General features: G+C 42.8%; 2 protein-coding genes across 2 annotated transcripts; both read left to right on the top strand.

The window, feature by feature from the left end:
• Positions 1–8,822: 8,822 nt before the first annotated feature.
• On the top strand, positions 8,823–16,381 carry MMP12 (matrix metallopeptidase 12). Its single transcript, XM_004469519.4, has 10 exons — positions 8,823–8,965; positions 9,436–9,683; positions 10,154–10,302; positions 10,390–10,515; positions 11,785–11,946; positions 12,251–12,374; positions 13,125–13,258; positions 13,659–13,818; positions 15,190–15,293; positions 15,938–16,381. The coding sequence occupies exons 1-10, from the start codon at positions 8,861–8,863 to the stop codon at positions 16,036–16,038; spliced, it is 1,413 nt and encodes a 470-aa protein (XP_004469576.2). The 5' UTR covers positions 8,823–8,860; the 3' UTR covers positions 16,039–16,381.
• A 34,028-nt stretch (positions 16,382–50,409) lies between these two features.
• On the top strand, positions 50,410–58,449 carry LOC101447627 (stromelysin-1). Its single transcript, XM_004469521.4, has 10 exons — positions 50,410–50,564; positions 51,821–52,065; positions 52,155–52,303; positions 52,409–52,534; positions 54,024–54,188; positions 54,354–54,498; positions 55,299–55,432; positions 56,066–56,225; positions 56,997–57,100; positions 58,080–58,449. The coding sequence occupies exons 1-10, from the start codon at positions 50,463–50,465 to the stop codon at positions 58,178–58,180; spliced, it is 1,431 nt and encodes a 476-aa protein (XP_004469578.2). The 5' UTR covers positions 50,410–50,462; the 3' UTR covers positions 58,181–58,449.
• Positions 58,450–72,089: the final 13,640 nt, after the last annotated feature.

The raw sequence follows: 72,089 nt of genomic DNA, 5'->3' as shown, positions 1-72,089 counted from the left end.
ACACCACATTTTGTTTATCCATTCATTGGTTGATGGGCACTTGAATTGCTCTGGATAATGCTGCCATGAACATTGATGTACAAGTATTTGAGTCCCTGTTTTCAATTCTTTGGCGTATATATCTAAAAGTGAGATTACTGGCTTATATGGTAATTCTATATTTAACTTGCTGCGGAGCCACTAAACTGTTTTCCACAGTAACAGCACCATTAGCAACTCCGCCAACAAAGCATAAGCGTTCCTATTTCTCCATACCTTTGCCAAGACTTATTTTCTAATGTTTGAATAATAGTCTTTCTAGTAGGCATGAAGTGGTTTCTCACTTTGGTACTGATCTGCATTTTCCTGGTGGTTTATGAGGTTGAGCATCTTTTCACAGGCCTGTGAGTGGCACCATTGGAGCCGCTTCGAAGTTGAGATGAGAGAGAACACGTGGCCCCCAGGAGAAGCTTCATGGGAGTCATGTTACTAGGACTGGACCTGGGGACCAACTGCTCTGGGATTCATGAAAGGCATGACCAGTCCTTCTAGAAACAGACACGAACATGATTACAGACATGAGGGACTTCACTCAGTTATGCCAACATCAGAGTTGTTTAGGCATTGTCACTCATTGAGATATTTTATATTCATAAAAAAAATTCTAAGCATGAGTCATGCTTCTTTGCAAGGCTTATTAGTCATGAGGGAGTAGGTAATAGAAAAGAGGAAGTTCCTCATTCCCTGTACAGAGTGGACCTTTTCAGGGCTGACTTGGGTTGGAAAATCCCAAGAGATGTGTAATTCATAATGAAACTAAGATACGAATTGTGAGTATGAATTGCCTTGGTGCTAAAGAAGGGCCTTCTTCTTTATCTGTGTTTGTCTGAGATAAGTGAGGTAGCCCTCCTGCAGTAGAAAGAATTCTACGTCAGACTCTGTAAGGCCACCCAAGTGTCCTCATTCTCTTCCTCCTTGTGTTGGTTTCTTTTCCCTTTTCTTCTTCCTTCCCCAGATCACCTTCTTTCTCTTCTGCCATAGGGACCTGTGAGATACTCCAGCAAGACTCCAGAAGCCTTACCTTTGGTCCAAACCACAGAATAGACTGCACAGATAGGCAACTTGGGGTAGTAAGAAGGTTTGCAGTAGAAAAACCCACACTGCAAACTGTCGCCTTCTCAAACTAGCCATGATACTCGGAGCATCCCAGGAACACTAGTCATGGCGTGCCACATTTCCCAGCCGGATCAACATGTTGAAGTTCGTTAGATCTTCCAGAGTTCTCCATGGCAGTGAAATTGGCCATGGTATGGGTAGTTCTTTAAGGAGCCACTTGACAATGCCTTGCAGAAGCAGCATTTGTTGAAAGGCAACTAAAAGCGAGAAGCCTCTGAGGACTGATTTGTTGGGATGGGAATGGCTCAGGAGCACTATTAAGGGAGCGGGCCAATGAAACATCTCATAATTTTGCCTCGGCTCTCTCTGGGTTTGAGTACGTGCATGGAGAGGGACTGTCTGCTGCAGAAATGTGAGCACAAACCTGTGCTGGGTCCAGTGATGTCACTAGCAGGTCTTCATTTCATTTAAAGTCAAATGCCTGTTTATTAGTTGCCAAGTAATACTATTCCTTTGTGTTCTTTAAAGGATAAAAAGCATCCACCATGTTTCCTAATTCATGAAATATATACACTTTCTGGAAAAATGACACAAAATGTTTGTAAAACTATACTTAAAATAGAATGATGACGATGATGACGATGGCGTGCATGACACAGTACCATGATGTTGGCGACGTTGATGTGGGAGGAGTGGGGGCGGGGTGGGAAGCGGGGTATATGGTAAACTCTTACATTTTTTAACGTAACAAAAAATTTATCGAGAAAAACAAAAAAAGTACCATGATGTTAGGTAGTGTATGAATGTAACAAGTATGCATCTCAGATTAGCTGTGCCAGACCAGCTCTAATGCTTGTTTTTCTTCTTGCACGTTGACTTCAATTCTGATCCGCCATTGCATTGTGCTGACAGGGAACCCAGCTGTGATTATTCTGCAGCCACATCTCTTCTATAATGGGACTTCGAGGTTCCTAGGGTTAGGCAGGGTCAAGCACCAGGAAAGCCCCTTCTGTCTGGCTACTTTGGTTCCACTAGACACCCCTTCACCCAGCCTACATAGCCTCCTCGTTCTGCTGACAGCTGCTTCCCCGGCATGCTTGCTTCAGGGAAGCTAAAAGCAGCAGACCCAGAATCTCACTTCCCCGGTGCTTGCTTTGATGATTCCTTTTGTGGTCCCACCACATCCTTGCAGGGCTGCGGAGGAGTGGAGACCATTTCTCCATAGCACCCAGGGCCCAAGAGTCCCTGTCCACTCCAGCACGGCCACCAGTCCCAGCACCAGCTCAGTGTCAGAGAAATCCCTCTCTTCTCAAACCCTATTGTCTACTTTCATGGATTTAGGCTCTTGGAAAGAAGTCAGGATGCAAATAATCTGCTCAGGGTCACAAATGCTGAGGCAAGCAACAAAGCCTACTAACTGTTGAAGAGGATAGGGCAGAAATGTAGAAAAAATATAATAGAAAATAATTATCCTGTCTCCCTCTTGAGTAGAACTGTGCAGATTCTCTCTGATATGTCTTCCCCTATCTAGCCATTTATGCTTTCTCTCTGAGTCTACTTAACCCCCAAATCTGGCTGGTCAAGCCCTTGTGAGAATGGCACTACTGTTTAATAAAATGAATGTCAACAGACTTGCCTTCTGTAGTTTAAATAGCGTGTCTGACACCCAGACCCCTTGGCTTTAAGGAAGGCTTCCAGAAGCTGTGCCTTTTGTCAACTCCTGGAAAGTTGCCACATTGGACCAGATGGAGCTGGTATCATAGATCACTTAAAAAGTACCACTTGTTACATTCTCAAAAGGTTGATATGGCCTCACTCGGAGTGGGCAAATAAAAAAATCTTAGTCTATTTACTTTTTATATAGATATAAAAATAGATATCTCACATCAACAGGTATATTGTACATCCCTGGCACCAAAATTTCATGGTGAATTGTAACAAACGCACCATATTAATGTAAAATGTTAATAAAGGGGAAAACTATGCATGTGTGCATGTGATGGGTGGGGGTGGAGTGTTGGAACTCTGTGCTTTCTGCATGATTTTTCTGGAAACCTACAACTGCCATAAAATAAAATAAAAGTCATGAGGGCAATTAGGAAAAAATGCCTGAAGAGCCTGTTTATCAAAGGCTGTAAGGGAAGACAGGCTGGGAAGCACTGCTGTAGGGATTACAAAGAAAAGACGAACATTCACGAGAAGCTGTCCTTGGGCCAAGATTGGGGTTGCATGGCTCCTCTTACTTCATCCTCCTAATTGTTATTTATGGATAAGGAATTGGAGTTACAGTAACTTGCTGCAAGCCGCACAGCTTGTAGGGAGCATAACTGAGGTTTGAGGCCAAGGCTTTTTCCAAAGCCTTGCTATTTCCATTAAACCAGACTGCAAAGTCAAAGTCACTTATCTCTGAGTCATTCTCTCTACCCTCAGGTATTTACTTTGTTGTTGGGGAGTAAGAAAAGGCAAATAAACAATTTACTGCAACATGCCATCACCTTGTCTCTACCTGAGACTTAGGCCTACAAAATGGCTGCTCCCAGCTGCATCTTGTCTCTTAGCTTAGAGTTGTTTGAAGGGGAGCCATTAGTTGGGGGAAGAAAAACGACAAGAAAGGAACCATGGCTAGCTTTACGTTTCCTCTTTCCTCCCACTGTTTCCTTTCTCTGGGTGGCACCCAATATGAAGGTCCTTACTCCCAAATCCTACAGGTCCCAGGTTTTTCTTCAGCATTCGGCAACTTCTCCCTGGAGGATATCTTGGGCTAGAAAGCTCTCCCAAACCCATTTTGGGTTGAGCACTAGTTCCCAAGGCAGTTGCTCCAGCGGTTCTCTGCCTTACAGAAGTTGACCCAGTGGCCACTCCAGGCAATTCCTGTTCACACAGAGGCAAGAGGGTGGGACCGGCATCTGGGAGCCTCTCCTCCTCCCAGGACCTGGGCTCTGTGTGTCCTCACTGGGTGCAGATTCACGCTCTACGGTTGAAAACAGAGGAAAAGCCCAGGGAAACTGTGCAAAATCCCGTTTTCCTACCCATGCTCAAAATCTCTATTTTATAGAAGAAGCCTTTAAAGAATCCCATTTTTACTTTGTAGTTAGCTAAACTTCCCTGTGATGTGGAAAGAGTCAGCTGGTCTACCTCAACCATGGCCAACATACATGGGCACAGAGGTAAAGAGAGAAGGCAAGGATTTGGTGTTCATTGAGGCGTTCTCATACACAGGCAAGGAGGAAGGTGCTTTATAAAACATTATGTCTAGCTCCACTTTATAATAGGCAGAAAATGAGGCATGGCAAAGTCAACCTGAGTCCACACAGCTGGTTGGGGCAACTCCAAGCCTTGTGCTTCTCAGAGCCCTTGGGGCCAGCTCTTGAGGAAGGCTGGCAGCAGAAGGCACCTGGGCAGCCTGGCAGCGTGTGCCCCGCAGGCAGGAGGTGTGCCTCTGACGCTCAGGTGCGCACAGGTGCTCTCCAGACGGCGCGGGCCGCTCCCTCTGCTGTCCTACCCCCACCTCTGCCATAGCATTCCCAGGGCTGTGCCGTTACGCCTGGCACCGATAGGAGCAAGGACAGCCTGGCTTGGGCTGAAAAAGTTTGCAGATATCTTTTTTGTAGCATTTGCAATAGTAAAATACCCACAGGGAGGCAGAAAACTTAAAAAAAAAAAATTGAATTGCTACGTGACAAAATGAAGCAAGTTGTAGCAACAAGTCAGGACAGAGTCAGGAGTCTTCCGACATGCCTCGGTGGCCAGTTCACTTCCCTTTTCCCTGCTCCCATGTCTTCACCCATAAAAGGCAAGGGCTTCCTCTAGGTTTTCTCCCTGCACAAACAGGCTGGTGGTGTGGGAAAACGTCAGCGATGGGTGTTTCCTTGTGGACCGTGGGGGCACTTTCCTCCCTGTCCTTGACAATGACCATGCTTCAGGTCAGGTCTGGCCCTCGGAGATGACTTTGCGACTGGCTGCAGGGATTGTGTCAGGATACGTCCTGGAAGGTCCCGGCTTGGACACCGTCGGAGGCTTTGTGACAACAGTTGCCTGCAGTTAGGAGGGTCTTACTCCAAGTAGTCCCTGTCACGTAGGACCCCGGGGTCGCTCTGCACTTTCGTAAACGCGCCCTTCTTCCTCGTGTTGCCGAGGACCCCTGACCCCGCCTTGCCTTGATGGGTCCCTGGAAGGCACGGCTCTGCCGGGAACTTCAGCTTGAGCTCTGGTCCTGGATCCGATGTCTTTACAGCTCCTGCCACAAGAGCGAGATCTGGGCATGTGGCTGATGTCCCTTCCTATCCTTTCTCAACCTCATTATCAACCTCTATTTATTTATTAATTATTGATTGATTGATTGTCTTCTTATTTGAAAATACCTTCAAACTTAAGCAAAGTAGCAAACATACCGGGGAGAACACCAATATACCCCTACTAGATACCCAGATTTACTAACTGTGCATGTATGTATGCTTTTTTCTCCCATTTTATTGTGGTAGCATGTAAATTATTGCATTTCCCATTTTAATCACTTTCAAGTACACAATTTAATGGCGTTAATTATATCCACAATGTTATGCTACCATCACCACCATCTGTTATCAAAATACTTGTCCACCACCCCAAAGAAACTTCGTACCCATTATGCATTAACTTCCCATTCCCCACCCTAACCCCTGCCCATGGTACCCTGTAATCTTCTAGAATCTAGAATATCAATTTGCATATTCCAGTTGTTTCATATATCTGTCCTTTTGTTTCTGGCATATTTCACTCAACATGATATCTTCAAGGATCATCCACATTGTAGCATGTATCAGAACTTCATTCCTTTTCATGTGTGCATAATATTCCATTGCATGTCTATACCACATTTTGTTCATCCATCTGGTGATGGACACTTAGGCTGCTTCCACCATCTGTCTATTGTGAACAATGCCACCATGAACATTGGTGTACATGTATCTGTGTTCCTGCTGGCAATTCTTTTGGGCGTATACCTAGAAGTGGGATTGCTGGGTCATACGGCTGTTCTATAGCATTTTAAAGAATAGCTAAACTGTTTTTCAGTGTCTCATCTCAGAAGGCAAGGAAAGGAAAGGAATATAGCAGGCAGTCATTTATGCTAAATATTTTCCCATTTATTTAATGTGCTCCTTATAACAACCTGTGAAATACATACTATTATTATCCCAATTTTACAAATGAGGAAATTGCCTTAAAGAGATTAAAGTGATAGTTCAAGGTCATAAAATGATGGAGCTAAGATTCTAAACATTGATCTAAGACCCTAAACTTCCAATCACGGTGTTGGAGAAAATACGGCACTTACTGGGACAGGGAGACTGATTGACCATAAGCAAAGAATTTATCGAGAAGCTTTCCCAACAGAGGGGGTCTGAAGAACAGACTTCAGCATCCCCCATTGGAAGGGGGGGGGGACTTGAATTTATGCAGAACCTTCCTAGGAGGGGAAATGGTAGTTGGTGGGAGGGGGTTGAGGGTCCAAGTGAGGGGCAGGGGCCAATAGGAAGCCCAAAAGGTGAAAACTTTCCCTGACAGTGACTAGAAGATAGTGGGTTAGGGAGTTACGGTTTCTTGGAATGCTGCAGGAGCAAGTGTTTCTTGGATCTGTAGGAATTTTATCTCCCTCTGATATGTAGGTAGGGAAGGTTTCCATTTTCCCTTGTTCCCCTTTATGTGGTTTCTTTGTTTAACCTGTGGGGAGGTGCCGTGCCCTTGGACATGTAGGCTTATCCAGGATGGGGTTAGCCTTTCCCCGGTGCTTATCAGGGGAAACTGAGCTACAGCTTGCTAATTATCGCAAACCTCTAACACACGGCAATGTCCTGTGGCTGTCCAGAGAGACCTTAGCTCCTTAGACCTCACCAGCTTGGGGTGCTTAATGAGTGGAGACCCTAAAGGCATTGCAGTTTAGGTGGAGTTTGGTGTTTTTAGGAATCTTCCTGAGAGGTCTCTCTTTTTTTTTTTCCATTTCCTTGGGCAGCTTTCTCCTCGTATCGTCCATCCTACCTTTTCAGAATATCTCCTCCAACTCTGCGGTGACCTGGGTTCCTTCCTGCTTTGCGTGAGGGGTGGGAACACACCTTCCTTGTGACGACCCCTCCCACAGGGGAAGTTCACTGCTGGTGTCCTTTTGCCCCGTTCTCCAGTTTATTCACACGTGTTTATTGAACGCCTGCTAATTTCAAGGTAGTCCTAACTACCAAAAATATAAAGGTGACCGACAGACAACCTCCCCACCCAAGAGACAGAGCCTGCAGGTGGAGAGCCTGCCCCTCCCACGTGTCCTGATAAATCCCTTTGCCTGTTTTCTAGCCATAGTCTGTGGGATTGCACTTACGATTCTTGAATTAAATTCAGTATTTGAAAGGATTCCCTTACAACTCTTCATGTCACATCTTCCTAGAGCTGCATCTGGCTGCCAACTTCAGGAGCCTGTTCTCCTTCTGGGCCAAGGAGAAGGGAGTGAGCATCAGTGAGCTGCTTTAGTAGATGCCAGCACTTGTAACACACCGTCTCCTTTAATCACCCCTGAAGCATAAGCAGACAATGATTATTAACCTCATTTCCAAATGAAAAGCCGAGAGTCCTGGAGGTCAAAGTCCTAGAGCTTGGAAGGCAGAGTTTGGAGGCGAGGAAGGTACAATGCAGAGGCCCCCTTCTCTTCCTCAGCAGGGGAGTCCTCCTCCCGGATCACCAGCCTCGGAGAAAATGGGTTGTGTGTTCACCCGAGCAGCAGCCAGCCACAGCGGGATCCCCATACTGCGCCGCGTCCCTTCTGTTCCATCCCTCAACAGCCTGGCCACACAGAATCAGGCGCCGAGGGCCGAGAACCTGCTGCCCGCAGGGCTACCTTTGGAGCTTCATTCCTCAACTCGCAAATGCTTCCAATCGTCAAAACTTCTCTGCTGACCGAGAGGCCGATTCTGTGCAGAGTGGACAATTGGGTTCTCACAGAAAGAAGCTGGGTTGATAGGGAGCTGGCGTGATTCCAGAAGGAAACTTCCCCACGTCCTGTAGTTGGAAACCGTGGCCCTTGTGCCGGCATCTCCGGACAGTGTTGAACCTAAGAAACATTTGCGTCTGGAATCTCTCTACCCAGCTACATAGTTGGGATTGGGCCTCAGCTCAGAAGGTTGAAGATCTCAAATTATAGAGCCAGATTCTAAGCGTGCACATCACATGGAACAAACATTAAAGCCTCACCATGTTGACCTTTTCCTTGCCAACTGTGAGGTCTCTCCAGCTCAGTTCTCTAGATTCAGCTTGGAGAGGATTCATCCATTCCAGCAAAAGGATTTTATTTACCTAATCTTTTATATTTATTTAAAAAGCTGATTCCACCTTTAACAAAGATAAAGGAAATACTCAAGAGAAAATTGGGAATACTGAGCTTTCCATCAAAGTATGTGTAAGTTACTTATGTAGTAAAGGTGCTTAGTGTTTCTAACAACAGCTTTTTTGGGGGAGGAACTCTTCAACAGTTTGGAGATAATAGGCACTTGGGAATTCCTTTGAGTTGCCCCAAGTGCGAGATGAGTTAGATGCTAATTGACCCGTTGTTGGTCCTGGAATAAGGTCAGGTTTGCTTTTGCATGCTTTTGAGGTAAATCAAAGGATGATATCAACTCTGAGTCACTCTGAAGATTTCATTTGCACAGTCTGGTCTAAGGACTATATAAAGAGGAGAATTTAAGGAACTTGTACTGAGAAGGAACCTTGGACTGAATTGGGCTAAACCTTTCCGGAGAAGCTTAGAATGAAGTTTCTTCTATTGATCCTGGTCCTGCAAGTCACTGCCTCTGGATCTGTTCCCCTGACCAGAGATGCAAAAGCCGAAGAAAATGAAGTGACATTTGCCCAGGTAAGTATTGGCACTATCATACTTATCTAGTCAATTTTTGTCTTTAATATTTATTGCATTGGCAAGAGAATTTGTCCACCATGCTAACAAGCTTTGACCAAGGAATTTCAGTTCAATATAATTGGAGTTCTACTTCGTTAATCATTTCGTGCCAGTTAATCATCAGATTTTAGCAATGGGTTGATTAGTATAAGCTTACCTCTGCCTGCCACAATAATTCAAGCATACTTTACCCCTCACTCATCCCAGCTATTTCTTCATAAGCATTTAAAAAAACAGGATTAAAAGTTTTTTTAAAAAAATCCTTCTCCCTAATTAAGAGTTTGGATAATCTCCGCATTTTCTTATACTATTTTAACTTTAAAACTGAAGCATCAGTGTGCAGTTATTTGAGTCATATGCAGAACTCCAATGAGCTCCAATAAAGTACCTACATGTATACTCATGTTTTACTAAATGTATTTTCCCAGAGGTACTTGGGAACCTTTTATGACCTCCACATGGAAGATATTCCCAAGACAAAAATGGGAGTTCATGAGAATCTTATGGAGAATAAAATCCAGGAAATGCAACAGTTCTTGGGGTTAAGAGTCACTGGGCAACTGGACCCACCTACTCTGGCAATGATGCACACCCCCCGCTGTGGAGTGCCCGACGTGGGTGATTTCAGGACAATGCCAGGGAGGCCAGTGTGGCGGAAGCATTATATCACCTACAGGTAATGGGGGACCAAGGATTGTTCTGCTTTCCCAGAGGAGTGATTCTAGAGACCTCAACTGTTTTAGATCTAGACCTAAATCTTGAAGTAGATGAGAAGCTCCCTAACTACAACACCGTCATGCTATCAGATGACATAGCTCCATGATTTCTAGAAGGGAATCTTGTTTACTCAAGGAAGAGGTATTTGGCTTGCAGAGTAGGAGAGAATGAAACCCAATCTGCTGTAAAAGAAAAATTTCAGGAGTCTGGGGGCAGGGGCAAGGAGATATAAGCTTCTATGAAAGTCAATTCTTCATAATAACCTCTAAGTCATAAATGAGAATGAGAACCTAATGGAAAAATCCATGAAAAGGCTTCTGTACTTTACTCTTACGTGAAGCATCTAAATCAATAATGCTAACAGAAATGAAAGTGCTGCTATACAACCAAACTGACGTGAGTTTCCATGTGTTCTCTTTGCTGGTAAAGAATCAAAAATTACACTCCTGACCTGGCGCAGGTAGATGTGGACTACGCCATCCACAAGGCTTTCCAAGCGTGGAGTGACGTGACGCCCCTGAAATTCAGAAAGATTAATGCAGGCGAGGCTGACATCATGATATCTTTTTCACGAGGAGGTAGAGAACTTGCCTTGCTTCATCTGTGTCATTTGGCATGACCCCCAGCATGTGTAGATGGAATAATTGTCTTTCCCTTTTGAAAAGCTCATGGAGACTTCTATCCTTTCGATGGAAGAGGCGGAATTTTAGCCCATGCTTTTGCACCTGGAGCTGGTATTGGAGGAGACACACATTTCGATGAGGATGAAACCTGGACAAAAAGCTACAGAGGTAAGCAAAATAATTTCAAAAATGTTAAGGTAGAGAAATACAAGGTTGTATATGGTCATGTAGTCCTGTGTGATCCTGGGATAAAAATTTCAGGCTGCTCAACAATACCTTGTGGGCATTTATAGAAAGACTGACTCTCATCTCTCTTGACAGCTGGCTCCAAGGTAAAACTTTCTATCTATTGTTAATTCTAGATTACATTATGTCACCCATGTGGAAAGCAAATGTAGGAAAAGCCATCAAGAATATGCTCTATTCAACCTTCCTCTCTGACTGATATTGGACATCTTGAATGGCAATAGTTTTGTAGGCTACTGAAAGGGCACATGGACAAAGACTTGAAAAGTTCTTGATGAGAAAGAGAACTTTTCCATTGTTAAAAAGACCATGAAATCATGTAGGATTAGGTCCTGAGCCAGATGTGTTAAATTACTTTTACCTGAGGTTATTTGCAATCTTTTCATCTGAAATGGGAGACTTGTGCTGGTTACTTTACAAATGTTTTAGAATTTTAAAGATCGTTTAATCCAGATCTTTACATTGAGGCCAAGAAGTTAGTGGCTAGCTTGTGGTAAAACTGGGGCTACACTTTCCAGTTTTTAGCCTAATGGATATTTTCCACCTATGTTGCCTTATTAATCGGCTTGATTCTGTTTCCAAAAGCTGAGTTATTTATTTTGATTTAAAATGCTTATGAGATCTCTGCATTTTGGGCCCAAAGTCTCTAGGAAATGCACTTTTTTTTTTTTAGTAAAGATTTACTTTTTATTTATTTCTCTCCCCTTCCCCTCTGTTGTCTGTTCTCTGTGTCCATTCCCTGTGTGTTCTTCTGCGCCCGCTTGCATTATCTGGTGACACTGGGAAACTGCATCTCTTTTTTGTTGCATCGTCTTGCTGTGTCAGCTCTCCATATGTGTGGTGCCACTCCTGGGTGGGCTGCACTTTTTTCATGTGGGGCAGCTCTCCTTACGGGGTGCGCTCCTTGCATGTGGGGCTCCCCTACACAGGGATGCCCCTGGGTGGCACGGCACACCTTGTGAGTGGCAGCACTGCGTGGCCAGCTTACCACACAGGTCAGGAGGCCCTGGGAATTGAACCCTGGACCCTCCATATTGTAGACAGATGCTCTGTCAGTTGAGCCACATCCGCTTCCCTTAGCTCAATGCTTTCTGAATTGTTATGGTGTTGTGTGATGGGGGTGTTTGGATGACCTCTTCCTAGGTGCCGATGTATTTCACTGCTCTTTTCCTCTTTATTTTCCTTGTACAGGGACAAATTTGTTTCTCGTTGCTGTTCATGAGATTGGCCATTCCTTGGGTCTTGACCATTCCCATGATCGAGCGGCCATAATGTTTCCCACCTATAGTTATACTGACCCCAACACATTTCACCTCTCTCCTGATGACATCCGTGGCATTCAGTCTCTCTACGGTGAGTTATCATTTTGCTATGTGACGATAGGCTTATAAATACTCTACATTTGAACAGGCATTGACATCTGTCTTTTCTTGACTCCTGTGAGGTAAGCAGCATCGTTTTTACAGATGAGGTCAAGAGATCTAGTAGTTCACTCAAGGTCAGAGCTAGAGTCTGAGTTCAGGTTCTTCCTAATCTGGAACAAGAAATATTCTTGTATGCTTCCTTATCAATGTTTCTTGTAATGTTTTAAAAGTGGTGTTTCCTCTTATGAACTAAAATGCCAACTTTCCCAATGCTTCTTGAAATGCATTTTCAGGAGGTCCAGAGCAGCACCAACCTTTGCCAGATCCCAACGGTGGAGACTTGTCTATCTGTGATCCCAATATGAGGTTCGATGCTGTCACTACCATCGGAAATCAAGTGTTTTTCTTTAAAGACAGGTAGGATCCATTTTAAAATCTAACCAATATTATAGACTCTGTCCTTTTTTTCTTTTTTTTAGAGAATAGTGGAGGATAAAGTAGATGAAACTTGAAAGAAAGACCTTGAGACTTGATTCTGTAGGCAATGGAGAGATAAACTGGAGATTTGAAGTAGGAGATGGGAATGGCTATTGGTGTAAAAAAGGTAGGAATCATGAGTTGGAAATAACAAGACAGGAAGTGCAGAAACCAGACTGTTGTCATCACATAGATAAAAATGGGGAAGTCTAGAACTAAGGCAGTGACAGGGTACCTAAAATTTAAGTCAGGCTTTAAGATCCTGAGTAAAGACTTGATTTCTTGAACATAGAATAGAGAATTCCAGATGGCTGACAGTTTCTGTCTTGGAAAACAGATGGAAGCAGCAGCTATTTGAGGGTGGGGAGAAGATGAGTTGTTTTTTTTTTTTTTTTTTTTTTTTTCAGGTTTTATAGGACTGACAAGGTAAAGTAAGCAAATTGGAAGCATGATTTTTTAGAACTCAGAGCTCATGTTTTCCATACTTTGTATATGGTCAGACAAATATTCCCCATTTTTTATTATGAAACTGGGATACTTGATTTTTGGTAACTTCCTTTGGTTTCAGAACAAGGGAATGTCTCATGGGGCCCTACTAAAATCTAGGCTGTTTCACAGGAACTTACCAGTCAAATGTTCGTGGTTCTTGAGTCAACAGTGATTTTTAACCCTTCTGTTTTTTCATGTCAGGTACTTATGGTGGAAGGATCCCAAGACACCTAAGGTCAATGGTGGTTTAATTTCTAAGTTATGGCCCACTTTGCCATCTGGTATTCAGGCTGCTTATGAAATTGAAGCCAGAAAGGTGGTTTTTCTTTTTAAAGGTAATTACAATGTTTTGTCATTGACTCTACTTCAAGGAAAATAGCAAATTAAGGAAATACTCTTTATACTGGCATAGCCACATTTTGTTAATGGTGGCTCTGAACTATAAGTTAAAATAGCGTAAGTACCTAGGATAATACATAAAACTTTTGGGAAGATAGTCTGCCTGTTTGTGAGTAGTACAATGATAATACTTGTGAAAAAATGTAAAACGAAAGGAGGTGAACCATGTTCATTGATAAACATTTTGGTTCATGAATTATCCCAGATTTTCTGGTTTTATAAAAGCATTAAAAGAATGGAATATTATGAAAAAAGCAGCAGCTTTCTATTTCACATGTTCATAAACAGTATTTTCATTTCTCTAATCCTAATGTACGTTTTCCTTTGTATTCACAGATGATAAGTACTGGTTAATCAATGATTTAAGATTGCAACCAAACTACCCCAAGAGCATACATTCTTTGGGTTTTCCTGACTCTGTGAAAAGAATTGATGCAGCTGTTTTTAACCCACTTTACTACAAGACTTACTTCTTTGTAGATAACTGGTATTGGAGGTGAGCTTTAATAGTTAAGAATTGATGCATCTGTTTTTAACCCACTTTACTACAAGACTTACTTCTTTGTAGATAACTGGTATTGGAGGTGAGCTTTAATAGTTAGAAATTTGACCTCTAAACCTGATGAAAAGCAGAGAAAGGGTTTTTCTAGAAGGTAAAATTTTCTAAGCAAGTTTCAAAGATCTTGCTGGGAGAAGGATCTGACTGGAACAGTTGTTATCAACTTAGTTATAGTCTCTATACTTTTGGCTTCTGATATGAAATAATGTGTTTTAAAAGGAATACTTAAAAATTATCATAATGCAAATAGAGGAAAACAGTGCTACGGATTTATGAGAGTTAGCCTTAAGTCAATATTTGGATTTACAGACTCATTTCCTAGAACCGTTGGACCCAGTGAGAAATTAATAGGAAATCAAATATAGTAGAATAGGGACTCTCCCGAGTTGCTGTCTCTATAAATTTTGGAGGCTAGGATCCTCTCCCTTCTCCAAGGAAGCTATCCATTTGCCAGTTGCTTATGTGATTGACATTAAGTGAATTGTAATGCAATGCATTAAAATTACATATGGCCACTGTCAATTCTTTAAAGTTTAGTTTTAGTATTAAAATTTTTTGACATGTAGTCTCAAGTGAATAGCACATGATTGTGCCTTTGATTTTCTTAGGTTTATCCACAAATAGTTAGACCTGTTTGAGGAAGCAAAACTCATGATTTTAGCAAATAAGACTTTCACACTATACCCACAATGGGTATAGTTATCACAAGACTGCCATTACTAGCATGGGTATATGCAGTTCAAATCTGACCGGTGGCTGCTTTTTATATCTGCTTGCACCTGGCCCAGGATTGTTTTCCCCTTAAAGGTCAGTTGTGTAGTGCTGAGTAAGCAATAAATACTTGGAAGTGCTAAACTAAATAATAGGAATTCAATTGCTTTTTGAAAGTCTAGAAAGAATAAGTTTTCCATCTCGTAAAAAGGAATTTAAGGATATACTATCTGAGTGCAGCTGACTGTGTCATCTTGAAATGTAGCTCTAGCATGTATATTTAAAACCGTTTGGCTCTGGCTCCTGTTTTCATGTTATCTTCTGAGGAAAATGGTTTTTGTTTCAGTGGGAAGCTTGTGAAAATAGTTAATGGCAGGCAGCTAAAATGACAGTGGGGACCTGTGCGTAGCCAAATCGCTTACAACGTGGGAGTCTAAATTCAGGACCATGCACCAGAGGAAGCTGTGGGGTGGCACTGCCGGGTGTGACCAAAGCAGGACAAGGACAGTCAGTCTTTCAGGGGAGAAAGTGGATTTGGGGGTTGGGAGGATCATGTCATGGAATTTCTGATCAAATTCCTGATATTTCTTTGCTCAGGTATGATGAGAGGAGACAAGTCATGGACCCTGATTATCCCAAATGGATTACCAGAAACTTTATAGGAATTGGGCCTAAAATCGATGCAGCCTACTACTCCCAAAGTAAGTAGATTCTGAAACCATGCAGATACTGGGAATCCCATTTTAAAACAGAGAACCTGGTTATACAACCTCCAGGTTGAAGAGAGAGAATGGGGTTCCAGTTCAGGAAAGGATGACACTGAGTTGTCCATGAGGCCATAGAAGGGAGCACGCCATGTGCTGGGCTCAGAACAGGTGGGCTAGAAGAATGAGGGAGAAGCGGACCGAGAGCTGGGGTATTCCTGACAGCCAGGGGGGGTGTGAGGGCTGCTGCTTCCACAAGAGCCAAAATTCAGCGAGCTGAGATTGAGTTTGTGAGTGTCTTCAAGCAAGGTCAAGGCCAAGTTTTTGTTTTTCACTTTCTCCGGGAGGCCCCTGTATACCCTGCTTGAGCCCAGTCTCCTCCCACCCGGAATCCTCATGTAGAGTAACTTATCAGAAACATTTGCATCTTATAGTCAGCCTTTGAAGCCCAAGCAATGGTCACAAATTAAGTATCCCAGTAGTAAACCAGTATCTGTACTGGGCAGGCTATCCAGCCAAGGGCCCCAAACATTTATATTCTCAAATCAGAACATGTTTAATCTAGGTCCACTGTAATCTATAAAGCTGTTATTTTTGGTAGAAATACAAGGGGAGAATTGAACTTTCATTTTCATTTTTAGGACACTTCTATTTCTTCCAAGGATCACAAAAACTTGAATACAACAGCCAAGTCAGGCGTGTCACCAAAAGGATGAAGAGCAATAGCGGATTGGGTTGTTAGGAATGATGTAATTAATGATGTTTGTCAACTCATTTCATTTTAATTTTGTATGTAAGTTTTTCAATTTTGAAAACTCTTAGCATGTGGTGGCTTCGTTGTCAGTTTTTATTTGACTATTGAGTTTGCACATCTTTAATAGAAACCTTCAAAGGCCAGGAGAAATCCTATTGGGGAATGCTCTGTAAGGTTGGACTGAAATATTATAATCACCTCTCTGGCTTATCTAAAATGAATTTCTGCATTTTAATGAAAAGTGAAAACAGAATGTACCTGGCACTTTAAAAATGACAATTATAGAAATAAATTAAATGTGATAATGTATTTTTATTCTATTGACTTAATAATGTAAATATTCTTAAAAATAAAAACTTTGAAAAGAAGTATTTGGTTTTAAAATCTCTTAAATATTTAGCTATATATTTTGGAAATATCTCTCGTTACTGTACCAAGGGGGAAACAGACATGAAAACTAGGAGAAGGAAAAGGTTAGATTTGTTTTGGCCACTGGTCTAAGGTCTCCCGCCTCCATAGGCTGGGAGAAGGCATTCTCCAGAGGCATGTGCCCTTCAAGGAGGACCTGCAGCGTATGACCAAGCCAGGACAGGCGAGTGGTGAGATGGGGCCTCTCCTGGGGAGCTTTGGTTTCAGGTCACCTGTCAGGTGAGCCATGCAGTGCTGTGTGACCTTAACAAATTATTAAACTCAGCTTCCTATAGACTTAGGAAGAAGAATTAGTGGTATTTCTCAGACTTGTGAAAAAAGTGCAGAGCATGATACGATGAGCACATTGTGCTGGCAGTTTACCCTGCCCTGTGCCAACTTTTTCTATTACCCTGGCTCATAATTCCCTCTTGTCCATTACACACATCATAGAGCTCCCACTAACATTTTTCCGATTTACAGATTTACAGAAGAATAACGCAGAAAAAAGAGTTGCCATATACCCACCCCATTAACATTTTGCATTAGTGCCATTGTAACAATAGAAAGAAATGTTTAAAATTTACTGTGGTTTCCATTAAGGGTCACTGTTGTATGTCTTATGGTTTTTTAAATTCTAGTAACATATGTGGAACCTAAAATTTCCCCTTTTAACCACATTTTGATATATAAGTAGCATTAATTTTAATACATTTGCAATGTTATGCTACCATCACCCATCTATTACCAAACTTTCCTATCATCTCAAACATTCTGTACCACTTTACACTAACTCTAACACTTAGATTAACATTTTCTTAGATTAATCTCTGTAATACTTATTCTCTACCCCCATCTTGCCCCTCGTAACCTGTATTCAAGTTCCTGACTCTGAATTTTCTTATTCTAATATCATATATCCTACAATATTTGTCCTTTGTCTGGCTTACTTCTCTCAACATGCCTTCAGGGTCCGGGTTGCATGTATCAGACTTGTCCCTTTCATATGCCACATTTTGCTCATCTGTTGATGGACACTTGGGTTGCTTCTAACTTTTGGCTACGTGAATAATGCTGCTATGAACACAGGTGTGCAAATATCTGGTTGAGTCCCTGCTTTCGGGTCTTTGGGGTAGGTACCTAGAAGTGGGATTCCCAGATCTTAATTCTATACGTAACTTTCTGAGGAACCACCAACTCTCTGTGCCATTTTACATTTCCACTGGCAGGGCGCATTCCTGTGTCTCCATCTTCTCAGGCCCTTGCTTTTCATTTTTTAAGTAGCAGCCTTTCTAGTGGGTGTGGTTCCACTAACGTCTTAGTGGATTTATGGAACGTTTTAATTTTCAGTCTATTTGCAGACTCCTGCTGCTTGATAGTTTCGATCCAAGAAATTGTCAGGCCTGTCTCCGCTCGTTTCTAACTAGTGGAATGAGCTGAGAGCCATCAAAGGAAAATGTGAGGACCAGAATCTCCGTGAGGATGGGGTTCCACTCCATGCCTTAGGTCCATTCCCGAGGATGTGCGTTCATAATCCTAGGGTTGTCCTTGCAAGGAGTTGGGTCAAGTCATCTTTAGGAGAACTTTTTTTTGTCCCAGAGAAAACTAAATGCTGTACTTCTAAACAAGACGCTCCCCACAAATTTCTTCAAAAGAAAATTGAATGGTAGCTAAAATTTTGATAGAGTTGCATTTCAAGAAGAATCCAGTTTCTCCAAAATGATAACTGAATTGGAATAAAAGCCCAGAGTACACCCCACTCATTTTCAAATATTCATGAGAAATTCCTTCAAATCTAGAATTTCTACTTACTTCTCATAATTTCAATCTCTTTCTTGATATTCTATTTAGTGAGACATTGTTCTCAAACTTTCCTATAGTTCTTTGGACATGGTTCCCTTTAGTTCTTTGAACATATTTAAAACAACTGATTTAAAGTCTTTCTCTAGTAAGTCTTTCTCAAGAAGAGTGTTTATTGACTGTTTTTCCCCCTGTGTTTGAGCCATACTTTCTTAGTTTTTTTTTGTTGTTGTTGTTTGTTTTTTATACATCTTATAATGTTTTTTTGTTGTTGTTGAAAACTGGACACTTAAAATAAAACATGACTCCTTTGGAAACCAGACTCTCCCCCCTCCCTAGGGTTTACTCTTGTTGCTGTTTGTCGTTGTTTAGTGATTTCCCTGAACTAATTCAGGAAGGTCTGTATTCTTTGTCATGTGTGGCCACACATGCCTCTGCTCTTAGTTTAGTAGTCAGCTAGCGATTGGGCAGAGATTTCCTCAAATGCCAGGCACCAGTAAGTCTCCCCATCTTTGCTGAGGGATTCTGTGTGTAGGTTGGGGCACATTTTCAAGACTGGGGCACCTCACAGCTCAGCCCTGGCCTTTTACTTCCGGTGTGCGCAGAGGCTCAAGGGCAGCTGGACGTGAAGCGCAGAGCTTCTCAGGGCCTCCCTGAGCACCTGTGGAGCCCTAAGCACACCCCTGCTCGCTTCCAGCCTGTGTGTGGCCTACAGGTGCAGAAGCCTGGCAGGTGCTCAGGCTTCAGGTGTTCCCTGAGAGGTGTTTTATCTTTCAGTTTTTATACAGCTTGTATACCCCAACTGTTACGGTCAGCTCCAGTTTTAAGCAGTTATTGTTTATTTTCAACAAATGCCCCCTAGGAAAAGTCTGTTCTCACGGGGTGAGCTGTGAGTCAGGTCGAATAAAGGCAAGGCCTGCGAGGGGTGCTTTTCAGGAACCAGGAGGTCAAATAACGACAATTCTCTGAGAAGGGGCTTTGATTCCAGGGGCTGCAGGGTGGCTGGATTTCAGTATAATTGTGGGCTGTTGGCTTTCAAGGCTGCCGCGGTGCTGGGGAAAGGGGAATGGGGACAGGGCGAGTTGAAATGCCACCGAGCGCATGGAGATCCAGCTATTTTCCTTGAATAGACGCGCCCTGAATTGTTGCAAGCCCTAGGTTAATTTCCAGGGTTCTGGAAATGTTGCTTTTGCAATTTTTTTGTTTTTGCCAGGTCCTTGTTGCTTCTCTGTAGGGGAGGATTTAGTGGAGGCCCTTACTCTGACATTCCAGCTGATGACACTGCTGAAGCTTCTTTTACAATGCAATGTTTAAGAAGGCCTTGCCCACCTCGAATCAGAATAGTCTTCTAGATGTTTCTCTTAATAAGGCTAAAGTTCTATCTTTTAACTATTTTCTGTATCTTAGGAAGTATCTATTCATTCTTCTCTCTTCCTCTCTTTTTTTTGGTAGCAGCTTTATTGAGACTGTTCATACACTGCAATTCACCATTTAAAGCATATAATTCAATAGATTTGCGTATATTCACGATTTTAGAACATTTTCAGCATCCCAAAAGAAACCCCATTAACTGTTTTTCCCCATTCCCTCTCACCCCTACTGTATCCTCAGTTAGGTCCATTTATTCAATCTTTGATAATATTTGACTTTCTCTTTTAGTATTCATCAGTCTCACCAGAAGGTTTTTATTTTTATTACCATTTTCACAAAACAGATCTAGACTTTTTCATCCATTCTTTTGTTGCTTTGATTTCTACATCATTACTTTCATACTTTATTTCCTTCTACTTTGGATTCAGTATATTTTTCTAATTTCTAAAGTTAGATGCTTAATTCTTTACTATTCAGCCTTTTAAAAAATATATAAGAGTTTGATCTGTATGTTTCACTTAAATCACTCTTTACATCCTATAAGTTTATTTTCTTCTTTTACCCACATGTTATTTAAAAGCAGAGCAGTCACTAGACTATATGACACCTTTCTGTGAATTAGACAAAGCTATCTCTATTTCAAGGTACTTTATTTCTAAATAATTATTCTAACAAATATGCAAATCTACTGTGTCCACAATGTGAATGGCCTTCCTTATAAACAGGGACTTTGTACAGTGAGTAACCTGCACAACTGTGTACAGCAGCTTCGAAGTGTGATGAAGGCTTCCAAATACACTGGGTTTTTAACATTTATCCTTTTTAATTTATTTGTTACTTAGTTGTAGGGGGGTTAAAGAAGTGATAATAATTAGTTGAAACTTGTTATATGAGCTAATTTTAATGGGGTCAATTTTTATAAATGTTTTATGTGCGCTTCACTTAATCAATATTCTTAATTATGAGTGCAGAGTTCTATAATTGTGTATAATAATAAGTTTGTTAATTATGTTGCCCAAATCTTTCTTTTATTTTTTTACTATTTTTTTTGCTTACTTTATTTATCAGTAATTGTGAAATGTATGTGACATGTACCACTTATTCTACCTTTACCAGTATTTGCTTTAATTTTTTTAATTTTTTAAAAAAGATTATCTATTTATTTCTCTCCCTTTCCCCTCCCCAGTTGTCTGCTCTCTGTGTCCATCCACTGTGTGTTCTTCTGTGACCACTTCTGTCCTTATCAGTGGCACTGGGAATCTGTGTTTCTTTCTTTTGTTTTTTTTAAGATTTATTTTTATTTATTTATTTCTCTCCCCTCCCCCCCTGCCCTGGTTGTCTGTTCTCTGTGTCTACTTGCTGCGTCTTCTTCTTTGTCCACTTCTGTTGTCAGTGGCATCGGGAATCTGTGTTTTTTATTGTTGCGTCATCTTGTTGTGTCAGCTCTCCGTGTGTGCAGTGCCATTCCTGGGCAGGCTGCACTTTTTTTGTGCTGGGCAGTTCTCCTTACAGGGCGCACTCCTTGCGCATGGGGCTCCCCTATGCAGGGGACACCCCTGCATGGCATGGCACTCCTTGCATGCATCAGCACTGAGCAGGGGCCAGCTCCACACGGGTCAAGGAGGCCCTAGGTTTGAACCCTGGACCTCCCATGTGGTAGGTGGATGCCCTAACCACTGGGTCAAGTCCGCTTCCCTATGTGTCTTTTCATTGCATCATCTTGCTGTGTCAGCTCTCCATGTGTGCGGTGCCACTCCTGGGCAGGCTGCACTTTCTTTCACGCTGGCGGCTCTCCTTATGGGGCACACTCCTTGTGCATGGGGCTCCCCTACGCGGGGGACACCCCTGTGTGGCAGGGCACTCCTTGCATGCATCAGCACTGAGCAGAGGCCAGCTGCACACGGGTCAAGGAGGCCCGGGGTTTGAACCGTGGACCTCCCATGTGGTAGGCAGACGCCCCATCCATTGGGCAAGTCCGCTTCCCCAGTATTTGCTTTATATTTTTTATGTAATCTTAGAAGAAGTAAACAAGTTCAGAAATCTTATGTTTCCATGAATTGACTATTTTCTTATTAGGAAGTACACTCCTACCTGTATATTATATTTTTTCTTCATGTTTATTTTGTCTACATTAAAATAGGTATACTAGCTTTAATTGTGGTATATTCTTTTCCTTTGAAGTCTTTTTCCTTTGAAGTTGTACACATCTTTAAGTTTTAAAGATTAAGAAGCTTATTTTACTTTAACTTTTTCTCTCTTTTCTAAATGTAATTTAGCTATCTTTCCACCTGCTGATTATTGACATATTTGCACTTGTTTCTGTAGACTTTATATGTGCTTTCTGTTTTTTTCCCATATGTTTTTACTGGTTTTTCTTTTTTTTTTTAATAGACTGAATTTTTAGATTTCTTACTCTGTTTTTATGTCAAAATTCTAGTATGGAATATTTAAGTTGCATTCTCTCTTTTTTAGTGACAATACTTAAAATTTCACAATGTCTAATGAACAAAGTCTAAAGTATGTTACTAAAAAATAAAAAATAAAGAGATCATAGGAAAAAAATAGTATCCAAGGACAAAAAAAAAGTACATTACCTTCCCTCTTTTTTTCTATATATTTTTTATTAGATTTTTTAACTCTTTATTTTTTTGTCTTTTTTTTTTAATATTACATTAAAAAAATATGAGGTCCCCATATACACCCTATCCCCCTCACCCCACTCCTCCCCCCATAACAACAACCTCCACCATCATCATGAGACATTCATTGCATTTGGCGAATATATCTCTGAGCACCGCTGCACCTCATGGTCAATGGTCCACACCATAGCCCACACTCTCCCACAGTCCACCCAGTGGGCCATGGGAGGACATACAATGTCCGGTAACTATCCCCACAGCACCACCCAGGACAACTCCAAGTCCCGAAAATGCCCCCACATCACATCTCTTCCTCCCACTCCCTACCCCCAGCAGCCTCCATGGCCACTTTCTCCACACCAATGCCACATTTTCTTTGATTACTAATCACAATAGTTCATGAATAGAATATCAGTAAGTCCACTCTAATCCATACTCTATTCCTCCATCCTGTGGACCTTGGATTACCCTCCCTCTTGAACATGGCAAGTTCTTGAAATGTTTTAAATCTAATCATCATTCTTCATGTGCATTATATTGTTAGCTTTTTTTTAATGCTTGTGTTTCTACTTTATTAAATTTTAACAGATGAAAATGTTCTTCTGGCAACAGAATTCTCTAGTTTATTCTTTTTTCCCTCTTGTATAGAAACACTACTGATTTTTTTTTTTTTAATTAGGGAAGTTGTGAGTTTGCAAAACAATCATGCATAACATACAGGATTCCCACATAGCAGCCAACCACCTATACCTGGCATTGTTGTGGAACATTTGTTACAAATGATAAAAGAACATCATCAAAATATTACTGCTGTAGTTCATTAGCTTACTTACATGTGGTATATTTCCCCCATAAACCAACCTATTATTACCAAATGTTGTCAAAAGTTTTAATTCATTTTTTAACCATTCCACTTAATAGAATATTGTTATTAATTATGTACAATATTTTTATTTTCAAGCTTTTCTGCATTTCAGATCTCCTTTCTGAGGTAATTTTTCTCCTTCCTAATATGCATTCTTTTTTTTAAAGATTTATTTATTTCTTCCCCCACCCACCACCCATTGTCTGTTCTCTGTGTCCATTCACTGTGTATTCTTCCGTGCCTGCGCGTCTTCTCTTGAGGAGGCACTGGGAACCAATCCTGGGGCCTTCCAGAGTGGGAAAGAGATGCTCAATCTCTTGCTCCACCTCAGCTCCCTGGTCTGTTGCATCTCTTATTGTCTCTCCTCTGTGTCTCTATTTGTTGTGTCATCTTGCTGTGCTAGCTCTCCACTCGGGCCAGCACTCCTGTGCAGGCCACCACTCTGCATGGGCCAGCCTGCCTTCACCAGGAGGCCCCGGGAATCGAACCCTGGACCTCCCATATGGTAGACAGGAGCCCAGTCGCTTAAGCCATGTCTGCTTCCCCTAAGCTGCATTCTTAAGAGCAGTGTTTCCTAAAGCGTGTTCAGCAGCACTAGAAGTTCCTTTAAACTTTACAGGGATTCTGCAAGGTCAACTATTTTAAGTAATACTAACAAGTTACCTGTCTTATTTAGTCTCTCAGGATTCCTATTCCTTCCTGCAGCTAACTATGAGGCTTTTAAAAATAGTATCAAAGAAGAATATCCACAGCTGCCTGAAAAGGCTATTAAAATACTTTTCCTTTTTCTAACAGCATATCCATGTGAGGCTGAATTTTCTTCATATAGTTCATAACATACCATGACAGACTGAATTTAGAAGCAGATATGAGGATCCAGTTGTTTTCTATTAACCCAGACATTTAAAAAGATTTTCAAAAATGTGAAACAGTAGTACTCTTCTCACAAAAGTTTTTCGTTTTTGAAAAATAGTTATTTAACATAGTTATGTTAGCATTTAATAGCTTATTATTGTTATTTTAGAGGAATTAAAATGAATACTTTAAAAATATCTGTTTTAATTTCTAATGCAGTAAATGATGTTGACAGCTTTAACTCACATAAACAAAAGTTCTTGGGAATCCTCAATCATTTTTAAAAATGTAGAGGGATCCTGAGAACAAAAATGTTGGAGAACCTCGGATTCAAAAGTACCCTTAGTGAACATCCATTCATCATAAACTTCTAAATATTTGTTTATCTGAAAATGTCTTTACTCCTCATTCCTAAAAAATCATTTTGCTGGGTATTTATTCTTGGTTGACATGAATTTTTCTCTTTTTTTCTTTTTAAGAGTTCCTTTTTTAAAAAAAGATTTTCTTTCTTTCTTTCTCTCCACCCCCTCATTGTTTGCACTCATTGTCTGTTCATTGTGTGCTTGGGAAGCAAACCAGGGCCTCCCATATGGGAGGGAGGTGCCTACTTGCTTGAGCCAACTCAGCTCCTTCTTTGTTGTATCTCTCACTATGTTTTTCCTTCTTGTGTCTCTTATGTCATCTTGTTGCATCAGCTAGCCATGGCAGCCCATCAGCTTGCTGTCTTGCTCATCTTCTTTAGGAGGCACTGGGAACTGAACCTGGGATCTTCCATGTGGTGGGTGGGAATTGCCATCCACTTTGCTGAGAATTCTTTGAGAACTTTTAAGATGTTATCAACTGTCTCTAGGCTTCCATTTTTACTTTTAAGTCTACTACATTCACAAATGATCTCTTTCCTTTTTGTATGCTGCTCTGAAAAAAAAAATTATTTATTTTTTTGGCTTAAAACAAGCATTTATTATACCAGAGTCTCTGGAGCTCAGGAATTTGGCAGTGCCCTAGCCGGGTGCTCTGGCTCGGGGTCTCTCCTGAAACTGCAGTCAGGATGCCTGGGGCTCGGCCATTTGACGCCTTGTGGGTTGGGGCGTCGCCTTCCCTAACGGCTGCTGGCAGGAGCCCTGGGTTCCAGCCACGTGGATGTCTTCCCTCCACTCCTTGTGATATGGCAGCTGGCTTCTCCCAACCCAGGAGCCCAGAGAGCCGGGCGGGCGCCAGGGCGCCTTCAGGCTTGAGCCTCAGAAGCCGAAAACCCTCGTTTCCACCACAATCTGTATTCAGTGGAGTCGGGAAGTCTGAGAATTGGGGCCTCTAGGAAGGAGAGGATCAACGAACTTGAGGATAAGAACAGAGCCATCTGCCCTTGAAGCCGGGAGAGTGCTGCAGGGAGGGCAGGGCAAGGCGGGTGCTCGCCAGCCTCCGCGGGCGCCGTGGGCAGGTGGCCCTCTAGTGGGTTCTGACAACGTCAGCACCTGGCTTCCTGGAAAACAAAGCATATGCAGGCACATGTACATACATTACAAATTTTAGTGGTAGAAAGGATGTGTAACATAATGTACCAATAATAAAATACATAATACTCTACCATAAATTCCACAGAGCCAGTAGATTCTCACAAAATGCTTTTGTTAATTTTTGCCAAATCGTTGTGTCAATAACGTTTTCCGAATCACTTAAGTACAGTCAACAAAACAATAAATTAAGCCCAGATGTGTAGCGTTTACCAGTTACCATGGTGTAAATGCTTGAACCATAGCCAATTTCAAGTTACAACATAACACCACTGAACACAGGGTTGGGAAAAGATGTGTGGTAGCATACAGGAGCACAAATAATAATAAATTGAAATAAGATAACTATGAAATGTGAGATTTGAGTATAGTTAATGTAATTGTTTTTCATTTTTATTTCTTAGGAGGTACTGGGGATTGAACTTGGGACCTCATATATTTGAAGCAGGCGCTCAACCACTGAGCCACACCCACTGCCCTAGTCAATGTAATTTTAAGTATATATAATTTCATTAAAAATTATTTTAGCAGCATACTATATAACCTAAAATTTCCACTTTTAACCACATTCAGATATATAATTCAGTAGTGTTAATTATATTCACAGTATTGTGCTTCCATCACCATCATCCATTAGCAAAACCTTTTCATCACCCCAAACTATATAATTTCTTTCCTAATAAGGCTGTGTTCAGCAGCCAGCCTGCAAAATTCTTGAAAAATTAACTGTCAGTCCTTAGGCTGGTACAAGCTGGCTCCAACACACCACTGGCTAGAAATTCCTTTGCCTTTCACAAGTTGCAGAATTCCCAATATATTTTTTTAACAAATCAATTTTATTGATACATGTTAAGAAAACATAAACGGGCAAGCGGATGTGGTTCAAGCAACTGGGCTCCCATCCACCATGTAGGAGGTCCAGGATTCGATAGCCAGGGCCCCCTGGTGAAGACAAACTGGCCCGTGTGGCGAGTCGGCCCATGCAGAGTGCAGGCCTGCACGGAGCGAGTGCTGGCCCACGTGGAGAGCTGGAGCAGCAAGATGACACAACAAGAAGAGACACAGAGGAGAGACAATAAGAGACACAGCAGACCAGGGAGCTGAGGTGGCACAAAAGTCTAATACCTCTTTCCCACTCCAGAAGGTCCCAGGAGCCACCTAACGAGAAGCCAAACAGTCACAGAAGAACACACAGTGAAAGCAGACAATGGAGGAGGGGGGAGAAATAAATAAATAAATTTTTAAAAAAAGAAAACGTAAATCCATCCAAAGTGTACAATCAATGGTATTCAATGCAATCACATATTTCTGTATTCATCACTTCAGTCATTCTTAGAGCACTTTCATTATTGCAATAACAATAATAAACAAACAAAAAAAACTCACCACCTCTCAATCTTTCTATGCTTCCCCTGCCATACATAGCTACTGTTCTTTTTCCTTCTCTCTAGGATATTTGTATTTATATTTTGTAAAAAGTCTTATATGTAATACCACCCATGTTCGTGTTTTATGGAAGGTTTGTTGGAGAAAAACGGCGCTTCCTGGGACATGGAGACTGATATGACCACAGGCAGAGAAAGAATTTATTGGGAAGCTCTCCCAACAGAGAGGGTCTGAAGAACAGACCGTCAGCCCCCCCACCAGCATGGTAGAGTCTGAGGAGAGGCTTCAGCCCACCCCTGGAAGGGGGGGACTTGAATTTACGCAGAACTTTCCTAGGTGGGGAAATGGTAGTTGGTGGGAGGGGACTGAGGGTCCGAGTGAGGTGCAGGGGCCAATAGGAAGCCCCAGAGGTGAAATTTTTTCCTGATAGTGACCAGAAGGTAGTGGGTTAGGGAGTTTGTTTCTTGGAAAGCTGCAGGAGCAGATGTTTCTTTGATCTGTAGGGATTTTATCTCCCTCTGATATGCAGGTAGGGAAGGTTTCCATTTTCCTTTATTCCCGTCTTTATGTGGTTTCTTTGTTTAACCTGTGGAGAAGGTCCGTGCCCTTGGACACGTAGGCTTATGGGGAATGGGGTTAGCCTTTCCCCGATGCATATTAGGGGAACCTGAGCTACAGCTTGTTGATTATTGCAAACCTCTAACAAGATTTTACTATCTTATATAGTCCAATATTACAATTTTTAGCTTTCCTTCTAGTAATATACATGACTTTGGACTTTCCTTGATTCCCAATATTTTAACAATAAGACCTGAGCTCATGCAGCTGTAGCTCAGTGAGCGTGTGCTTTGCAAGTATGAGGTCTCTGGTTTAATTCCCAGTACCTCCTAAAAATAAAAGAATTGAACTCATGAAGCAATAAAAAAAAATAACAACTTATCTAAAAGTTTAAAAGGCACCAGCAGTGAAATTTTTAAAAACATTCTCTTACTTCCTATATCAGTGGATTTAGCTTTTTTTCCATTCAGGGAAACGTTTGGCCATCATCTCTTTAATAGTGTTTCTCTTAATTATTTTTATTCTTTCCTGCTGCGACTCTGGCTAGAACTATGTTAGTCCTTCTCAGTCTAGTCCCTATATCTCTTAACCACCCTCTCATATGTGTTTTCTTATCTCACTGTGCTGCCTCTGGATAATTTTTTCATATCTATTTCCAGTTAAATAATTCCCTCCTTGTTATCAGCTCTTTAACCCATCCATCAAGTTTTACATTTTCACAAATATGTTTTTTACTTCTAAAATTCCCATGATTCATTTTTACCTCTGACTTGTCATTTGTTAGTTTCCTGTTGCTTGCTCATACTTGTGATTCCATCTTTTATTTTTTAAACCATTAATTCCTTTGTTGTTATGTAACCTGTATTTGATAATTTAAATACCCAAAGACCATGGGTCTAAATCTGTTATTTGTTTCTATTGACTTTCACTCCTTTCTCTCCCGGAAACTTGTTTTCATGAATATTTGTTAAGTGTTGAATTTGAGTTAATTTTTTTAAAAAAAATTTAATCTGCAGGGGTCTAGATGTTTTATTCTTAAGAATATTCCTTCCGGTATGAAGTAGAGGATTTTTCTTCCCTGGGTCTCCTTTTGTCCTTTTCTAGGGTTCATGGCAGGAGACTTCAAGGCAGTTTCCTACCTTGCAGATTACTCAAGATCTTGTATCCTCAAGATGCTCTTTTTCTTCTTTGTAAAGATTTATTTCATTTATCTATTTCTCCCCAACCTCTTGTTGTTTTTCACTTGTTGTGTCTATTCATCTTCCTTGTTTCTTTAGGAGGTACCAGGAGCTGAAACCTGGACCTCTGTTGTGGGAGGGAGGCGCCTAATCTCTTGAGTCACTGCTTTGTTGTGTCTCTCATTATGTTTTTTCCTCTTGAGTCTCCTGTGTCAGCTTGATATGCCTACCCATTGCACCAGCTGCCTGTCTTTAGGAGGCAACGGCATCTGGACCAGTGACCTCCCATGTGGTGGGTGGTAGCCCAGTCACCCGAGCCACATCTGCTTGCCCCAAGATACTTTTGATGTATGCAGTTGACCTTGGAGAATTTTATTTTCCCCCATTCATTCTTGGTTAGCTGCTCCCTTATCCCCAACATGGTTTGAGATCACTCTGCGTGTGTTTGTGTGTGTGAACACGCACATCTATGGAGGGAAAATAGGAAGCCCTGGAGACTTCCATTACCTCCTACAAGCCCAGCAATGCATCAAAAAATAGATTTTATAAAGACAGTTTACAGTGAAGCGCTGTCTGGAATATATCACCTGCTATACTGCAGGAAAGGAAAGTGTGGCACGTCACTGACCTGCTGCAAATATATTGCTAGGCAGTTTCTCGGCAATGACTGGTTGTACAAAGTCCACATTATTGAGAAGTTAGATAACTTCTGTGACTCACCCTGTAATCATGGGCAAGTTAGCTGACCTCTCTGACTCTCAGGAAAAATACTATTGGCCTTTTAGGTTTGTTTGCAAAGGTGAAGGTCCTGGCACTTAGTAGGTGTTCAACCGTCCCCTGCCAATTTCTCCTCGACCCAGAATTCCCCGTCTGTGCTGCTTTCATCCGCAACATGCACCTTCACACCCCGGTAGCGATGCTGGCCTGTGGGGAAGGCAGAGAACCCGCAGTCCCTCTTTCGTTTTCTCTTTCTTCATTCCCAACTACTAAAGACCACTTCGAGTTGATACTAAAGTCACCCAATTTTTTGACCATTTTCTTAGTTATCTCAATTGTTATGATAACGCTGATTACATGCCTAGAAATTAATATACACTTTCTGTTACATGTATCAAGTCCACAGGATTGACCTTTTTATTACCATTTTAAGAACGAAGAAGCAGGCATGGAGAAGAAAAGCACTTTGTTGTCAGAGAGGTAGAACATACCGAAACTAGGATTCTGGGCTGTTTAACCCCAAATCTCATACTCTTTCTACTCTACAATGTGATTCCTTCGCCTGATATATATATTGTGGTAACATATGTACATATATATCTCATAACTTTTTCCATTTAACTATTTTTTAAATATTCAATTCAGTGGCATTAATTACATTTACAATGTGTGCCACCATCTAGTATATCTATTACCAAAACTCTTTCATCACCCGAAACAGCAGCTAAAATTTTTTTAACTGACAAAGCATTATCTGATACCATTTGGCTCAATTATTAGAGGTGAGGCAAAATGGTTACTAAATTATCAACAACAAAAATCCTGTTCCTGTTCTTACCTTTTGGAGCAGTAAGCCTGGCATAAATATACCTTAGGGAGACGTGAATATAACTAAGACTTGAGGAGAAGTTTTCTATTTAGGCTTTAAATTCATGACTTTGAACAGCATGTTCCCTTCTGGTAATTTAATAAAATATGGCTTTCAAAAGATAGAATTGTGAAATGTGGCCACAGAAGTATTGGATCATGTGTGCAGGAACAGAACCATAGAATGGATTTTGGGGGGTTGACTAGCACTTAGGGATTTAAGGCCAGAAAGATATTGCTGATTTTTCCAGAAATGAGAACATTGACTAACATTTGTGAATGAGGAGGTTTTGTTGTGCATTTTTGAATCTTAGTGACACATAGTAACTGCTCCCAGGCTTGTGAGAAGATCAGAGTCCTTTATGACTTAAAGCTATGTAAAATAACAAAAGTAAAGTTCAGAACCTTGGTTCTCATTTTTAGGAGGTACCAGGGATCAAACCCAGGACCTCACATATGGGAATCAGGTGCTCTGAACCGCTTGAGCTACATCTGCTCTCCTCAAGTATGGCTTTAACAGGAAGTTAGCTGGCACACCAAAACTAGCCAGAACTAGCTCTGTGCAGGCCTGAGAATATATCCAACCCTAATTTTAGCTACCACAACACAAACCTTCATTCTGTCATTCTTACATAATAAGACTGAGCCAAAGGATGTGTCAACACCAGCAAAATCATGACTCAAAAGATGAGGTATCTCAGAGCCATGGCAAAGCAGTGCTTAGGGGCATTGCCACAGATTTGTGAGGGACATAAGCATTACCAGTCATAGGTATTCAAACAAAATGGGAAGAAATCTGATCCCAGAAGAAAGCATTACATATTCCAAGGCTGAAGCGAAAGAACACATGAAAAGCAAAAGAAGAAGCCCTCTAGCCAAGGAATAGCCCAGACTTGCATCCGTTACAGAGGTGCATAAGCCATGGGTTAAGAGACAACTTTCTCCAGGCAAAGAGATGCCAAGTCACAGAGAAAGGAGCCCAACCTCGGTTTTAAAAAATCATGGTAACATAGAGTCAACATAAAATTTCCCATCTTAACCACTGTAGCCATTTGATATTGTTTATGAATTCCAAAAATAGATGTTGGATTATGTTCATAAACTTGTTTGTTCCTCTGGGCATATTAGACTATATTGGATTCAGATGTTTCACTTTGACTTGATTAAATAACGATTGAGGCTTTGATTGGGGCACGTCGGTAGGACATTGAGTACCCGTGCCCTTGGTGGGCCCCTGGGGACTCATAGAGAAATTTCACCACAGAGAAGGGAGGTTGGAGTGTTTTTTTTTTTCCCCCTAGGTTATTTTTTTAATTAAAGTTAATAGACAATAGATCACAAGGAATGTTACATTAAAAAACAAAAACAAAAAAACATAAGAGGTTCCCATATAACCCACTCCCCACCCCTCACCTCATCATTTTTGTAAATTATATATTTTTGAAGCTATACACATCACAAAAAATGTTACATTAAAAAATATAAGAGGTTCCTGTATATCCCCGACCCCCCCACCCCACTCCTCCCACACCAACAAACTCCCCCATCATTGTGGCACACTCCTTGCACTTGGTGAACACATTTTGGGGCACTGCTGCACTACACAGATAATAGTTTACCCTGTAGTTTACACTCTCCCCCAGTCCATTCAGTGGGTTATGGCAGGATATATAAAGTCCAGCATCTGACCCTGAAATATCATTTAGAACAACTCAAAATCCCCAAAATGCCCCCACATCACATCTCTACTTCCCTCTCCCTGCCCTCAGCAACTATTGTGGCCACTTTCTCCACCTCAATGCTACAATTTCTTCTATTACTGGTCACAATAGTTTTATAGTGGAATACCAGTAAGTCCACTCTAAGCCATATTTTATTTCTTCATTCTAGGTTGGAGTTTTAATACTGGAGGCCCAGGAAGTAAACACAAAGAGGAACGGAAGGTTCAATTAGACACGCAGAGGCCCCGAGAAGAGAGACAAGTTGTTCAAGTCCTTCGCCTGAGAGTTTGCAGCTGGCCATGTGGCGAAACAGAGCAGCAGAAAGAAACAAGCCCCAGGAAGGGAGGAACCCAGGAAGCCTGAACCCTCGCAGACGTAGGCAGCCATCTTGCTCCAACACGTGAGAATAGACTTTGGTGAGGGAAGTAACTTATGTTTTATGGCCTGGTATCTATAAGCTCCTACCCCAAATAAATACCCTTTATAAAAACCAACCAATTTCTGGTATTTTGCCTTAGCACCCCTTTGGCTGACTAATACAACCACTTTGAAATATTCCATTCAGTGGTATTAATTACATTCACAGTGTGCTACCATCACCACCAACTAAAACTTTTATCACCCCAAACAGAAACTTTGTACTTATAAAGCATTAACTTTTCTTTCCCTATACTCCCTTACCCACCCCTGGTAACCTGGAATCTACTTTCTGTATTGCTGAATTTGCCTCTTCTAGTTATTTCACGTATGTGAGAATATACAACGTGTCCTCTTTTTGTGTCTGGATTATTCTGCTCAGCATGATGTCTTCCGGATTCCCCCATGCTGTAGCACATAGAACTTCACTGAGAGGAGCCCAATCTTCACTCAGACAGCCAGTTTCAATTCTCCACTCCAGTCATCCAGTTACAGGATTCAGTGCCATGCCATGCCTTCTTATCCTGCCTATCCTTTTTCTGTCTTTTCCTTACTCAGTTATTTTTACTTAAATTTACAGCCTTTCTGTTTCCTCATTCTTCACTTGAATGATTATAATAACTCCTAAACCAGTCAACTCCACTTTCTTCACATTTTAATCCACCTCAATCCCTGCTAACAGGTAAATTTCCCAGAAACACAGTTCTGGTGTCACTCATCTGATCAAGAATTATAAATGGGAAAATTTTCAGTCTAAGAAGACTCTGGTTAGTAGCCACTGAAGCAGCAGTTCTCTTCCCAACTTTGCACTAATGCACATAAAAAGAAAAAAAAAGTTTAACGTTAAAAACAAGGTTGAAGGAAGCAGATGTGGCTCAAGCAATTGAGCTCCTGCCTACCACATGGGAGGTCCCAGGTTTGGTTCCTGGCGCCTCCTGGAAAAGAGAAGCAAGACAGTGTGCTGGTGCAACAGGCAGGTGCAGTGAGCTGATGCAACACGCTGATGCATCAAAGAGACACTAAGAGGAAAGACAATGAGAGACTCAACAAAGCAGGGAGCTGAGGTGGCTCAAGCAGTTGGGTGCCTCTCTCCCATATGGGAGGTCCTGGGTTCAGTTCCCAGTGTCTCCTAAAGAGAAGATGAGCAGACAGAGAGCACACAGTGAATGGACACCGAGAGCAGACAGTGAGCACAAACCACAAGGAGGTGGAATAAATAAAAATAAATCTTAAAAGAAAGTAAAAACAAGTTTGATTTTTTTTTTAGAATGAAATTTTCCATTATTTATAGGGAAGTAAAGTGGGACTGAAGCAAAGATTTGAGGCCTATTTATGTTTGCCTTATGAAACCTCAGCAACTTCTAGCCATCTGAAGGAGCTGGAAAGATACCTTCTTATCCGTCTGTCTCAAGGTGCAGGACTGCATTTATTTTGTTACCAATTAGAAAGAACGGAAGCCATTTCTCCACTGCATTGGTCCAGGTTTTGGAAGAGAAATAAATGACTGTGACTCTAGAATTTCAGACCCAATCCATATATCCTCCATAAGCAAAGTTAATTGAAAACGTGCTTGGATGTACAAGAACCAGTAAATTTCACCATTTACCAGACCATTCCTGGAAAACAAAAAAAGCATACAATTGCCAAGTGAAAGCTCAAAACGAACAATTCCAGAAGGGGTAGGTCAGGCTGCCAAGTGCTTCACAGAGCTGCCTCTATGAAGTGCGTCTGACAAAGGAGGATACCTGCTACAATGACACGTTGTCTGGTGGACTTTGCAAACTGGGGTTAGGTTTGGTCCATCATGCCTCTTGCACCTGCTTTTCCTCGGCCTCCAGTATAGTCTTCACAGGAAGAAAAGTGTTTCTCAGGCAACGTTTTTTGTTTGTTTGTTTGTTTGTTTTTATTTTCTTTATTTTCTTTTAAATGTTACATTAAGAAAATATGAGGTTCCCATATACCCCCCACCCCACCCATGCCACCCCTCCCCCACCAACAAACTCTTCCATCATTGTGGCACATCCACTGCACCTGGTGAATACATTCTGGAGAACCGCTGCAGCACACAGACAGTGGTCCACATTGTAGTCCACACTCTCCTCCAGTCCACCCAGTGGACCATGATAGGACACACAACGTCCAGCATCCATCCCTGCAGCACCACCTAGGACAACTCCAAATCCTGAAAATGCCCCCACACCATATCTCTTCTTCCCTCTCCCAAGCATCAGCAGTCACCGTGGCCACCCTCTACACATCACTACTACAATTTCTTCCCTTACTAAGCACAATAATTCCCCAGCAGAACACCAGTAAATCCACTCTAATCCATACTCTATTCCTCCATCTTGTGGACCTGGGATGGCTACATCCAGTCCCCCTCTACATCAAGAGGGGGTTTAGATTCCACACGGATGATTATCCTGCTTGCAGCTGTAGGCACTATTGGCTCCCTGGTGTGGTGGTTGGCCCTCTTCACCTTCTTGTCAGCTGGCCAGTATAAGTCCAAAAAACCAGAGGGTAGAAGCTGCAAGTCTGCTGAGGCCCAGAGCCTGGCCGTCACATGGACAGTTCAGAGATCCAGGTCTCCTGAGCATATACCAACCCAAACACCAACCACAGGTCTGGTAAAAGTGACAGAAGAGGTATGTGTAGAAAGGTTATATCTGAGTCCAACTCCATCACACTCAGGAACACAAACTCCAAACTCGGGCCAACTGACATGGCCCTGGACTCCAGAGCCATCCGCCCTGACCATAGAACCTGTGGGTCACTGCAGCCCTCAGGAGAACCAGCACCTGAGTTTCCATTTACCTTGGCCGTCTCTGGTACCCTGCTGAGGCATGCATAAGCATCACCCCTTGATGACCTCTCGATTCTTTTTTGGAAACTCTTAGCCATATAAACTCACTTGTCCTTTCCATTTCCCTCTTTTTATCCAAAGTCAAAATGCAGTTTTTAACACCTGTTATTACATGTAGGCTGAGATATTCTGCTGGTCTGAGTTGACCTCTTTGTTCATGGTCTTTTTGTAGTTACATCATCAGCTGGTGCTTAGTAGTAATCCCTCAGTACCAGGGAGGCTCATCCCTGGGAGTCATGTCCTATGCTGGGGGGAAGGCAATGCATCTATATGCTGAGTTTGGCTTAGAGAGTGGCCACATTTGAGCAACATGGAGGCTCTCAGGAGTTAACACTTAGGCACCCCACAGCTATAGGCCTAGTTCATATTTCAGGCACACAGGCTCATAATCAGAGCCATCAGTATCAAGGGCTCATTGTTGGACCATCCATCTTTATTGGTCTTTGCCATTGCACTTGGGGGATTGTTGTTGTTCCATTGGGGAATGAGATAGAGCTCTCCTGGTCAGGAATTCAGCCCTCTCTCATCTGTCATTTCCAACTGAAACCACTACAAAAATATCCAAACCTTTCTAAGTACCCTGTATACATGCCCTGGAGAACTCCCTCCCAACCATGTGCCCCCCATCAATAGCACCCCACACCAGTGTTCCTCCCCTGTCATAGTTGAACCTCTCTGTAGTCTAAAACTTCTTCAAAAAGGAAGCTCAATATACTGCCAGTTTCCCTTAATAGAAAAATGGAATATAGTGATAGGTTTAAAGGTTAGATATAGAATACATAGAAATTTAGAAAAATTAAATAAAGGAAAAATAAATTGGGGTATCAAAGAAATGAAAAAATGAAAAAGCTTTGTTTTTGACATTTTGCCTTTCATCACTCCTACAGGTGTTGCCTTGTATGTACGGTGGCAAGGCAGTTTCTTCCATTTCTTCCTCAGTGTCTACCTCCTTTCTTTTTTTTTTATTCTTGATTATTAAGTTTCTTATATAAGTTTTAGGTCACAGTAATTCACATATACAATATATGGTACTCCCACATATCCAACATCAAACTCTTTGTCCCTTCCCCAACAGTGATCTTTTTACATGTTCATATTATATTTGCTGCAGCTAATATACAGATATTGAAATGATAGCTTTCAAATATGATTCCATTTATGTTTACATTATGGTTTATATTTTAGACTATACAATTTTCTAAATTTTTAGTTATGTTTTACATGACGGTTTACATTTTAGCCTATAGACTTTTATATTTTTGGTGTAATTTAACATGACTTATATCCATCATGGCATGATCTTGTGGAACACTTCCATTGCCCCACAGTTACCCTGATTCCATGTATTCAACACCTCTTTCCCCCTCCCCTCAGGGCCCACCATGACAATCAATCTTCATTACTTGAGGGACCATATTCAGAGACACTAGCAAAAATGTTGAGGGCTTGACATACTTGACTGCCCTAACCCATTGGGAGCCACCGATTCTCTCAAGAGATACAATTCCCTCTGGTGAGAACATCAGTCCTCCCCAGGATGTGGGTATACCTTCACTCTCATTGTATGGGTCTCCACCCAATGATATAATCCACTATGACAAAATGAGCACTCACACACTCCCCAGAAGCTTGCCCTGTGTCAGATGCCCCCTCTTAAGCATCCCAAACAGGCATCCTTCCATATTATATTCTCTGAAGAGTTTTCTCTGCACCACAATTTCAACCACATACCTGACAATCTCCCATGACCAAATGTTCCCCTCACCCTCTCCCCAATTTCTTGGGCAATCTGACCCATCCTCCCATCCCTAGCATCAGGCAATATTTTTTAACTCTACAGTCTGATGGAATATACGGCTTTGCTGAGGTACTGCAAAATGCCTTCCTTGATGCTATCATGTTTGCGCAGTTAGAACACTTACGCCAGGAATATTACAAAATGCCTCTATAAAATCAGACTTTCCTGGAGCCACATAATGGCTGTTGTCATTGCCAAGGAATCTCATTTATGGATTTCAACATCTTTACCACTTAGATTGAGTGAGCCAAGTCATTATGCTTTTATAAATGAAGCAACCACCCATGTGCGGATATTATCTATCCACAAGTCTCTCTTTCAACCAGAACCTTTGAAAGTTTCTTTGGCAAATAACATGAAAATAAGCATTTATGGTCTATGAAAAACATACATGAAAAAACTTAGAAGTAACATTTTTTTTGGTCCTACAATTCAGATGGAATGTCCTGCTGTACTGCTTTCTTTCAGTATTAAGTGTATTTCTCTTTGGCTGATGGGATTCAGAATTTGGAAAAAAACCCAAGAAAGTTTATAAATGTCATATGACCACCCAGAAGTAAACCAGCATGTGTAGTTATTTTAAAAATTATAAGAAATGACAGCAAAGTGCTAATAATATTTTCTCCCTGTGAAGAGGCTATATAGGGTTTCTTGCAACTTTTCTTTCCTTTAGGCAGCACCAGGGATTGAACCCAGGACCTCGTACATGGAAGCAGGCCCTCAACCTTTGACCCACAGCCACTTGTCAAGTTTTTAAAATATATTTTATATTTTCTATAATGAGCATATTAGAAAAAAACAACTTTAAAAAGTTTGGTAGAGGGAAGCAGATATGGCTCCACTGATAGAGCTTCCGCCTACCATATGGGAGGTCCAGGCTTCAGTACCCAGGGCCTCCTGGCCCGTGAGCTGAGCTGGCCCACACGGAGCTGCCGTGCTCAAGGAGTGCCGCCCTGCGAAGGGGTGCCCCCCCGTAGGAGTGTCACCCCGCACAGGAGTGCTACCCGCACAGGAGTGCCACCTGTACAGGAGTGCAGCCCACATGGAGAGCTGAAGCAGCAACATGACGTAACAAGAAGAGACACAGAGAAGCGACAATAAGAGACACAACAAACTAGGGAGCTGAGGTGACACAAGAGAATGATCGCTTTTCTCCCACTCTGGAAGGTCCCAGGATCGGTTCCCCGAGCCGCCTAATGAGAATACAAGCAGACACAGAAGAACACACAGTGAATGGACACAGAGAGCAGACAGTTGGGGGGGAGGGAGAAGAGGGGGAAGAAGTAAAAAAAAGTTTTGTAGATACATAGCTTTCCATGACATACAGAACAAACTCTAAACTCCTTAGCTGCGGACTCATATGACTTTCCATAGTCTGGTTGCAAGCTACCTTCTCACGACCTTATTTTTCATAATTTTTTTTCACACAATAAAAAAGTTGTTCTGTCATTTCCCAAGTAGACCCTCAACTTTCTTGATTCTGCATACTTATTTATTCTGTTCCTAGATTCCTTCCTTCCTTCCTTCCTTCCTTCCTTCCTTCCTTCCTTCCTTCCTTCATTCCTTCCTTTCTTCTTTCCTTCCTTCCTGATTTTTCCCTTTCCTTTCTGTTTTTTTTCCTTCCTCCCTCTCTCCCTCTCTTCCTTGTTCTGCAAATGACTCTTTAATTTACCCATTCTTTCTCTAAATGCATTGATTGGCCTTTTAAATTTTGTCTCTGAAATGCAATCTATCTCCTGCATTATCAGAAAATTTCCTGCTTCTTTAATCTTCGTCTGAATATTCTGAATACATACAAATGAGGATTTTGAGTATATAAATCTTCAGTTCATTCTCTTAATACAGAGACTTGTGATAGCCTGATTCTTTTTCTGTGGAAATGACACATCTAAAAAATTCAATTGTTAGGGTATTTGGCAAATACGATATGCAAGATCTGGGAATTTAGAAACATTCATATGTATGATTTTTACTTTAAAAACCTTACTTCAGGAGAGGGGGCAAGATGGTGGCTGAGTGAACATCCCTGTTAGGGTCCTCTGCAGGGAATCGGCTGGGCGGCGTTGGAGACTCTTTGGGACCGGATTGTTTCGGGATTTTTGCTGGTCCGGAGGTGTCTGGACATTGATTTGGAGGGAAGGTAACAGAGAGGATCCGTCTGTGAAATATACACGGAGATCCCAGCTACCTGTAGAGGATTCCCTCCTTGGGTAGGCGGAGACGAGGCATCTAGCCCTGCTCGGTGGGGCTGAGCCAGGCCGGGCCGCAGCGGCGGACGCCGGAGCCGGGCCGGGCTGCGCTGGCGGCGAGTGGGGCCGGGCGGGGCCGAGCCGGGCCGAGCCGGGCCGCAGCGGTGTGCGGAGCCGGGCGGGGCCGGTTCAGGCTGCGGCGGCGGGCGGCGGACGCCGGAGCCGGGCCTGGGCCGCTGTAGCGAGTGGAGCCGGGCGTAGCCGGGCCGGGCCGCGGCGGCGTACGGAGCCGGGCGGGGCCGGTCCAGGACGCAGCGGCGACAGGCGGAAGCTGGAGCCGGGCCGGGCCGCTGTAGCGAGCGGAGCCGGGCGTAGCCGGGCCGGGCCGCGGCGGCGTACGGAGCCGGGCGGGGCCGGTGCAGGCCGCGGTGGCGAGAGACGGACGCCGGAGCTGGGCCGGGCCGCTGTAGGGAGCGGAGCCGGGCGGAGCCGGGTTAGGCCGCGGCGGCGTACGGAGCCGGGCGGGGCCGGTCCAGGCCGCAGCGGCGAGAGGTGGACGCGGGAGCCGGCTGGGCCGCTGTAGCGAGCGGAGCCAGGCGGAGCTGGGTCAGGCCGCAGCGGCGTACGGAGCCGGGCGGGGCCGGTGCAGGCCGCAGCGGCGAGAGGCGGACGCCGGAGCTGGGCCGGGCTGCTGTAGGGAGCGGAGCCAGGCGGAGCCAGGCCAGGCCGCGGCAGCGTAAGGAGCTGGGCAGAGCCGGTCCAGGCCACGGCGGCGGGAGGTGGACGCGGGAGCCGGCTGGGCCGCTGTAGCGAGCGGAGCCGGGCGAAGCCAGGCCAGGCCGCGGCAGCATAAGGAGCCGGGCAGAGCCGGTCCAGGCCTCCGCGGAGGGTGGAGCTGGGCTGGGCCTGCGGAGGGGTTTCTGTTCTTTGTGTTTTTTTTTTTTTTTAATTTATTTTACTTAATTTTTTTTTTTTTTTTTTTTTTTTTGAGCATCTGCAGTACTGGGGAGTTCGTGGGCCCTGGGCGGCCTATTGGGGGTTTGTGGGAAGGGAGGTGCTTGCAGACCCATTTGGGCAGACAGACGGGGGTTTTAGGGCAAAGCGGGGGGAAGTTGTTGTTTTAGATAGTGTTGCAATTGTGACACGTGTATACCTGTATCTCTCTTCCCCCTATCCGTTCCCCACCGTTTGCCCATCCGCTTTTTCTTTCTTCCTTTCTTCTTGTCTTTCTTTTTTTTCTTTATTATAATTAGTTTTTTTTTTCGGTTTTCTCTTTCCCTCTTGTCCCTCATCTTCTACTTATTTTATTTTAATTCAAGTATACAATAGGTGATACAGGGAACACCTCACATTTGCTGGGTTTTCCCATCCTCCACTGCCTCATTTCTGTGTGAACTGATTTAGGCTACCTACACTATCCCCCTTTCCCTGCATCTTGTTATCCACTATCATCTACTGTCTCTCCTATATTCCACCCCCCACCTCCCATTCTTTGATCCACAAAGTGTCTAACTCTTAATTTCTAATACCTTTGTTCTGTTTTCTGTCTGTTATCCACTCTTGAAACTATTACCTTTCTTTTCTTTTTCCCTCTCTCATGAAAACAATAGCTTTGTAGTTCATACCATATTCCTCCCATATTCAGTCATCTACTTCATAAAAGGTACTCTACCTACAGCAATAACTCTATACAATCTACATAAATCTAACCTCCATCTTCCCAGATCTCATATTCTTGCTTTGTTAACATACATCTCCAATACTACTTTACACTTTTCCCTTGCTTACACAATTGCCTTTCCCCAACACTAATACTTTCCTCTAAAGTGAACTTAACCAACAACAAGTAACTAGAATAAGAAGAAAAAAGTGACAAAGAGAAGATATAACACCTATGCAAAAATAACAACTAATTAACCTCCAAGAGCAGACAAAGAAGCTAAGGAACTGATTAAATTCATCAAAATAAAGAGATGACCAGAAAGCAACAAAAATCTACAAACCAAACCAATAATCAGGAAAACATGGCTGAATCCAATCAACAAACCAATAATCACGAAGGGGAGCAAAACTTGGCACAAGCAATGAAAGATCTCAGAACATTTATCACCGACAAATTTGATGCAGTAATGAAAGAGGTTAACAACATGAAGACATCACTTGGAGGGGAAATTGCAGACATACGCAAAAACATAACAGATATGATGGGAATGAACACCACAGTTCAAGAAATCAAAAATACACTTGCAGCAAATATCAGCAGACTAGAAGAGACAGAGCAGAGAATTAGTGATGTGGAAGACAGTACATCAGAAATCAAACAGATAGTAGAAGGGGTCAATAAGAAGATAGAAAAAATCCAATTAGGATTTAGGGACCTGAATGACAATGCAAAACGCTCAAACATACGTATTATAGGCATTCCAGAAGGTGAAGAGAAGGGAAAGGGGTCAGAAGGAGTGTTGCAGGAAATAATGGCTGAAAACGTCCCAAATCTACTGAAAGAGACAGATGTACATATCCAAGAAGCACAGCGCACTCCACAAGTCATAAACCCCAACAGGCCCACCCCAAGACATATACTTGTCAAATTATCCAATGCTCAAGACAAAGAAAAAATCCTAAAAGCAGCAAGAGAAAAGAAAACCATCACATACAAGGGAAGCTCAATTAGATTAAGTGCTGATTTCTCTTCTGAAACCATAGAGGCAAGAAGACAGTGGTATGATATAGTCAAGGTACTAAAGGAAAAAAATTTCCAACCAAGAATACTCTATCCAGCTAAACTAGCATTCAAACATGATGGAGAGTTCAAAATATTCGCAGACAAACAAAAACTGAAAGAGTATACCAACAAGAAACCTCCCCTTCAAGAAATTCTAAAGGGAGTTCTGCAGGAAGAAAGGAAAAAACAGGAAAGGCAAAGTTGGAGGAGAGTATAAGACCAACAACAACAACAAAAAAGACCAAAAAAAATTATATACAAACAAAATATGACAAACACAAATCCAATCAAAATATGGCTAACACAAATAATTCCTTGATAGTAATAACACTGAATGTCAACGGATTAAACTCACCTATCAAAAGATTCAGACTGGGACATTGGATAAGGAAATATGACCCATCCATATGCTGTCTACAAGAGACACATCTCAGACCCAGAGACGCATGGAGATTGAAAGTGAATGGCTGGAAAACAATCATACAAGCTAACAATAACCAAAAAAAGGCAGGAGTAGCTATATTAATATCAGACAAAATAGACTTTAAATGTGAAACAATTGTGAGAGACAAAGAAGGATACTACATTTTAGTGAAAGGGAAAATCTGTCAAGAAGATCGAACAATCATAAATATCTATGCCCCTAACAAGGGTGCCTCTAAATACATCAGGCAAATGCTGGAAAAACTAAGTGAAAGAATAGATACATCTACAATTATAGTGGGGGATTTTAATACACCACTATCAACTCTGGACAGAACATCTCAAAAGAGAATCACCAAAGAAACAAAACATCTGAATAGTATATTAGAGGAGCTGGATCTAATAGACATATATAGATCGCTACACCCAAACACAGCAGGATATACATTTTTCTCAAGCGCACATGGATCATTCTCCAAGATAGATCATATGCTAGGCCACAAAGAAAGGCTGAACGAATTCAGAAAGATTGAAATCATACAAAACATTATCTCTGACCACAGTGGAGTCAAGCTGGAGATTTGCAAGGGACAGAAGCCCAGATTTCACACCACGATTTGGAAATTAAACAGCACACTCTTAGAAAAACAGTGGGTCAAAGAGGAAATCTCAAAAGAAATCAATGACTACCTTGAAACAAATGATAATGATAACACAACATACCAAAATTTATGGGATGCAGCAAAAGCAGTACTGAGAGGGAAGTTTATAGCCATAAATTCATATATCAAAAAAGAAGAAAGAGCAAAAATTGAAGAACTAACTGCACATTTGAAGGAATTAGAAAAACAACAACAAAGTAACCCAACAGGAAGAAGAAGGAAGGAAATAACAAAGATAAGAGCAGAACTAAATGAAATAGAAAATAAGAAAGCACTTGAACAGATAAACAAGACCAAGAGCTGGTTTTTTGAGAAGATTAACAAAATTGACAAACCTTTAGCAACACTAACAAAGAAAAAAAGAGAGAAGATGCAAATACACAAAATAAGAAATGAGAAAGGCGATATCACTACTGACCCCACAGAAATAAAGACTATCATAAGAGAATATTTTGAAAAACTATATTCCAACAAAAATGACAATCTAGAGGAAATGGACAAATTCCTAGAAACACATAAACAGCCCATATTGACAAAAGAAGAAATTGATGATCTTAACAAACCAATCACAAGCAGAGAGATAGAATCAGTTATTAAAAATCTCCCAACTAAGAAGAGCCCAGGGCCAGATGGCTTCACAGGTGAATTCTACAAAACATTCCGGAAAGAACTGACACCAATCCTGCTGAAACTATTCCAAAACATCGAAACAGATAGAACATTACCCAACTCCTTCTATGATGCCAACATTACCCTAGTACCAAAGCCAAACAAAGACATCACAAGAAAGGAAAATTACAGACCAATTTCTCTAATGAACCTAGACGCAAAAATACTTAACAAAATACTTGCTAATCGTATTCAACAACACATTAAACGAATTATACACCACGACCAAGTGGGATTCATCCCAGGTATGCAAGGATGGTTCAACATAAGAAAATCAATCAACGTAATACACCATATAAACAGATTGAAGGAAAAAAATCACATGATTATATCTATTGATGCAGAAAAAGCATTTGACAAAATACAGCACCCTTTCTTGATAAAAACACTCCAAAAGATTGGAATACAAGGGAATTTTTTGAACATGATAAAGAGTATATATGAAAAACCTAAAGCCAATATTGTTTACAATGGAGAAATCTTAGAATCCTTCCCTCTAAACTCAGGAACAAGACAAGGATGCCCACTGTCTCCGCTCCTATTTAACATTGTCTTAGAAGTACTTGCTCGAGCACTGAGGCAAGAACCAGAAATAAAAGGCATTCAAATTGGAAAGGAAGAAGTCAAAATTTCATTATTTGCAGATGACATGATCCTATACATAGAAAACCCTGAGAGATCTACAACGAAGATTCTAGAACTCATAAATGAGTTTAGTAAAGTCGCAGGTTATAAGATCAATGCGCAAAAATCAGTAGCATTTCTGTACACCAATAATGAGCAAGATCAGGAGGAAATCAAGAAACAAATACCATTCACAATAGTAAATAAAAAAATCAAATACTTAGGAATAAATTTAACTAAAGAGGTAAAGAACTTATACACCGAGAACTATACAAGATTGTTCAAGGAAATCAAAGAAGACCTAAATAAATGGAAGACTATTCCTTGTTCATGGATAGGAAGACTGAACATTATTAAGATGTCTATCCTACCAAAACTGATCTACACATTCAATGCAATCCCAATAAAAATCAACGCAGCCTTCTTTAAGGAACTAGAAAAACTAACTATGAAATTTATTTGGAAAGGAAAGAGACCCCGAATAGCCAAAGACATACTGAAAAAGAAAAACGAAATTGGAGGAATCACACTACCTGACTTCAAAACATACTATAAAGCTACGGTGGTGAAAACAGCATGGTATTGGCATAAGGAGAGACACATAGACCAATGGAATCGAATTGAAAGCTCTGATATAGAACCTCACATATACAACCACATAATATTCGATAAAGCCACCAAACCCTCTCAACTGGGAGAGAGTGGCCTATTCAACAAATGGTGTCTGGAGAACTGGATAGCCATATGTAGAAGAATGAAAGAGGATTACCATCTCACACCTTATACAAAGATCAACTCAAGATGGATCAAAGACCTAAATATAAGAGCCAAGACCATAAAAACCTTAGAAAGCAGTGTAGGGAAACATCTACAGGACCTTGTAATAGGAAATGGATTTATGAATATCTCACCAAAAGCACGAGCAGCAAAAGAACTAATAGATAAATGGGACTTCCTCAAAATTAAAGCCTTCTGCACCTCAAAGGAGTTTGTCAAGAAAGTAAAAAGGGAGCCCACACAGTGGGAGAAAATATTTGGCAATCATATATCTGATAAGAAACTTATAACTTGCATATACAAAGAACTCCTATATCTTGAAAATAAAAAGATAAACAACCCATTTAAAAAATGGGAAAAAGACTTAAACAGACACTTCTCCGAAGAAGAAATACAAATGGCAAGAAAGCACATGAAAAAATGTTCCAAATCTCTAGCTATCAGGGAAATGCAAATCAAAACTACAATGAGATACCATCTTACACCCATAAGATTGGCAGCTATGAAAAAAACAGAAGAATACAAGTGCTGGAGAGGATGTGAAGGAAGGATCCACTGCTGGTGGGAATGCAGAAGGATCCAACCATTCTGGAGAACAGTATGGCGGTTTCTCAAAAACTAGCCATAGATTTGCCATATGACCCAGCAATACCACTGCTGGGTATATACCCAGCAGAACTGAAAACAAGGACACAAACCGATATATGTACACCAATGTTCATAGCAGCATTGTTCACTATTGCCAAAAGTTGGAATCAACCCAAATGCCCATCAACAGACGAGTGGATCAATAAAATGTGGTATATACACACAATGGAATACTACTCGGCTGTAAGAACAAACACACTACAAACACATGTGATAACATGGATGAATCTTGAGAACCTTATGTTGAGTGAAGCAACCCAGACACTGAAGGACAAATACTACATGACCTCAATGATATGAAATAAACAAGCTGCCCTAGATAGCAAGAGACTGAACGATAGGCTTACAGGAAATCGGAGGGTGGAGGAAGGATATGAGCCGATGTCTGCAGGGGTGGAATTTAAGACGAGATGGTGGTAAGTATGAACACAAAGAAGAGATAAAAGGGGGGCAAGGGGTTGCCTTTGGTTGGGGCTTTGCGGGTTTGAGGGTGGCTGGGGAGGGACCGATGGGTAACGTTGCCCATAAGTGGGGGGAGGGAGGGGTAGCATACGAACACAGGAGAGGGTCAGGTGTTGGTGGAGAGTAAAATGCCGAGAAAATCATATCAAAATATAATAAAGAGGGTTACCTGTTTAGAATGCTCGGAGGGGAGGGTCTGATGCAGGACGGGCTCCTGGGGAATGTCTAAATGCTCATTCTGCCAGAGTGGGTGACACCATGGGGTAGAAACCCAAGTAGTGAGAGTGGGGGTGGACCCACATCCTGGGGAGGACTAATGCCATCAAATAGAGGGAACTGTATCCCTCGAGAGAAAGGGTGGCTCCCAGGGCATTGGGGCAGTTGAGCAAGTTAGGCCCTGAACACTATTCCATCTATCTCTGGAAGTGGCTCCTCAGGAAACGGAGGTTGGCTGTCACTGTGGGCACCAAGGTGGAAGGGAAAATGGACGTTAAATGTGTGGAACCAAAGTAAATAGGGGGTAAGAGAGGAGTTTCTTGAGAGTACACAAGGATGGATATAAAACATGTAATATTACACCATAACATATAGGAGATGACAGACTGATAATGTAAACCATAATGTAAAACATAGGATAACTAAAAATGTAAAGAACTGTGTATCCTAAAGTATGCACCACAATGTAAGCACAGATGTCACCTTGTTAGAAAGCTAATGTCTCAGACTCTGTACATCACTTTAAGTAAATATGATATGAATAGGGCATAAGAGTATCACTGTGGAAGGGAAAAGGTTTTCTGGTGGATGTGTGGGAGTGCTGTATATTATATATATACATTGCTGTGGTCTAGGACTCCTGTGAAGAAAAGCTGAATAATTGGGGGGGGGGGGGGGGGGGAAAGAAAAAGATAGGATGTGGAATTTTTTCAAGTCAACATTCTTTATCTAAGTTCTTTATCTAACTTTATCCAAGTTCTTTATCTATCCTTTAAACCCATCGCTATATGCCATTCCCTAGTAAGGGACCATGACATTATATTGGGCTTCAAATTTCGGGGAGTTCTGGATCACAGAGTGTTTCAACAATGGCAATGGAGGGATACTGGTATGGGATACCAATGACAGGTGATATATGGCTGACAGGGAGCTGTACAGAACATATGCCCAGGGTGCATGGTAATGTATGGATATACTCATAGTGGCAACAATTAAAAACCACAGTAGGGGGGGGTACTGGGTTCCTGGCCAGTGGTGCTCTGTTGTGGTCCCTAGGGGAGCAGCAACAGTCTCCCAGGTACAGCGGCGGGGACCGGGAGAGAGTGAGGGTTCAACAGTGAGCCCCTGATGCTAATGACTATACTTGTGAGCTGATAAACCTAAAATAAGAACAAGGCCTAGAGCAACATTGTGCCTGGGAATTCCCTACTGTCAGTCTTCATGTTACTCAAATGTGGCCAGTCTCGAAGCCAAACTCAGCATGTAAATGCAATGCCTTCCTCCCAGCGTGGGACATGACACCCGGGGATGAGCCTCCCTGGCAACGAGGGACCACTATCAACTACCAACTGATGATGCAACTGGAAAATGACCTTATACGGAAGGTTCAATGCGGATCGGCAGAATATCCATGTCTACATAAAATACCATGACTTTAAAATGCTGTTTGACCTAAAGTAAGGGGGAAATGGAAAGGAGAAATGAGTTTATATGGCTACGAGTTTCTAAAAAAGAGTCTGGAGGCTGACAGAAGGATTGCCCTCATGCACAACTGAGCAGAGTCAGAGAGACAGATAAAGCAGATACAACCCCCAGATATTGGTTCCTTTGAAGGCTAAAGAGACCCATGAGAGTTATGGTCATGGCCGATGGGGTTAACTACCAGGGCAGATGGCCCCTCTTTGGAAATGGTGTTTATGTGTGATGAATCTGGACTCAGATGGGATCTCCCTTCATAAGACTTTCATGCTAATGTGCTGGAGGTGCAGTTAATGTTGGGGTTTAAGATATATTTAGGGGATTTGAATCTCTGGACTGACAATGTGATAGCCAGGTCCTGAGCCTCAACAGACTCCAGCACCTACAATCTGATCTATTGGACTTACCACACTCAGCTAAGATGGAGTTGAAGAAGGACAACCACCACACCATGGAGCCTAGAGTGATTACAACTGAAAATGGGAGGATTGCATCCAGCATCCATGTGGAATCTGAGCCTCCTCTTGACATAGAGGTGCAATGGACACAACCAATCCAATGTCCACATAGAAGAGGTGGCATTGGATTGGGAAAAGTGGACATGGTGGACGATGGGTATGGGGAAAGGCAGGAAGAGATGAGAGGTGGAGGCGTCTTTGGGACATGGAGCTGCCCTGGATGGTGCTTCAGAGGTAATCACCGGACATTGTAAATCCTCACAGGGCCCACTGGATGGAATGGAGGAGAGTATGGGCCATGATGTGGACCATTGACTATGAGGTGCAGAGGTACCCAAAGATGTACTTACCAAATCCAATGGATGTGTCATGATGATGGGAACGAGTGTTGTTGGGGGGGGGAGAGGGGGGGTGGGGGGTGGGGCTGAATGGAACCTCACATATATATTTTTAATGTAATATTATTACAAAGTCAATAAAAAAAATAAAAAAAAAATAAAAACCTTACTTCATAATTAAGGTATTAATTAATATCTGAGCAATTTTTGAGTTTTTACTATATATGCCAGGTACTGTGATAAATACCAAGAGTACAGAAATAAATGAGAATCTCTACCCTCAAGAAGCTTACGTCAAATGGAGAGGGGCAGATTAGTAAAACAATCATGGTGCACTTGCAGTGTGAACACCGTTTCCTCGTCACTTGGTGTCTTCCTTACAAGCATTTATCATAAAACAATGACGTGAACAGCACTTGGCGAAGGGAAGGGACAATGTCAGGGAGCGTGGGGAAGGGAATGAGATGGCTCTTCTTCCAACTTCACAGCATCTCCCGATTTGAATTTAGGGAGGAGGGAAAGACAGCGAAAGAGAATAAGGAAAATAGGGAAGATAAAGACAGAAGAGCATCTCAATTCAGTGAGCCCTTGAGGAATTTCAATTCTACAATGGAATTGATGAAGCAGCTCTTCTGGATCTATCACCCATTAATAAATTAGGTACGGAATTAAAGTCAACCACAAGAGAAGAGCTAAGTCTCCTTCTTCCTCACGGATCCTCCTTTTACTATCCTACACTTGAACATTTCCTCCTGCGGGGCTAGGAAATCCAACAAAAAATCAATAGCGGGTGTTTCAAACCAAAGGCTCAACCCAACGAATTGTCTGTTTCAAGTTTCTCCTTCAAGATTAGTTCCTAGATTCTTAAAGAATGTAATAATATATAATATAGACTATAGTTTTTCATTGTCCTAGGTCTTATTTTGCAAAATGTGCATTGCATTTTGATTTTAACATGCGTTCTTTTTTTTTTTTTTTAAGATTTATTTTTATTTATTTAATTCCCCTCCCCTCCCCCGGTTGTCTGTTTTCTGTGCCTATTTGCTGCGTCTTGTTTCTTTGTCCGCTTCTGTTGTCATCAGCGGCACGGGAAGTGTGGGCGGCGCCATTCCTCGGCAGGCTGCTCCCTCCTTCGCGCTGGGCGGCTCTCCCTATGGGTGCACTCCTTGCGCGTGGGGCTCCCCTACGCGGGGGACACCCCTATGTAGCACGGCACTCCTTGTGCGCATCAGCACTGCGCGTGGGCCAGCTCCACACGGGTCAAGGAGGCCCGGGGCTTGAACCGCGGACCTCCCATGTGGTAGACGGACGCCCTAACCACTGGGCCTAAGTCCGTTTCCAACATGCGTTCTTAAAATAAATGGTATTTACAAGTTCTGCACAATTCTGACTTTTTACCAAGTCAGCCTGCTTCTCCTCTCAAACATACAGACATAAACTATCTAGCAAATGTCAGTGAAATTTTTTTTTCCAGAGTGAAAAAGAAAAAAAGATCTAGTTTTCTCCTTTACCAAGACAGGAAGCATTTCCTGGAGATTAATCACTGTTTTGCCTTGCAAAATTGGAAAGGTTGAGAGGAATTAGTAAAGTAGGTTATATCACTCTACTTGGATTTGGAATTTTTGGAAACGGTCCTGCTGCCATTTGGATGAAAGGAGGCATGAGTCAAGCTGCGGGTGATCCAAGCAAACACGGCCGCTCTATAAAAGTTGGGCTCCGGAGGGAGGTGGCAGGAGGCAGGCAAAGAACCAGGTGTTAAGGCAGCGAGTGCTGAGAAAGCCAGTGGGGATGGAGACTCTTCTGGTGCTGCTGCTCTGGGCAGCTGCGTGCTCGGCCTATCCTCTGGACAGAGCAGCCAAGGAGGAGGACGCCAGCATGGACCTTGCACAGGTAACGCCCGGAGGCAGCCGGCAACCCACGAGGGCCCACGGGGAAACTGTCTCTCACCTTCCATTCCTAGAACCACCCAGGAGGGCTCAGGGACTGTGTCGGAGGCGGACAGGGTCTCGCATCACACAGACCCAGCTCCTGCTTCTCAGGAGGAAGGAACTGCAGCTAGAAATGTTGGGTTTGCCTCTGTACCCCACATGACTGTAGCAGCAGCAGCTTTGGACTTGAGACACCTGAATAACTAATGCAGAGGGTAGGAAACGTCTCCTGTTTGGACCTCCTTTAGGAATGGAAACTCAAATGTAATCTTAGCAGAATAGTCATATTGCTAATGTCATGTTGCTGGTGTCTTTCTTTCCTTCTTTTGAGGTACCAGGGATTGAACCCAGGATCTTCTTATCCATGGGAAGCAGGTGCTCAACCACGGAGCCACATCTGCTCCCCTTCTTTCTTTTTTTTTTTAAGGATTGATTGATTGATTTCTCCCCACCCCCTCCTTGTTTGCACTAGCTGTGTCTGTTCATTTCCTTGTTTCTTTTGGAGGCACCAGGAAGCAGGAGGGGGGTGCCTTATCATTTGAGCGATCTCCATTCCCTGCTTTGTTGTGTCTCTCATTGTGTTTTGTTTCTTGTGTCCCTTGTTGCATCCTTTTGTTGCATCAGCTTGCCGTGCCAGCCCATTGCACCAGCTTCTCCTTTTTAGGAGATACAGTGAACCTCTGCTCCCTGCTTTGTTGGGTCTCTTACTATGTTTCTCTTCTTATGTCTCTTGTTGCATCAGCTTGACAGCGTCAGCCCATGGTGTGGGCTTGCTATCTTCTTTGGGAATTACCAGGAACCAAACCAGGGACCTCCTATGTGGTAGGCGGGAGCTCAATCCACTTTCCCCTACTTCTTTCTTAAGCCAGATCTTTGTGAGCAGTACGAAGAGGGGAACTGAGTAAATTAAATAAACTTAACTGAAATATACAATTAAGTCAAAAGAGATTTCTTTGTTTTGGTTTTATTTCCTTTAAGTGCACTGGATATTTATCTCCATTTTCCACTTCACTTTCATTGCGAAACAAAGGTGAAACAAAGGGGTGAATGTGTGTGTGTGTGGGGGTTAATTGAAGGATTCAGTGGAAATATTCTATTTATTAATATTTCAACAAGCTAAAGGCTATTTCAAATAGACTGAGAAACGTGAGCCCCTGCACAAAAGTTATCATAAATAACAAAAAACGTAATAACCTAAAACTGCACTTATTCCAACAGCAATATCTTGAAAACTACTACAATCTTGCAAAAGATGTGAAACAATTTGCTAGAAGAAGGGACAGTGGCCCTGTTGTCAAAAAAATTCAAGAAATGCAGAAGTTCCTTGGGCTGGAGGTGACGGGGAAGCTGGACTCCAACACGCTGGAGGTGATGGCCAAGCCCAGGTGTGGGGTTCCCGACGTCGGCCAGTTCGCCACCTTTCCTGGAGAGCCCAAGTGGTGGAAAACTCACCTGACTTACAGGTAACAGGACCAAAGAAGTCTTCACATGGCATGGAAACTTTCTACGTTACAGCCACAGGAGAAAACATCTTCTTCCCTTTCTCTTACAGGATTGTGAACTATACCCTGGATCTGCCAAGAAAGGTGGTGGATTCTGCCATAGAGAAAGCTCTGCGGGTCTGGGAGGCGGTGACTCCACTCACCTTCTCCAGGCTTGACGAAGGAGAGGCTGACATCATGATCTTGTTTGCAGTTAGAGGTAAACGACACTGATGGATCTGTTCACCTGGCGGTGTTCTGTTGAAGAGGGTTAAGGAGGGATCCTTATCACCTCTTACCAAAACCGTTTTCTCTTCTCTGTTAGGACATGGAGACTTTTTCCCTTTTGATGGACCTGGAAACACTTTGGCTCATGCCTACCCGCCTGGGCGGGGTTTTAAAGGAGATGCTCACTTTGATGATGATGAACAATGGACAGAGGATAAGTCAGGTGAGTGATGCATCTCTCAGGATGATTTTGATGTTAATTTCTTTTGATATTTGGAAAACAGTCATGGTGAATGCTCTGGATGTTCTGGATTTTCCAATGGGTAGAGATCAGCAGAGTTTTTATTTTAGTTGTTACCGAAAACATTTTCAAATCTTTAAAAAGCTTGGTAAGTACTGTATAGGAAGCATAATTGAATCTTTCTTTAGTAACTTTGGATCTTATGGGATCTTAGGGCCATCATTACTTAGGGCAATTTCTCATTATATCAAATTTAAGTTATGCAAGGGACAGTGTATTGCATTAAATCTACACTGACCCTAATATGTCCTCAATATTGTTTGTCCCCTCCTCCCCCCATTTACTTCTTTCCTCTTCAAAACAGAAATCAGAATTTAAGGTTTCCTTTAAAAATTTTCTGGTTAAATCAACATTTTATTACTTCAAAGTTAAGAGGACTTTTCATGGACTTTTTATGAAGACTAACCCCCCAAATATACTGTCAAACTGCTTAGGTAGAAGCGTATTTCTCAGTTCATCATTGTTTATTTTGAGGAATGGCTTCCAAAGCTTTCAAAGAAATAATAGTACCTCTAAGATCTGGTTGGGATTTATAATGGAAATGCAAACAGAGTCTCTATAGGAAATACAGATGTAGAGTTAGTGCTGGGTAAAATTCTTGGTTTGATTAAATTAAAAACTTCTTCTCCAAAGTCTCAAATGAGAACTTTCATAGGGCCACGAGTTACACAAATAACACTTCCAAATCTAGACTCACTTGCTATGTCAGTCATAATAACCCAATGCCTTCTAATTTCTACATTGTTATTTTTTTGTTTTAAAATCTAAATACAACCACTGTTTGTGTAGCTAAAATCTTTTTTTGTGAGAAACACTTGTGATGACTGGGCATGTTACGTTTTACACCGGCTTTGCAAATCCTATCACATCTATCCTTGTTAATCATTTTGGACTCAGTATGTGTTTAATGATGATGATGGAGCTGAAACGTTACGCAGGCAATATCCCAGTGGAAAGCAACCTAAGTATGCTTGTTTAAGGATTTCAGAATCAAAATGAACAATCTGTGATTCAATGTTACTACATTTTTTTAAAAAGTGTTTAGCTTTTAATTTTTATTGCCCTATGAAGAGAAATATACATTGATATGTGAAATAATAGGGTTCTTCCACTCTCGAATATGAGAAAAGAGACCTGGTTCTTGTCAAATCAATAGGCTTCTGAGACTGGTGGTGAGAGCGTGGGAGTGGGATGGTAGGGTGCAGGGGAGGGCAGAGTTGGATGTAGCTGGACACACTTTGTCTCAAAGATCGATTTCAGATAGGAGCCTTCCATGAAGTATGGAATCAGTCAGTTGATCAATTAATCCACCAACAAGGCCAAAAAAGACCCTGTGTAGTTCCAAGGAATTGCATAATAGTATATGCAGCTGACCTGTGTAATATACACATATTTATGATTTCTTTTATAGGGATCAATATATTCCTCGTTGCTGCTCATGAACTTGGCCATTCCCTGGGTCTCTCTCACTCGCGCGACGCTGAAGCCTTGATGTTCCCAGTCTACAACCCAAGCACAGACCTGGCCCACTTCCGCCTCTCTCAAGATGACGTGGCTGGCATCCAGTCCCTCTACGGTGAGTGACGTGAACTGGGAGGCATTGCCGTGATGGTCTTCAGGAAAGCCTGAAAATGCTACGTACGGTGTCATCACACAGCGCTTTGAGAATGTTTGGAAAACATTAATTGGCAGAAGCTTCGCGTCTCTCCTAATATTTTCCTCCCACCTCTGTTCCCCTTAGGACCTCCCACTGTCTCCCCTGAGGAACCCACGCTGCCCACGGAACGCCCCCCTGCAGGACCTGAGACACCAGCCATGTGCGACCCTGAGCTGTCCTTCGATGCCGTCAGCACGCTGCGGGGAGAGAAGCTGTTCTTTAAGGACAGGTCAGATGGGAGCGTTCTTTTTCCTATTTATTCCTTTATTAACCTACAATGCTTAGGAAGGAAAACAAACAGAAGCTTTCAGAGATTTTTGAATATTTAAAACAAAAGTATTTCCTCTGAGCTTTGAAATTCAGATCTGGTGCTGCCCTTTCCATATTTTCCTGAAATTGTCAAGTTCATTTTTCCAAGTCTCAGGATGATTTGATTTTTGCCCTCTAATTGTTGTCCTCAAATGTCTCTTTAAACATTACATTTAATGGATGGATTTACTTATTTCTAGTAAACATGCACACGGGAAAACATTTATGCTCTACAAAAGGGAAGAAAGTTAAAAGAGTTACATCACTGACTCTTTCTTCCCCCATTTTCCTTAGATTCACCCACAGTCAAGGACTTCTGTAAATGCTTCTAGAATTGTTCTATGCATATCTAAGAATGTACTTATACAGGACACACACATATACACACACAGATGCCTATATTAAAAAAAAATCTAACTGGTATAACATTCACACGGTTTGCATGCATTGGGGGGATTTAAAGCTTACGCTTGGCTAATTAATATGCATTGTGGGACAACTCTCCTTTCATAGCAGATATTCCTCTGGAGTCCTGTGGCAGGTAATCCATTGCTGGCTGCTGAAGGAAAGGGAAAGCTGTTGAATATGCCCAGTGGCGATTTGCCTGACTTGTCACGCTGTCAACAAGCCTGGTGGATGATGGAATGGGGGAAGAGGAGTGAGGCAGTAGGAGGCTATGCTACAATGAAAACTGACATTTTTTAATTTTCTATATTTCAGACATTTTTGGCGCATATCCTACCAGATTCCTGAGCCTGAATTTCATTTGATCTCTTCGTTTTGGCCATCTCTTCCTTCAGGCGTGGATGCTGCCTACGAAGTTACTAGCAAGGATACTGTTTTCATTTTCAAAGGTAATTATCATATAATATTTCTTTCATTTGCCAAAATAAACCCTCTAATAAGAAAATTGAACAGAACTCTAATTTTCTTTACTGTATCAAATTTTTGCTACTTGATTACCCTAAGATAATGAATAACCAAGATTAGTATTTTTTATTCATATTTTACAGATTTAAGTATGAACACAGAAAGATAAGTTGCCCAAAGTTGCAAATCCCTCATTTGATCTTTGTTCATTCATTCAATCTGCACATTTTTGCTACATACCCACCAGGAGTTGGTAACTCAATCTAAAACGCTGACTTCCTCTTTACTACAAAAACGAAATAGTTTAAGATGGATTTCTAACACGAAAAGGCTTAACTCTTATAAAGTTTTTAAAAACATCTTTTTTTTTTTTTTTTTGAGGTACTGGGTGCCGGGGACCTCGTATGTGGGAAGCTGGAGCTCAGCCACTGAGCCACATTGGGTTCCCTGAGTTGTTTTCCCTTTGTTCTCCTCATTGTTTCTTCTTGTTTTTCTCAGGAGGTGCCAGAACCAAACCCGGGGTCTCCCGTGGGGGGCAGGTGCTCAACCGCTTGAGCCCCATCAGCTCCCTCGTTATAAATTTAATACAACTCTGAAATATGTACATATTTTAACAGGAAATCAGTTCTGGGCCATCAGAGGAAATGAGGCACAAGCAGGTTACCCAAAAGACATCCACACCCTGGGTTTTCCTTCGACTGTAAGGAAAATTGATGCAGCCATTTCCGACGCAGAAAAGAAGAAAACATACTTCTTTGTAGAGGACAAATATTGGAGGTAAAATGCAATCAGGATGACTTTTTTGGAGATTCCTTTCGAAAAATACTTTCTCTCTACAAGAATTTCCCTTTTGCTTTGGGGGCAAACCGTGGGGAAGCGCTGACTCCCAGGCACCCCTGCCCTCACAACAGGCCTTTCTTATACTAACTACTCGTATTTTACGACCCGTGGACCATAGCCCGGAGCTGGCCCTCTTCTTATCACCTACCCAAGGGCTTGCGCAGGGCTGGCCTTAAACTCACCCATTCCTCAGCTGGAGCCAGAGCAGCCCAGCTTCCTGGAGAGAGCTGAGGACCCTGGAGGGGCCGATTGCCCGGCCATCTGTCCAGGTGCTGAGCCACCTGGGCAGGCGGGGCAGACAGAGAGCACAGGCACTGCTTTGCTTCTCATCCGATCCACTTTACTAGGAGGCTGCCCCAGGAAACGGGGGCGCGTGGGGTGGGGAGGGCAGGTCTGTAGAGAACTTGAAATTTGTAGTTCGGATTCATGATTCCCATTCACTTTATACATATATAGTCATACCCTCCTGTATTTGTGGCAGACAGATACTTCAGGTTCCTTCTGCACAGGCTTGGGAAATATGATAGCAAGTAGCACCTGGTGGAGGTATGGTTAAGTCTGCAATACCATTAAAGGCACATATTTCTCATTTAGTCTCAGTCCTTGGAAAATTTAGCTGGAATTCCCCATTGAACCGGCCATGATTTATGGGTTTTGATGGTATAGCATCTATTCAGTGCTGAGCTCTATTTCTTTTACTTGGTACAGATTTGATGAACAGAAACAGTCCATGGAACCAGGCTTTCCCAGGCAAACAGCTGATGACTTTCCCGGGGTTGACCCAAAGGTCGATGCTGTTTTAGAAGCATTTGGTAAGAGGACACTTACTGTGTTGGCAGTGGGACACTTGAAGCATTTTTTTGCCAATTCCCTCCACCCTCTCCCAAATTTGCAATTTACCAAGGTTTGTGTGCATTGTATGACTACTTCATATAATAAGCTGTTTGCGATGATAAAGATAATTATCATAAATCACTCTACTTTTTATATGCATGCAGATCTGAGCAAAGTGCTCCGGCAATTGCTTCTTTACCGTAGAGCCCTTATCTTTAGATGGCCACGTCAGTATGAAGAGCGCAGCAAGTGCGGCTGCGTTGGAGCCTGCCTCGCCTTTTCCTCCTCTCCCTACTGCTGCGACATTCTCTCGCTCTCTGTGTAATCAGCCTTGCCCATGCTGGTCAGCCGTAGAAACTTGCTTTTCCCTGTGCTCAAAGTTAAATTTTTTTTTTTCCTGCTTGAGAATAGGTGGTTGGAGGCCTCCGACTGCAGAGCCACAAAGCGTCCTCTGTGCTTCTCCCAGGCTAGACATGCCCCTTGGGCTGCTAAGTAGGGCAAGGCGCAGGAGGCAGTGCTGGGAAGAAAGAACGCAGAGAGCAGCCTCCAAACAAGCAGAGAACTTTCTCTGAGCGTAAGGAGAGCAACCTAATGAGCCAGAGCTTGCGTCTGCCATCAGACGAACCGGCCTGGAGTGCTCTCTCTGACCGTGGAGTCTGACCTTGACCTTGGGGGTCTGACCTTGACATCTGAATCTGTCTCAACCTTAATTGGCTCCTGTAATAGGCATTAGGTGGGTTTACCTTGCAGGGTTGTTGCAGAGATAAAGGTAAAAAAACCGTGTAAATTGCTTAGCTCAGTTCCTGGCACATAGTAAAATTCTGTGAATGCTGTCTGCTTTCAGTTAATTTAGTTTTGCTAAAAGTTAGCGATTACTCTGAGTTTTGAAAATTGCCAAATGCATTTACTTGAAAAACGAAAACGAAAGTGCTCACTCTTTCCCTTGTCTGTTTGCAGGGTTTTTGTATTTTTTCAGTGGACCTTCCCAACTGGAGTTCGACCCTAATGCAAAGCAAGTGACCCGGGCTTTGAAGAGTAACAGCTGGTTTAATTGCTAGAAGCGCTTAGAAGGCACCAGGCGGGCATGCTGAGCGAAGCTGGTTATTCTTCACCTAAGTCTTCATGAATTGAAATGCTTCCTTTTCTCCTGTACGGGCAGTGACAGGAGAGGGCTAATGTGAACTGCGTGTCTTGCCGCATCCTCCTTATATCAGGGCATTACGACTCGCCGCGGGGACCCGGGCGCGTCGCCTGTAACCGACAAGTGATTGTATCTACATAGACTCCTTGCTCGTTATTTAATAAAGACCATGGGTCAGTTATTTTATTTCATTGTTTTTGTTGTTATTATTTGAAGAACAAGCCACCCGCAGTCCTGAGCACATATCGGAGGTGGCAGGGTTGGGGTCTCCGCGGCTGGGGTCTCCCAATGAGCTCGACAGAATCCGTCACTTGCCCACCCATGCGACCTGCAAACATATGCTTATTTCTATTACCCAGACATTGTACATGCTCCTAACACACCCAAGAAGAAAGATCTTGTAGGGGCAGAATTGTCACCTTGCAGGGGCAGGCTCTGGGAAATATGGTGAAGCAGAACCCTACGGGCCTAGCAAATCACCTGGTCCATACGCCTCGTTATATAGGTGAGAAAATAAAACAGATCTTCATCTTTTCCTTTTACTTACATATTCCTTTAGTGGAGGCCCCTTCCCTGCCTTAGCAAAGAGATTTTCTTTTACCCACCCTATTCACACATGGAAATATCTTCTTGTACATCTTTGGTATATGTCCGTGCCCAGAGGTAAATGCCTATCTGCAAATGCTGACTCTTAGACAGGTTTGTCATTCCTAAGTTACAGGTCTAGCGCAATGCATGGTACACAGTAGGAGTTCATTCACTTTTTAATTTCTTCATTCATTTAATGATAACTTATTAAACCTATCCTCTGGCCAGGCATTGTGCAGGTTCTAGGCATTGGAACTTGAGAAAAATGGATACTGCCCCTCTCCTCCTTGGGTTTACATCAGCAAGAAAGAATATATACAAATAATAAAATACATGAATATGAACTTGTAAAATAATAAGAGTTTTGTGCAGTTTCCCAGCTGCTAGAAGTCCAAGATGAAAGCATCATCAAGGCAATGCTTTCTCCCCAAAGACTGTGGTGCTCTGGGGCTGGTGGTGGGAGATCCTTGGTCCTTGGCTTCTCTGTCACGTGGCGATGCACACGGCAGCATCTTCTCCTTTTCCTCTGGGTTGACTTTCAGCTTCTGGCTCTTCCCGTGCCTTCTTTCTCCATCTGACTTTCATTTTGCTCAGAAAGGGCTCCAGTACTCCAGCTTAAAACCCAACTGGATTAAAAGCTGGGCCACACTTTAATGAAGCAATGTCTTGAGATCTTATTTACAATGCATTGACAGCTACCAGAATGCAGACCAAGACCAGAACATGTCCAAATTGGGGGACATGATTCAATCCACCACAAATTATAAAGAAGAAAATAGGCGTTTTGGATAAAATAATAGTCGGATCTACTTGGAGGAAGGTTCAGAAGAACACTTAGAGTGAATGACATTGATGTAGAGCCCTGAAAAATAAAGTAGAAGTTAGCCAAGGAAAGGGAGAAGTAAAAATGTCCCAAGAAGAGGCAACAATATCACCAAGGCCCTGAGGTGGGAAAAACCTTGGCATGCTTAAGTGATTGAAAGGAGTCCAGTTGACTAGAGCAAGCTGGTGACCAAGTGAGGGTGCAAAGGGAGGGCTGTGGCATGAGATGATGTTGGGCAGGTATGAAGATGATATGCAGTGTGCTCTAGACCAGAGTCACCATTTTGTGGGCCATACAATTTCTGCAGCAACTCCTCAAAGCAGCCAAAGATAATATGTAAATGGATGGGCTGAATTACATTCCAATAAAACTTTCTTTATGGACAGTGGAATCTGAATTTCATGTAATATTTTCAAGTGTTCCAAATAATTATTCTTCCTCTTACTTTTTCTAACCATTGAAAAATGCAAAAACCATTCTTAGCAACCGGGTCATATAAAAAAAGGTGGTTAAGTAACTTAAAACCATATTAAAAATGTTATTTTTAAAGAATTTTATCAAGTAATTTTATTTCATTTTAAGTGTATTGGGAAGCCCCTGAAGAAAGTTTAAGCAAGGGAGTGAAATAATCAGATATATATTTTAAAAGATTGAATGAGAAAATGTGGTATATACACACAATGAAATATTATTCTGCCATGAAAAACAATGGAGTTCTGATATATGCGACAACATGGATGAATCTGGAAGACCTCATTGGATGAAATAAGCCAGATATAAAAAGACGAATAGTGTTTGATTTTATTGATATGACTTAATTAGATTAAACAAACTATGAAGTCAGAATTTAGACTATAGGTTACCAGGGAAGGGGGGAGGTAGGGAATAGGGAGTTAAGGCTTAAAATGTACAGTGTTTCCATTTCATATGATCGGAAAATTTTGGTAATGGATAGTCATATGGTAGCACATTGTGAATTTAATTAGCAGCGCTGAATCACACATTTGAATGTGGTTAAAAGGAGAAATTTTAGCTTGTATGTATGTTTCTAGAATAAAAGTATTTGAAAAATCTATGGAATTGCACAACACAAACAGTAAACACTAATTTAAATCATGACTATAGCTAATAGTTCAATCATAAAATGGTGCTTTATCAGTTGAAGCAAATATACCACACCAATGCAAGATGCTAATACTAGGGTGGTATACAGGAATCTTGTATTTTATGCCTGATTGTTTTGCAAACACATAGTTTTTTCTAATTAAAAAAAAAAGATCCAGTGGGATATGGAAAAGGTTTTGAAGGGTGGTGTAGAACTGGGGAAGGAGATGATGGCTTGGACTGAAGTGGTTGTACTGGAGATGCAGAGATAAGAATGGTTTAAAAATATGTTTAAGAAGCTGATGGATTACACACCTGGAGTCTGAGGAAGAGGGAGGTGTCCAGAATGATTCCCAGGTAGCTTGCCTGAGCTCATGGGTTGACGTGATAGCACGTACCGAAATGCGGCAAGAGTGGGAGAGAAGCAGGTTTGTGAGATAAAGAAAACATGAGGGGGAATTGCTTAGTTTTGCCAGTTTCTGAAATGCCTGTGAGATATCCAAGCAGGTTCTGAGACTTAAAGAGAGAATATAAAAATGTGGGAGTTGTCACCATTTAGATTGTTCTTCAACTGATAAGGATGGAAGAGACCATGGGGAGAGATTTTATGATGGAAGTCTGAAAATAGCAATATTTTGCCAAGAATTATAGCATTTCTTCATTTTAAAAAATTATTCAAGTTACACAGCTCATTTTTTGGAATAGGTTCTATATAGTCACGACACAAATTCAAAAGGTAAAAAAAAGGTATGGAGGAGGCGGACCTGGCCCAGTGGTTAGGGCGTCCGTCTACCACATGGGAGGTCTGCAGTCCAAACCCCAGGCCTCCTTGACCTGTGTGCAGCTGGCCCATGCGCAGTACTGATGTGCGCAAGGAGTGCCCTGCCACGCAGGGGTGTCCCCTGTGTAGGGGAGCCCCACGCACAGGAGTGCACCCTGTAAGGAGGGCCACCCAGCGCGAAAGAAAGTGCAGCCTGCCCAGGAATGGTGCCGCACACACGGAGAGCTGACACAGCAAGATGAAGCAACAAAAAGAAACACAGATTCCCGTGCCACTGGCAACAACAGAAGCAGACAAAGAAGACGCAGCAAATAGACACAGAGAACAGACAACCAGGGTCGGGGAGGGGAAGGGGAGAGAAATAAATAAATAAATATATCTTAAAAAAAAAAAGTATGGAAGGACATGTTAGCTTCCCTCACCCCTATTGAACCAGCTAGTTCGTTTTCTTAAATTCAACCAAGTAATGTCTTATGAATCCTTCCAGAGCTGTTTTATGCATACACAAGCATTAAGATGGCCCTTTCAAATAAAAATGAAAGCATGCAAATTTACACTGTTCTGGTCACTGCTTTTATCACTTAGTATATCTTGGTAACCATTCTACACAGTAAGACGTAAGAATTGCCTCAATCCCTCATCACCTGCTCTCTATGGATATAATGTCATTTATTTATTCAATCCCCTAGTAATGAGCAAAGAAATAAATGTATTAAAGAAGTATAAAAATAATTAAAAACAAATATATTTGAAATACAAATATATTTGAAAATTTTTTGAAATAAAGATATTCAAAAGTAAATCAAAGAAATTATGTACATTTATCTGTTGTTTTCAAATTTTGCTATTCCATGCAATGCTATCGTGAATATCCTTGAGTACACTTGTATAGCTAATGAAAAATCTAATCTTCAAAGACGGATCAGAGATGGAGGAGCAAGCTTCTCCAGCATCAGGGCCCCCGGGTGCTCTTTACAACAGCAGTGTTGGTGGGAGACGGGGTTGACTTTTGACTGAGGTGAGAAGTTGGTAAGTGAGGATGCTTTCGGTTATAAGTAGCAGACAATGCCAGCAGTTGAGAAATAAAGGGATGCTTTGGTTCACGTCACTTCAAAGTGCAGCAGGAAGGCGGGAGTGAGCCTTGTTTGCTCTGTCCCACGTCAGCCTCCTTTCCAGGCCGGCCGTCCTCCTGACAGAAGGACACCTGTAACAATTCCAGGTACCACACCTATACACGGCGCCGCCTCGGACCACCAAAAATAGCTCTGAGCCTCCCCTCTGCGGTCCATTTCTAGTCAGAGCGGCAAGAAAGACGGGTGACCCTCCCCAGCCATGCTGCTGTTACCTGGTGGGCACCGGGAAGGCTGCAGAGGCAGCTCAGAGAGGAGCTGGGAGGGAGAAAGTGGAAATAATACGTGCAAGTAACTCAGTGGAGAGGTTGGGTTGGAAATGATTCATAATTCTTATGAATGTCTTTGCTTGGTTGGGGAAAAGGAACCAGATGACCTTGTCTACTGGACACCTGTTCTGTGCCAGGCGCTGGGCTAATGGCTTGATGCGTACTGCTCACTTCGGCCTAGTGATAACTACTGAGCTGGTGCTCGGTCCCAAGAGCGCAGAAATGTGAGTTCCGAGGCCCTGGCTTAGGCAGTGAGTAGCACGGCTGGGCTCTAATTTCATAGATTCCCAGTTTCCAAGCCCATGTCCTTCGGCAGTCTAGGGTAACGGACGACAAGCCAGCCTGGGTGGCCTTCTCTTCCTCGGTTTTGACTCCAGAGTGGACTCTCGGTTCTCTGTACTCTGTGGTCACAAAGGGAGGGGGCCGGAGCCTTCTCCATCCTGCGGCTTAAAATCGCCATAACGGCCCCTCCCCAAGCCCCAGCACTCCAGAGCCGGATTCTTGCGTCTGCAAACGCTACCGGGCCCTGCCAGACCCCGCTGTGCTGGCCTAAGCTGTAAAGGGCAGTGGGCACCGCGCAACCGCTACCGCGCGGCCTCTGCCTGCGCCCCAGCCGCCTTGTTCCGGAAGGCCCGGGGTGCGCGTGGCTGTGCGCGTGGGCACACGCCGCCAGGTCGTGCTCCGCGCTTGCTTGACCCCCGGGGCAGGACCAGGCCAGGCCTGCCGGGGACGCGGCGCTGAGGCCACCACGCCGCTGCAAGGCGCCGTGGGCCCTGGGCGTTTGGCTGGGGTTTGCCGTTACAGGAAGTGGTCCAGTGCCGCCGGGCAGGGAGGAGGGAGGAAAGCAGGGGCTGGGAATCAGGAAACAGTGGCTTTGACCCAGAAAGGAAAACGCGAGGTAAGGAAGGCGCAGAACCTCAGGGAGCAGATGGGCTGTGCTCTCAGAAGGATCCAGGAAAGCCTGTGGATAAAAATCCAGCGCTGAACAGATTAGTCGGATCCCACTGTGAAGGGAAGTGGTGGGAAGGGCAGTTGCCTCTACCCAGAGATGGTAGGACTCACTTGTGAAAGCAGTTTTCTGTAAAACTGCAGAAGCAGGCAGGGCCCCAGGGCAAGCAGTTGGCTCACCTGGGTTTGGGCCTAATCATCCTGGAATCAGCACCCGCCTCCTTCGCCTCCACCTGGAATCACAGATAATCTGCAGGTGTGACCGCAGTGGACCGGAAGCTGTCTCTCTCTTCCTTTGGCTGGGGAGCCTGTTAGTTTCCAGGGCCGCCCTGACAAGGTGCCACAACCCGGGTGGCTTCAGACAGCACACGCCGTCCCTCCCGGCTCTGGAGGCTGGACGTCAAGGTCGAGGAGGGCCAGGTGGAGCCACAGGGAGGGCCCTCCCGGTGGCAGGGCTGGCGTTCCTCGGCCTTTGGCGGCCTTCTGCCCCCACCTCCCCTCGGTGTGCGTGTTCACTTGGCAGCGTCCTCTCTGCGTGTCCGTGTCCAACTGTCTTTCTTCCTATAGGGTCCAGGCCCCCCAACCCTGCACCATCTTGTCTTAACTTGATGACATTGACAAAGAAGGTCACGTGCACAGGTACTGAGGGTTAGGGCTTTCACATAGGTTTTTTGGGGGGACATAATTCAACCCACACTAGGAGGTAAATTAGGCACCCCTGAAGGGAGGATATATAAATATATATACAGAAGATAAAGAATGCACGGTTGAGACGAGTATTAAATGGCACACAAAAAAGTCTCCCCCTAGACACTAACACATTGAATTGAAAGATTGACAGGTAGTATCAGCCCTATTCTAAGACAGAAAGGAAATGAGATCATCCTCTTTTCATATATTGTCTCACTTAACTCTCACCTATGAAGTAGATATAACTAAACCTATTTTATAAATGTAAGCATTGTGGCTTTGATGGGTGCACAAAATCCTCAAGGTCATGTAGAAAGTAAATGTCAAAGCCAGGATTCTAGCCATCTTGACTGACACTAAGCTTATGCCTCCTTGCTCTTCTGGTTGGCATAACTGTGATAAAGGGCAAATGGGATGGAGCAAAGAAATAACCACCTGAAATAATAAGGCAAGGTCGGATAAGAAGTAGAGGAAGGGGTTTGCTCTATGTAGCGGGTCAGGTTAAAAAGGGTAGTTTGGGCTGACTTAGGGATGGGTATCTGAAAAAGATATTGAAAAAAAAGCAAAGGAAGCAGAGCCTGGAAAGGGGAGGAAAAAGCAACATCTAGTCATGTTATTGAGTTCCTTCATCAAGCCACACCGGAAACCATGGTTACTTTCAATAGCTGAATTCATTCTTCATTCAGAAATATTTATCAAACACTCTGTGCACGATCCTCTAGTCCTTGCTCTCAAAATGCTTTACCCACATGCAAAAAGGTACTGACTGCCAGCTGAGCCCTGAATCTCAGCAGAGTTGCAACACCTACTCTCCAGTTCACTGGACTCACCCAGGACAACCAATAAGGAGATGATGACGGACAATGCCCATGCCAAGGAATGAGAGTGTCTGCAACTGCAAGCAAGATAGCTCCACCCATCTGCCCCAGGGATCCAAGCTCCCTCTCAACTAGAAACAGAGTGGGCATCCCCATCCCAAATCCTCAAGATTGGGGAATGAACAATGGTTCTACTATCGATTTATTATTAATGATTATTTTAGCAATGGAAGAAATTTTATGATTGATATAAAGGCAATGCCCACCAGAGGTTCTGAGGGGAGGGAGAGGGAAGAATTGGTGTAACGTGGGAGCATTTATGGAACACTGGCATTGTCCTGCATGACATGGCAGTGATGGACACAGTCCATTATACATTTGTCATAACTGATAAAATCGTGTGGGGCAGAGTATAAAACACCATGTAAACTATAATCCACACTTAGTAGCAATGCTTCAATGTGCTCATCAGTTGTAACAAATGTACCCCACCAATGACAGATGTTGTTGATGTGGGAAAGTGTGGGAGGGGTAGGGAGTGGGACATATGGGAACCCCCTATATTTTTTATGTAACATTTATGTAATCTAAATCTTCCTTAAAAATTAAAAAGAAAAAATTTTTTCAGGAAAAAAAATCCTATGAATGGAGAACAGATGTAGCTTAAGTGGTTAAGTGCCTGCTTCCCAGGTATAAGATCCTAGGTTCAATCCCCAGCACCTCCTAAAAAAAACAATTAATAAATTAATTTTTAGAAAAAGACCCTATAAGTGCTATTTTCTATTATTTTTCCATTTATAGAAGGAATTTTACATCATGTGCACTTAAGTGCCTAGTAATATGATCTGTTATTAGGAAGTAATGCAGCTATTTCATAACTCAAGAATATCGGATGATTTTTCGCTCAGGATAAATCCATTAGGAAATCGCTGCAATGTCTGATACAACAGGAAAGGGCCTGGGTGACTCATCAAAGAGCATCACGGGGCCTCCACGCTCTGGGAACCACATGTGCCATGTGAGATACAAACAGATTTTTACAGGCATGGAAATGTGCATCGATCTGTTACGGAATATTGAACCAATATCCTGACAAGTTGTACATCTGAAAATGACCCTTGAATCCTTAAGTTTTCTGGATGTGAACCTCTTCTGAATTTCTTTTCCCACAAAATCCTCATATGTTACCATTTGACCCTGAGGTAAATGTGAAAGAGTCTTTTTCTTGAAGCTCTCAGCTTACATCAGTCTTGTGATTAATCAGCAATCACATCAGAGTGAGCAGTACTCTTATGTAATCTAGAATAATCAGTGAGGGATAAATTTATGTGGAGAGTCACAGTCATAAAGCGATAGTTTGCTGAAATTTAGATAAAAATCCTGCTTTACCATAAGAGGATAGACATCCTTTCTGTTCTTTTGGAGCTTGCAATTTAGGAATGACACCACTGAGGTGGAGATACACATAAAGGTAAGAGAAGGTAAGAGAGCTTCATGTGTTTCTTCATTCATTAATTCATCTGACAATGTTTACTAAACCCTTGCTTTAAACCAAGTACTCTGCTAAGAGCTTAGATAGAGCAGTGAAAAAAATCACCTTCTTAGAGCATTCAGGCAAGGAAGGAAGACAATAGACAGCAAATGTAGCAAATAAATATGTGATATAATAGATCAGAAAGAGATATGTCTGTGGAAAAAAGGAAAAAGTAGAGGGAGGTAAGGGGAATTCAGGTGAAGAGGGCTGGAGCTGGTGATGAGGTTCAGCATTAAGTAGGGTGGGGAAGTGAGCTTCTCTGAGAAAGTGATACCCGAGCAGAGCCTTGAAGGAGGCAAAGAGCTTGCCAGTTGAACCTGGGGAACAGCATTCAGCAGAGAGGATAGCTAGAGTGAAGGTTCCTAAGTGGACTGCGCTTGTCTTGTTCAAAGAAAAGCATGGGGGCAGCTGTGGGCTTGACTAGAAGATAAGATCTAAGAGTAAGGTAGCAAATCCTGTGGAATTATGTGGGCCAAGGTGAAGACTCGAGCTTTTACTCTGAGTGAAATTGAGAGCCATTGGAGGGTATGGTGCAGCAACGTTAGAATAGTTTGGGTGGCAGCAAGAGGAGGAGCATGGAGACCTGCTGGAGACTACGGCAGTGGTCCAGGTAAGAGATGATGGTGGCTCCAACCAGAGAGGGAGCAGTAGGAATGAGGAGAATGGACCTGAACATATTTTCAGGTGGAACCAACAGGATTTAAAGATGGACTTGCTGTGACCTTTGAGCAGAGGAAAAGAGTTTAGGATGCCTCCAAGGTTTTTGGACTGAGCAACCAGAAGGATGGAGTTGTCGAGCTGCCATAACCTGAGCTGTGGAGGGCAGTGGGTGGAGCAGGCTTTGGTGCAAAAACCAGAAGTTCCATTTTGGATGTGTTGTCTTTGAGATGTTTATTTGATATCTAAGTAGAATTGTCAGATTTGAGGCTGGAGTTTAGGGAATTGGTCTTGATTGGAGAAATAAATTCGGGGGTCCTTGGCATATAGATGGTCTTAAAGCTTTGAGACTGGGTGCATTTAACAATGGACTATGAATATACAAGAGAAGTGATTCAAAGACCAAACCCTGGGGGCACTCCAAGATTGAGCTAGAATGCACGCACAGTAAATATATATTTGACTACTCCTCTGGAGTACTAATGACAGGACCACAGTCATTAATGAAATAAAGTGGGAAAATAGGTTTATTATAATCTGTAACTAAGGATTCCTCTTCTTGCTATTTGTGCTAAATGTGCTTGACAGAGGAGAAGGTAATGTGCTGGTGGTGTGGACAGTCTGGGACAGGAATGCGAGAACCTTGATAGATAATGCAAAGTGAGCAGATGATGAGTTGGGGAGTGCTTTAGCAGGTCAAGGCTGGAAATGAGGGAGAAGCAAGAGGAGAAGGGAAAGGATTAAGATGACAAAATGCAGAATCACATTAGGAAAGCAATCTAGATTGGTCATCAAGGAAGTGAGTAGGGAACAAGGAGAGAAGTGCCAGGAGGGCATTTTCATCTAGAATCCCAGGGTTGACATGGGAGAACCTGAAGGAGGACCTTCATTCCCCAAGGACTGGGGGCTGAGAGAATTCCAGCTGGTCTACCTAAGAAGCAAACCCAGACCTTACTGGGGGAAAAAAGGCTGCTTGCTGGCAGCTTGACTGGTATCCGCCTCATCCATTCATTGATTCATCATTCCTTAAACAGGTATTTACTGGTTTCCTGTGAGTGCCAGACACTGTGCTAGGGATAGAGGCATTTGGACAAGAGCCCTGCTTATATTCTACTGGAAGAGACAAAAGAAGCAGGCAGTCAGAATCCAGGGTGGGAAATGTGCACTGGTAGATACAAGCACACAGAGCTGTAGAAGCATCCAGCAACTACCCCAATCTTGGGGAGTTAGGGAAGAATTCCAGAGGAGTTGCCAAAGGGCAAATACCTGGTGAATCCAGGAGAAGAGCCAACAGTGTTCCCTCCAGGAAGAGGGTAAGGCATATGCAAAGGCCCAGAGGGAAGAGAGAACTCGGCTTTTTCTCTTTCAATTCCTTGGCATCGCAAGAGAGCCCCTCACAACTTCATCCCTGTGCTTCTCTACCTCATCTCTCACTATGTCCCACCTCAAATGCTGTACTCTATACTGGACCACGTGCAGTTCCTTTATATACCAAGCTCTCTGCCTCCTCCAGCCCTGGCATTCACTGCGCCCACTGCCTGGCATGCTGGGGATGACATACTTGGGATGCCTTCGCAGCTCGTTTTCACTTCTTTGGACATGTCCTCCCGAGCACCTTGTGGATGCTCTGGGCTAGACAACTGTATTTGCACTAGCAGTCTCACAGTAGTAGTTATAGCTGATTGGGATCAGAGATGGACACAAGAACAAAACCAAGCCAAAAGAGTCCTTTCTCCCTAAATTAAAAGCAACAGACCCAGAATTTAGGATCAGACCATGTTGAGAACTGGATCTATGAGATTACCTAGTGTTGGAACCAGAGTTAGCACCATGGCAAGTCAAAGTCAATGCAAGCTGATGTGATGGGCAAGCAAAAATGTTGCAGAGAAACTGGTTTATGGAAAGAGAAAAAAACAAACAAACCAGCAAATGTGCAGATTAAGGCTAAGGCTGAGAGAGAGAGAGGAAGAGAGAGAGAGATCCTCAGGTTGGCTTCCAAGAGATTCCCCAAATTCCTCGTAAATTCAATGTAATATAAAACTTCTCATCAAGCTGATTCTTGGCTTGGACATAAACTGGGAATGGGTTTGCAAGCGACAGACCCTCATGAGGCAGGCTAGTAAATTAGGCCGTCAATAGACAGATTTGGAACCTGGCAGAAAAAAACACCACCATTAAACACACGGCTACGAATACGCCACAAAATGGCTGTTGGAAGAACCTGCGAGAACCCCCATTCAGAACGAGAGTTCCTCCGGAAGCAAGGAGAAACCCTGGATATTCTCCAGGGGTCTTATCATTGGGCCCTCCTGGCAAACTGATGGGTGGAATAACCAATCAAAACGACAAACAACTGGACTCCTCCCCGAACATTAGCAAAGGAGCAGAATAATTAATGGTTTAAAAAGCAAGCACAAAAACCAAACTGGCCCCCTGCTCTTGCCTTTTTCCCCCATGCCTGAAACAGCTCACACGTAAACATGGGCATTTTGTAACCTGAAATGGGGAATTGTCTTCTGTAAATCAGCCCACCCTATCTCTTTTCAGTCCCTCCCTCTATACCTGGGACCCATGATCTGTTATTTTCTCCCATTTCTCTTCCCTCCCTTCCTTAATAAACTACTAGCCTAACTAAACCGGCTTGCACTTAAAAGTCATTTTTTGTAGCTTAGCCAAGAACCTGGAGAAAGTCTGGCCACGCTCAGAGCCTGTACAGAGCTGGCTGTGGGTCCCGGCAGGGCAGAAGAAAATGCCGTGTTCAAGTGAGGAGGAGCAGTCCATGAGGAGAGGAGACACAGCAGCTCCTTACACTGCCATCTGTGTTAGACTGTCCCTGGGACCTGAGCCAGGGGCCCTGAGAACTAAGCTTTCAGAGGCTTGGAGATGTAAAACAAAGGTGTCTGGAGGCACAGGTTACTCCTCATGGTCTAAAGTCCACAAGGTTTCAGCCGGCTTTTCTTGCTGAACAGTAGATAAGTTTGCAGGCAGAAGTCCTTGCCGCTTGTTCCTCACATACAGACAATGAAGGTGGGTCCAGAAATTAACCGTGCACCTGGCTGGATCGCAGCTGTAGGACGCTCTGCCCCACCTGGCAGCTAATGTGAACGGGGATGTCACAAGTGACTAGAAAGGGGATAGGGTCCTCGGAGAAAAGTTTGTGACGAGGTGAGGGAATCGAAGGCTACCTGCCCAGCCCTTCCCTTCCAAACACTTCCCATACTTGGGTTCCACAAGAGTCCTTGGATTCCTTAAAACACCTCCCTTTAATTGTTTGCCATTCTCTCCGGTCACACGGTTCCTGATGAAAACAAACATTCTGCCTTCCCAACCAGACTTGCACTCAGGACCCAGTGCCGGGTTAACTTGTCTTTGACCTTCCTCCCCTGCCTGCAGGCTGTGTTAGATCTTCCTCTTATGTGTACCCGTTAACTGTAACCATTAACCTACAAATGTCCCTCGCTGGACTGTCCCCAGGACCCAGTGCAGTGCCTGCCACTTAGAGCTCATTTACGTGCTTGTTGAATGAATGAATGAGAGTGGGAAGAAAGCACTCTGAAGAACCAGCAGGAGTCTGTCAGGCCAGATTGTGGAGAGGAAGGGAACGGTATATGCAGGGACCTGGAGACATAGAGAACACAGTGTGTTCCAAGACTCTCAGGAGTATATTTGGCTACAGAGAAAAAGGGTGGGCTCTTCTGAGGTACAGCGTAGAGAGAAGAATTTGAAGCATTCAACTTGCCAGTCTTATAAAAACACAATTTCATTCAATAAATGTCACACCTGAGAAGATTCTCCCCAAAGCATTTTGATTAGTTAATTCAGTCAGTGAAAAATTATTCAGTTGCAGCAGCAAATCCATTTTGGAAGTAGTCAGGCTACAGGCAACAAATGACAGCATTAACTTCCTCAGCGAACAAGCATTCCAAGCACTCCTTGCTCTCAAGGTAAACTTTTAAATACCTTTAATGTAGATTAAAATTCATCAGAGAGAGGCAAAGACTCTAGGGGGATATGCACCCAAGAGAGGTGCCTGAGGAGCCACGCAAGTCCCTTAATCCTGCTGTGTGGACCTGGTGTGATCAGGCCAGAGGGTAATAGGAAGCTGATTCTTAACACAATTACGTTTATCAACCCAGGTTCCTCAGCATGATTAAGAGGAAAGTGTTTCACTTTTAAATGATAACACTAAAGGTGGGCGTATATGATAACACGACTTCCTGGCCATAGTTTAGACACCTAAGACATTTGTCGCCTTTGTCTTTAGTCTTAGAATAGTGTTTAGTTCATGGAAATGAAAGGGATGGTGGTGATGGTGATGAAAGCATAGTACCTAATTATATGGCTGCTTCTTGGGCAAGGCTCCGAAATGAATAAAGGGGGTAATCCACTGCATTGGTTTACGATGTGTATTTGGCAGAAAATTATATCCCCATTGACTTGTTCAAGAGCCATATGTAATTTACATTATAGATAATCACTTAGTA

Source organism: Dasypus novemcinctus, chromosome 27 (genome assembly GCF_030445035.2).
Source record: "Dasypus novemcinctus isolate mDasNov1 chromosome 27, mDasNov1.1.hap2, whole genome shotgun sequence".
Taxonomy (NCBI): Eukaryota; Metazoa; Chordata; class Mammalia; order Cingulata; family Dasypodidae; genus Dasypus; species Dasypus novemcinctus.
Note: the sequence above shows the minus strand (reverse complement) of the source record. Positions and strands in the feature narration are given on the sequence as shown.

Excerpts from the sequence above, each read along its gene's own strand:
- MMP12 (XM_004469519.4), top strand. The coding sequence starts at position 8,861 with ATGAAGTTTCTTCTATTGATCCTGGTCCTGCAAGTCACTGCCTCTGGA. Across the intron at positions 9,684-10,153 it reads AAGCATTATATCACCTACAG|AATCAAAAATTACACTCCTG; the intron begins GTAATGGGGGAC and ends TTGCTGGTAAAG. Across the intron at positions 13,819-15,189 it reads GTAGATAACTGGTATTGGAG|GTATGATGAGAGGAGACAAG; the intron begins GTGAGCTTTAAT and ends TTCTTTGCTCAG.
- LOC101447627 (XM_004469521.4), top strand. The coding sequence starts at position 50,463 with ATGGAGACTCTTCTGGTGCTGCTGCTCTGGGCAGCTGCGTGCTCGGCC. Across the intron at positions 52,066-52,154 it reads AAAACTCACCTGACTTACAG|GATTGTGAACTATACCCTGG; the intron begins GTAACAGGACCA and ends TTTCTCTTACAG. Across the intron at positions 57,101-58,079 it reads TGCTGTTTTAGAAGCATTTG|GGTTTTTGTATTTTTTCAGT; the intron begins GTAAGAGGACAC and ends GTCTGTTTGCAG.